This window comes from Pseudorasbora parva, chromosome 15 (genome assembly GCF_024679245.1).
Source record: "Pseudorasbora parva isolate DD20220531a chromosome 15, ASM2467924v1, whole genome shotgun sequence".
Classification (NCBI taxonomy): Eukaryota; Metazoa; Chordata; class Actinopteri; order Cypriniformes; family Gobionidae; genus Pseudorasbora; species Pseudorasbora parva.
Window position 1 is genome coordinate 7982149 of NC_090186.1, and position 59408 is coordinate 8041556.

Sequence of the window (59408 nt, forward strand, 5' to 3'; positions counted from 1 at the left end):
AGCGCAGAGCTCACTGTGCTTTGATGGCCTTGTGAATGCTATTCTGGGCAGCCATTTTGAAACCAGTACTCCTAGGAAAACACCCAAGGCTGCGTGAGCATTGTTTCCTCAGGCCCGATTGTTCAAATCCACAAAAATACAAATGCATGAAACCAAAAATGCACACACAAAAAGTCCAGTTCATAGGCTAGCGTGCATTGTCCCATACTCTCAGACACAAACAGATAGCATGGGGGAAAACATGAGATATGAGTACATTGTCTCAGGGCCACTGAGAAACAGATAGAGGAAGAGAGGGGTCACAAAAGATCGGCGCACTCTTGTGCATGAAAACATGTCCACATAAATGTTGATTTTAACTGGCAAGAGTGTTTATTAAAAACAATTAATAACATTAATGGATGTGTAACTACATAATAATCATAATGGCAAAATACTGACATTTTTCTTACAAAGACATAGAAGGCCCTCATTATAAACTGTACAATCAAAAGGCCAACCAAAAACAACAAAGCTGAAAAAAAAAATAATACTCAGGCTGTTAGGGGAGAAAAAGTCTGGTCACGATTGGTTTAAAGACAATGCAAAAGATGAAGACAAAAAATGGAAAACATTCACACACTCAATTGTCTGACATTCCAGTTGCTATTTCCTGTATGGTAGGAAGAGGGCATGTCTCTGCTCAGGAAGTGGCGTGGACACACTGAGAGACCACTCTTGCTCCGCAGTCTGTGTAAACATGATTGTATTGCTAAGGGTTTCTCACTCATTAAACTCCCCTGGCATTTAGAAGAATAAAACTAAAACATACATCTTATCTGCTCCAAAACAGTCTGTTCCAACACAATATATTACATTTATTTCAAAAAGTGAGTATGATAAATGAAACAGTTAACAGTTCAAATGAGTCAGTGGTTCCTTTACGCATACAATTATGATAGAAGATAACGGTGCACCTTTACCGCAGCTCGAGGGCCAATTACACGGTTTGTTGTTTTTGGATCACCGAATCACGGATAATGGCAGGAAATGCCTAATATGGGATGAACGTGAGAAGGTTGCTACTCATTTTAGGTAGGAAATTGGTTGGTCTGTTCACCAGAAAAAAAAGTCATTTACTCACCTACATACAAAAGAGTTACTTACTACCAGACAATGAAAGTGGATGGTGACCATGGTCTGGCAAGCTTCAAAATGAACAAAAACATCATAAAAATAGCTTTAGTTATCCGATGAAAAACTTATGGTGGCCACCATTTATTTCCATTGTATGGAAAAGTGCAGCTTATAAATAACTCTTTTTGTGTTGTTCACAAGAAAAAAATCTCCTGAGGGTGAGAAAATGAGTCACTGTTGGCTGAACTATTACATTAAAGTTCTGAATAACAAAGCCTTAAGACTGTTTGAAGCTTTATAGATGTTAAACTGGAGGTGCACTATAACGGACCTCTGCGCTGAACTTGTCGTTTCTCTTGGGCAATGGAGGTTTCTTCCGAATGTCTCTCTTCATGATCATCTCCTCGTTGGCGTATATCGGGGCTTCCGTGTCATCAGAGTGGTAACCGGACTGATAACCGCTGGTCTGGTTGGACGATTCAGAAGCTAAAGACTCCTTACTCTTACACCGCAGTAGTGGGCTGTGGATAAGGCATGAACAGGTTTATATGACTGGAATTATTCTCTTTTGTGACTGTACTGAGATCAGGATGAGTGGTCACCTGAAATTGGGTGGTCTTGGCACCTGCCTATCCAAAGCTTTCATCTGCTCACGTGATAAGCCCACTCCACAGTCCATGTGTCCGTTCTGGAGGAAGGAAGATCATTTAAATTGGGATTAAAGGTGCACTATGTAGTATTTTTGCAGTAAAATATCCAAAAACCACTAGGCCAGTTTTATATATTTTGTTCAGTTGAGTACTTACAATATCCCAAATGTTTCCATCTGTTTGTAAGTTGTGAGAAAATTGCTATTTTAACTAAGGACCGGGACGTGTCAGCATAGCGTTTGAGGGAGTCGCCTGTTAATTGCGTCATATCTGCGTTACCCTCGGTTTCGTGTTTTATTCGGCAGGATCGCTTTTCTCTTAACAGTGCGAACATGTCACAGCAGCACCGAGCGAACGCACAGAGTAACGTCATAACACAATTTTAAACACACTTAAATGTATCTAATATGATAATCAGAGCTGCTTTACCTTATACTCCCGGAAACGCGGAAATACTGCAGGCGCCCGGCGACTGTGTCCCGTCCCGTCATAATAAAAGTCCCGGTACTCGCGAGCCATGTGTTTGTGTAACAATCACTCCAGCGGTCGTGCTCAGCTCCTCAACACTCGGTCCTGCTCTGCTTTACACTAAAGTAACGTTAATAACCGCATCCATGAACATGATTTCTGCCCGAGTCCTATTTTCCACCGGCTGTGAGGTGAAGACCACATGTCCCAAGATGCTGCGCTCACACTTGGCGTCATCAAACTACGCCTCTGTTTAGAATAGGCGCCCTCCCGTGGACGGAAAGTTGCAGTGCACCTTTAAGGCACAGTATGTACGTTTTGCTAATAAAGGTCGCTTATAGGCCTAGCTTGATGACGCAGGACGCGTCGAGAGCCCTTGAGAGCAAATGCTAGTGAGAGAGACCTGCACCAAACACTGTCTCTGAGCTTTTATTCTGCTTATGCTGCAGTCGCCGCTTCCGCTCATTTCAATGTGTGTTGGGCAACGCAGTGCTGTTTTACATGCTTAAAACAATCACACTAAATACAGTTTGAAAGTTATGTTATAACGTTACTCTGGGCGTTCGCTCAGTGGCTGGTTGCATATTGACTTGCATATTGGAGTAATCTAGATTGATATTAAAATATCATATTAATAAAAACAAGATGAATAAATGACATACAATTAAAAAATATATTGTATGATGGCGAAAGCTCTCTCTGATTATGCTGTGTTTGCCACTTGACAAAATAGTGTCGTCTCTTGGTTAACTGATGTTCTTCGTGAACACCGGACCAAACTTAGAGCAGCAGAGAGAAAATGGCGCAAATCAAACAACCCATGACCTGAGTAAGTATCAATCTCTGCTCTTTTCCTTCTCACATGATGTCCATACAGCTAAATCCTCATATTTCCACAACAAAATCAACACCACCTCAGACACACGTACACTTTTCAGAACTTTCAACTCTCTGCTCTGTCCCCCATCACCATCTTGCCGTTTTTTCAAAGATAAAACCACAATCATCAGCAGTCAGTTCCCACCTCCACACACACACGCGATTTTAAATCAGCCACATCCACAGCCAAAGTTCTCTCTCATTCTCCACACTCACTGAGGCTGAAGTATCTAAACTTCTTCTCTCCAGCCATCCCACTACCTGCCCTCTAGATCCCATCCTCTCACATCTTCTACAAGCCATCTCCCCTACACTCTTACCAGCACTCACACACATCATCAACACATCTCTCTGCACCGGCATCTTCCCTACCACATTCAAGCAGGCTCGGGTAACCCCACTGCTTAAAAAACCCACATTAGACACATCACTTGTAGAGAACTACAGACCTGTTTCTCTCCTACCATTCATAGCGAAAACACTTGAAAGAGTTGTTTTCAACCAGGTCTCATCTTTCCTCTCACAGTCTAATCAACTGGACGTAAAACAGTCAGGTTTCAAGAAGGGCTACTCAACTGAGACGGCATTATTGTCAGTTACCGAAGCCCTGCTGATGGCTAAAGCTGCATCCAAATCATCAGTCCTCATCCTCCTTGATCTGTCTGCTGCCGTTGACACTGAATCATCAGATTCTTCTGTCCACCCTCTCATCACTGGGACCCATCATTCAGGCACATGGCCTCTCATATCATTGCTATGCTGATGACACACAGCTCTACCTCTCATTTCAACCAGATAATCCCACAGTAGCTGCACGAATCTCAAGCTGTCTGGCGGACATCTCGGCATGGATGAAAAAACATCACCTGCAGCTCAATTTAGCAAAGACTCGTTTTCCCTGCTAATCCGACCATACAGTACGATTTTACCATCCAGCTAGGTTCATCTTTGATTACCCCTTCAGGGTCGGTCAGAAATCTTGGAGTAATCTTTGATGACGAGCTGTCCTTCAAAGACCACATCTCAAAGACAGCTCAATCATGCAGGTTTGCATTGCACAACCTCAGGAAAATCAGACCGTTCCTTACGGAGCATGCAACACAGCTTCTTGTCCAAGCCCTGGTCATTTCTAGACTTGACTATTTCAATGCGCTTCTGGCTGGACTTCTATCTTGTGCAATCAAACCGCTGCAAATGATCCAGAATGCTGCGGCACATCTAGTCTTCAATGAGCCCGAAATGGCTCATGTCACACCTCTTTTCATCTCTCTGCATTGGCTACCACTCGCTGCCCGGATCAAATTCAAAGCTCTGACTCTTGGATCTTCCACAAGCTCAGCACCCGCATACTTCGACTCACTCCTACGAGTCTACACCCCTACCAGAAGCCTTCGCTCCGCAAATGAGCGAAGTCTTGTGGTACCATCTCAGAGAGGCATGAAATCCCTCTCCAGAACTTTTTCTTTCATTGTTCCTGGTTGGTGGAACGATCTTCCGTCCTCCATACGCACAACAGAATCACTCGCTTCATTCAAAAGACAGGTAAAAACTCATCTCTTCCATGAGCACTTAATCTTATCATAAAAAAAAAATCTTCCTCCTCTATTTCTCTTTTATTCCCTTTTTTCTGGTTTTTGCTACTCTGAGTAGTATACAAATCTTGGTATTTGGGGCACTTTTAGTGTTTCTTTGCCTCTTCTTGACGGATCGCTTCCTGTACTCCTGAGTTGTAAGTTGCTTTGGATAAAAGCGTCTGCTAAATGCATAAATGTAAATGTAAATGTCTCTGAGGTGTGGTAAAAACTTTACTTGTGGTAAATTTAAACAATAAGGCTTCCATGGTTTCTACGGAAATCAAAGGTTTAGTGCGGATATGGCGTCATTGACAGACAGCACAAGGACATGGTCCGTAACACTGGTTAAAATAACAGATCTCTCTGGATTTAAACATTCTTGGAAATGTTTGGGATAATGTAAGTAGACAGTTTATAACAAAATGTATAACATTGTTCTAATGGTTTTTGGATATTTTCATCAAAAATCATACATATTGTGCCTTTAACTGGTTTTACTGAAGTAAAAATACGTCATATTCTGTGATTGTTTCTGAAGAGCTCGAGCTCAACGGAACAGAATATTATGTCAGAATATTATGTCCATGCATTCAGCAGCCCAATGAAATACCTGTCTGTCCTTAATGTTAATCAAACAACTACAGATGTTAAATAAACGTATACATATTAAATAAACCTATTGTATCTGAAAAATGTATTTTTAAATGTACTATCGTTTTTGTAATTTGCTACTTTGCTTCTTAGTTTTTTTTATATAGCCTAACAAAAATAGCTCATGTTATATTACATTTCTCATATTAGCAAACAAACCATGAATCTGCGATCTCAATGCAAAGTTTGCACATTTCACTAAATTCATTACATTGTTTCCTCACACATTTAGGTTAATGTCTTGATTTGTCGTGTGGTACGTAATTCTGAATGGATCATCCGTGTAACTGTATGCAGTCAGGTCAAGGTGGTTTGTTAATCTCTTAACACCTAAATTTACCTTGAAAAAAGCTTGCTGAAAATACATTGTTGTGAGAAACATTCTTCAATTTTATGGTTTATTTTGCTGGACATACCAAATGATGACAAAAATTAGCATGTTAAACTAGATAAATGGCTTAATTTCACAATAAGTGTGCAATTAATTGCAATGAAACAGCAAAAAAAAAAAATATATATATACATATATATGTATGTATGTATGTATGTATGTATGTAAAGTTTATTTACCATAACTGCAGTGTGCTCCAGGGGAATGTCCACAAATGTCATACTTATTGGCACGCCACAGCTGTCTATCTGATGTGGGAACCTGTCAGAAGAGGCATGGGTGGGACTATTGTTGCATTAGTTTGTCAAGGGAGAGGTTAAGCAAGTTGTATCCTCAAATGTCAGTTCTGTAATGTCGTGCGAACACCACACAAATCAGATAACTCAGGCAGGAATAAGTATGAATGCTTGCAAGGACATAGTTAAATCTGATTAATTTTAGGTCTATGATGCCAACAACAGCACAAAAATCACAATAGAGAATAGTTAATGTAGCTAACCCCAGAGCTGGAGCATTGTCATAGTGGAGCTGGGCCTCAGTGCTGCCAGCATAGTGTGTTCTTGTAGATGACACACTGACGAGAGGAGCCCCTGATTCCTCTTCCTTCTCTCCGTTTGTCAGGGGGATGTAGTCCTTTCCATCCTAAAACACAGGCAACAAACAATAATTCAAATAATAAGTTGTCAAATCATTTAAATTGTCATATGAAAAATGGAATCACGTTCCATTAATGTGGAAAAGTCAGTTTCTTAAATGTATTTTTGTCTTGTTTTCCAGTAAAAATATATATCTCTAAAACGTGAGAACTTGCATAAGATATTATGGTAACACATTACAGTAAGTTTTCATTTGTTAACATTATTTAATACGAACCATCAATGAAAAATATTTTTAAAGTATTTATTCATCTCAGTTAATGTTAATCTCGACATTTAACAATTAACATTAATTAACAATTAACATTTTTTTATTAATTATGTTACCAAAGATTAATACTGTAAGTACTGTAATGAATGGATTGCTCATTATTAGTCAATGCATTTACTAACCATGACTAATAGATCCGTATTGTAGTGTTAGTTATTAGGTTATTAAGTTGAAGTATTAAAAGTACTAAAACCCCCAAAAATTAAGGGTACATTGAAATAAAAAAATAAAAAATAACAAAAGCACATTACAAAATTACTAAAACTTAAAGTAAAAATAAAAAATAAAATAAAAAAGCCAATTAAAAATATTAATAAATACTATAATAGCATATAAATAATACTAAAATAACACTGGTTGAGGCTTGACTAAACCAGAGAAAATTATTTACCAAAGGAGTAAGGGAAATAATTCAATTTATAAATTAAAAAAAACATATTAAAGTATTAATATCTTATATAAATTTACTTCCCAAGTACATGTATCTTGGTTTAAGTATGTATGTACATTTTAACTGGTAAACAAGATTTAAAAAAAAATTTTTTTAATGATTTTGCTTTGACTTAAATTACTGATTACTAAAAATATAAATTAGACAAAATATATACTTATAAATGGAGTCAAGTCTAACCTGTTGAGCGCTAGCCTGTAGCAGATTGCCCAGATGCTCAACTAGCTGAGTAAAGGTTGGCCTTTCTTTGGGTCGATCAAGCCAGCAGTCCAGCATGGTCTGGTATCTGGAAGAATTTCACATTAACATGGAAGAGTTGGTAAGATTTTTAGCTTTCAGTCAGTTGCTACATCTCTGAGTGCATTAATAAGAATAGTCTGCCCATCTGCTACAAAACAGTATGAAAGTTTTTCAGTATTTTCAACAGAATTAAAAAGATTGTTTACTAGATCAACAGTTGAAGATCATTTTCACAGACCTTTAACTTTACATCAGATCTAAAACTGTGAAGTATATTTACATCTCAGGTGTGGCGTAATCTGGAGCTCTCATTCTGGTTCCCTCCTTTAGTCGCCTACAGAAGGACTCATCGATGCACACACCTGGGTATGGAGACGCACCTGCACCAAACATGTCAGAACATGTCCGATAATTAGAGTACGTTTATGTTATCTAGTATGCACTGGGATAATATTACGTTAATATCAATATTTTGTTACCAAGTGAGAAGATCTCCCAGAGCAGCACGCCAAAAGACCAAACATCACTCTGCGTGGTGTACACGCGGTCAAAAATAGTCTCAGGAGCCATCCACTTGAGAGGAAGACGGGCCTGTGATGATAGAGAGGAATGCTCGTGTGTAAGTTGGTCAATTTCGAGAAATGAATGAAATGAAGTTGTCTGAATGTAATAAGAGTCCTCACATCTCCTTTACGGACGTAATCGGGGTCTTTATACACGTCTCTGGCCAGACCAAAGTCACATATCTTCACCACACTGTTCTCAGAAAGGAGGATGTTTCTGGCTGCCAAGTCCCGGTGGATACACTACAAACACAAAGAGCATTATTAGGACTGAAGCAGTTATCTTCAATGAAAAGTAAATCAAGAAAAATGTATACACACAAGTTTTAGTTTTACCTTTCGAGAGGCTAGGAACTCCATGCCTTTGGCCACCTGAAAGCTATAGCTGATGAGATCCTCCATTGTCAGGTGATCCCAGTCTGAACTCTCTGTACATGAGGAGATGACACATTATATATACACATCTTGGGTCCAATTCATGTTTTTATTAATCTTTTTGTGTTCTTTAATTTAATTTGATAAATGTAAATATTTACAGTGTAAATGAGGGCTTGATTCTGGGAGTACATACATTTCCTCAAAGATATTTGTATTATTTATTTATTTGCAGTTCATTCTACTTAAATACTTTTCCATTTATTTACAGTGTGACAAAATTTATTTTAAAAGTACAAATATTTCATCTATTTTCTCAAATAATATGAACTCATTAAATCAAATGATAACTAGAATAATTAGATTAATAAGTATGATTTTTTTTATTGATGATAAATAATTATTTTGTTTATTTATTTCTGTATTCACTTGCAGTGTGACAAATTCAATGTAAAAGTACAAATTTCCATATAGTTTCTCAGATAACCACTTAATAATTTGAATAATTATTGATAATAATAAAAATGATCTTGTTTATTTTTTTAATAATTTCTTTGCAGTTATTATATATATTATGACATTCATTTTAAAAGAAATAAATCAATAAATATTATTCATAAATATTTAATCTATTTTCTCAAATAATATCAACACATTAAAGCTTACAAATAATTAAAAAAAATAGTATTAATAATAACAAGTAATTATGTTGTTTATTTTTAATTATTTTGCAGTGAAAACTTTAATTTAAAAGTAAAAATGTCCATAGTGTCTCAGATAATGAGCTCATTTCAGCTGCTTAATAATTTGAATAAATATTATTAATAATAAAAATTATCTTGTTTATTTTATTCATTTTTATTATTAATATCTTTGCAGTTAATTCTATTTTCACAGATAATGAGCTTATTAAAGCTACTTAAAATTAAAAAAAATGTAATGACAAAACTAAATGACAATACTAATATTACTATATAACTTTGTTAAATGTGCCATCTTTGGCATTAGTAGCTGTGAGAGTCCGAAGACAGTACAGAGAATACAACAAACTAATATACTGTACCTTGTTCATCTTGCAGCTGGGTCGTGGAGGTCTGCTCTCCTATCCGGGTGCACACTGCGGTGCCCGTGCAGATGTCCAGTCGAGTGCTGGTTCCCAGACCCAGATCTCCCTCATGTAAATCCTCTTCCATCTGTGCCTCCCTCCTGCACAGCATCCGCTTCTGAGAAACAAGACACGCGTGGATCAGCTTTCCTCTGCTTTCAGGGTAGTTGGCAAGTTAAGTAGGTTTTCAGGGTCAAGTAGCAACACCTTAATAACACCTTTAACCTTGAACAACATTTAAAGGCCAAGCCAAGTCAGCTCATTGTTAAAATGAACAACTGAGATCTATATCACAAATTGGCTTTACAAGTAGTACTCTGGGTTATGACGCAATTTACCTTGTAGGGACTGTACTCTCCTCGTTTGCTTTTTAAATAGCTGGAGATGTTACCGTGCTTGCAGTATTCTACAATGACCATCAAGGGTCCTGAAGGAGAGAGAGAGAGAGCGAGAGAGAGAGAGGAAGAAGAGACTTTTCATGTGGGCACATTGTGTTCTTCTCAACAATGCACAATGTTTTTGACACATTTCTTACAATGACTGCCCATTTTGTCACCCATAAACATCTACATACTTCCTGAACAGTGTGTGGCGGCAGCAAACTTCACAGGACAGGAAAGATTACAGAAGTCATTTCTGTCAATATCTGAGGATTTTAAAAGGGGAACTCACCCCCTTGTTTAGTGCAGGCCCCTAGAAGGTTGACCACATTGAGATGGTGACCAATATGGATGAGGATCTTCAGCTCAGACATCAGAGCGCGGTACTCGCTGGAAGTAGCGCCCTCTGTTGGAGAATGAGAATACTGTAGTCAGTTGTGTTAAATGGCAGATATTTTGAAGTCAGTTTAAGGCCAGTGAACAGATGCCTCATACCCTTGAGCATCTTCACTGCTACTGTAGTACAGGTGGTGGCCTTCTCAATACCATATGCAGTCGCCTCCACAACTTGACCAAATGCCCCTCTGCCCAGTGGCTCTCCTGGAAAACATGGTATTATACATTTGTGAACAATTCCATATACATGTATAGTAATATTTTTTTAGCAAATATTTTAGCTGTTTGCAGGGGTTAAAATGGGTAATAAAAGATGCTGAAAGCCTAAGATAATTAAAAAATTGAAACACATGGATATAGAGGTACTGTAAAAATAGATCAATAAAAACATATCACTGAAGTCTGTTACATACAGTATACATTTGTCCAGTGGTATTTTCACTTTTTATGTTAATTTAATGAACTTCAAAAGTAAACTCATTAAAGGCACAATATGTAAGATTTTTGGATTAAAATATCCAGAAAACCACTAGAACAATGTTATATATTTTGTTGACTTGTGTACTTACATTATCCCAAATGTTTCCAAGAATGTTTAAATCCAGAGAAATAAGCAATTTTAACCAGAACACATTTCTGTGCATCATACCCACATTACCCGGTTTTATTTTGTAGAAACCATGGAAACACCAACGACGCTTTAATATATTATGTGTTTATTTAGACAGGTGAACAACTGACTGGATACATTAATCAACAGAAAACTAATCATTTTTATAAAGCACAGTTAGTCTTGCTGTTTATATCTTGTTTTCTTGATTTACCGCGAGTGCCATGTTTTACCATCCATAATATCAATCTCTTACAGCAGTGTAAACGTGTCTCATAGGAGCCGGAGAGCGACTGCAGAGTAGCATTAGAACATAACTCTCAACACACTCAAATGTATCTAATTTGATAAAACAACACTGCGTTACCTCACATGTGCATGAACAGAAGAAGCGGAAGTGTCGCGCTTGTCTATCATTAGCAATCGCTCCAACGGCCTCATTCCACTCCAATGATTCATACTACAATAACGTTAATAAATCTTTAATACATTAGCTCATCAATGAATATGATTTCTGCCTGAGTCCTGTCGGATTCTTTTCCACCGGCTGTAGAGGTGAACAAGAGGTGCGTAATCAACAACTCCCATGATTACACAAAATCAAGCTGCGCCTTTATTTTAAATAAGCGGAAATTACATGTTGTGCCTTCAAATTTCTAACTTTCTTAAACATAATTTTCTTTTTCTTTTTTTAAACAAATCTACTGGAAATCCATTTATGATTGTTCTTGACCAATTTAATTACATTTATTTGGGCTTGTTTTTTTTATTGATTTATTCCTCACGTTTAGCCAAGTCTCACCTAGCTTCAGTCTATCACGAGGGAATTCCCACTTGCTTGCATCATAGGTCAGTCTCTCACAGTGCTCATCCATTGGCATATCATCTAAGTCCAGAATGATCGACAGGTAGCCAGTTTTCAGATCTCCATCATTAGGCTGTGAAAGAGGAAAGGATGGAAAGGGTGAGTGTATGGCAAAATGGAATGAAGGTCAAAAGGGGAGAACAAGCTTTTCTGGATGAGACCTCCACCCCTGTCCTGCTTGAGTCTTCCAGAATCAAGCCCTCATTATAAAGACACGCACTAATGAGTTACTGGAAGCCACTATCATACACAGAGGCAGAATTAAAGCTGGGGTCCAGTGGACACTGGGGCTCATGGATGGCTGGTGTACGTGACGCATCGCAGCAAAATGTGGGCTGAGCATACAATAGAGATGGCGTAAGCCAAGTCCGAAATCAGTCAGAGGAGAGCCGAGAGTGCGTCTGTGCATGTAAATTGGAGGGGGAGAAAACAAGAAAAAGGGAAAGAGATGGAATGTTACCCGCTTCCTGTTGCGGATGACAAAGACGATGAGGAGCCAGAGGAACATGGCAGTGACAACGGCTCCAATAGGCATGATCAATTCCACATTCATCTTTTCTTCTGCACCTATGATCAGAAATCACACACAAAAAAAGACACAAAGACATTTAAAAAATGATTCAACCAAACCAACCTAGATGATTAATAAATAGTATTATTGAAGATGAAGAGACATAGTTGTTTGCCTGTTTGGTATCAATTTGCCACAAAATTGAAAAATTGTATTTTACCAGATAAATATTATATTGTGGAGAGGAACTGGAAAAATGCTTCTTCATGTTATATTAATAGCAGAGGAAGGCTTGAATTGCCTGGACGAATGTAGTTTACAGGAAATATTTGTGTGCTTTTGGGCGTACATGATGGCTCCAGGAGCAAGGAATGTGAATTGTTTGCTGACCTGACATTACATCCAATCAAAATAAGCCTGAAGAGCGTACAGCAACATGAAGCCAAAATCCACCAGCAGGAACCCATTCACATTAGATAAAAAGTACCATGTTCTCTTTTCTATACTAGGACACGCAACTGGTCAATCGATCACTACATGTAGATTTTTCAGTTGATTTCTCTCTCCCTTCCTCTCTTTTACCCTTTCTTTCTCCCCATGAGAAGGGTGCTGTTAGTGAATATGACGGCTGCCTGACAGTCCCATTTGCAGTGACAAGGAGAAGCAGTGACGCGAGTGAGTAGTCACGTACACACAAAGTACAGTATATCTCTAATATTCTGTGAGCTTCTGTGCTCTCTGTCCTTCATGTGTGGGAGGCAAGAGACAGAACTATACCAAGATGCAAGTCACTGAGAAAGATGCACACACACATACAGAGAGAGAGAGAGAGAGAGAGAGAGAGAGAGAGAGAGAGAGAGAGAGAGAGAGAGAGAGAGAGAGAGAGAGAGAGAGAGAAAGAGAGAGAGAGAGAGAGAGAGAGAGAGAGAGAGAGAGAGAGAGAGAGAGAGAGAGAGAGAGAGAGAGAGAGAGAGAGAGAGAGAGACATCCCTCTCTTTTGTGTTCTGGGATTTTGCTTTGTTTTCTTTTAGCACTCCCTACGGATGTACACTAACCGAGCCCCCTTCCTGACTGACTAAAAAGAGAGCTATTTTTGCCCCAGGGCCTTGATTAAAACAAAATCTCAATGAGGATAAAAGTCAGTGGGAGACTGAGCTTGCCTCACACCCATGACACGTCTCTATAAACTGACAAAGTGATTTGTACCTGCCAACTTTTGGTATTAAAAACATTTTAAACGTTTGGGGTCAGTCTTTTTTAAAGAAATTAATCATTTATTAATCAAGGTCAAGGATGCGATAAAAAAAATAACATAAAATTGATTAAAAGTAACATAAAATATTTGTCAATATTCTTCAAAGAATCCAAAGGGTTTCCATCAATGATAATAATAAGAAATGTCTCTTGAGTATCAAATCAGTATATTAGAATGATTTCTGAAGGATCATGATATGCTGAAGAGTGGAGTAATGATGCTGAAAACTCCCCTGTCACTCAGTTCACATAAGGGAGGGATTGTTTTGAAAGCGGCAACCAGAATGATTCTCTCGATCACAGGGCTCGTAACCGTCTTTATCAAACAAACACAAGGATTTATTTCTCATCCACCTGCGATTGATTGCCCAAATAAAGAAAGGAATATTTTTTCAGTATTTGAGATTCACCGGCCTGCCGACGGGCTTCCGTTTTGGTAGCCCATCTGGAAAACACATAGCCCCGGGACTACATATAAAAAAGACATTTGCTCACATAAGTGTGCGGCACCATTCCTGCCGGATCCAATATAGAAGGCACAGCATCGTGTTTTAATATCCATATGTCTGCAAATCCAGTTCGACCGGAGACTTGTTTACAAACGATTCCGCAGTGAAATGAAGCGAACACACATACATGTCTTCCCCACGTGAGCAGGAACTTCATTAAAAATAAATGTAGTATCACACATTCCTAATATTAGGATCCAAAGGAATCTTATGCAGGGACTCTGTTCTTCCACAACCAGGAAAAGCACAATATCTTACTATCTTCTTCGGCATGCTTATTGCTGCTGGCTAGAGTCGGTGGCCGGGGCTACTGAATTAGACGTGCTGTAGAGGCGGTGTTTTGCAATAGATGGCGTCAAAATGATCTGAAACTTACAGGACAATCTTATATTACCATGACCTTTTATATATCAAAAGCTCAAGGGTAAGTTGATTTCTCGATTCATTACCCCTTTAAGGACCATTTACTCAGAATACATTTTATGTGGTTAAAAATGCGAAACAAGCAACAACAAAAAAACACCTGCAAGCTCTTGAGAAAGTTGAACTGATGCTGCAAAAGATGCAAGACGGAAGTGCAATGGTCAAAGATGTCTACATGTTCACATAGATAAACAATGGAAAAGCTTACTGAGAATGTGAAACTACTTTCAAAAACATTTTAAAAATCATACAACCCCCAACTTTTGAACGGTAGTGTATATGTTTAAAAAAATCTACCATTGATATATTTGTAAAGGTTAAGACTAAATCATCAAGATCTAGGATTGTGTTACACTTCAGGCCATTGTAACATTCCAAAAATGAATTACATAAAAATTCTGCAGAGAAAAAAAATATGTCCAGACTGCCTTATCTTTTAATCTTCTACAAACCAAAAATAAAAGCTAAATAAATCAAGCTGTGTGTTTTGTCAACAGACTCACCGTCCACAATGATACGAGCTTCGTCATAGTCACAGCCCTGCTGGTTACAGGCCATACATATGTAAAGACCGCTGTCTTCTTTTTTCACCCGTTGAATGGTCAAGACACGATTGGACTGTTTCAGAATCACACCTGACAAAAGAAAAGCACGAGTCACTAAACTAGTAAACTCCTCTAGTAACTTAACTAGTTGCCCCTCAGAGATAGTTTCAGCTGTTAGTTTTTTCTGTAAAGCACACACTAACACCAAACTGATTTTATGATGGGATTCAGTGTAACTAAAAAAATAAATAAATTGTTGCCTGAGAATAGTGGTCAAACTAAAATAGTTCAAATTGTTTTACATCCAATTTAGCCTCTAACATATGAAGTCTGCAGGTTCTGAACAGTCAGATTTCACACAATCACGTAGTGTAAGATGGGTAGAGATCGTTTTTTTCCTTTCAATTTTAAAATTTCGGTCCATGAATCCATACAATTAGAGGTTATCAATTATGTTTGATCTTTTGCAAGGATTTGAAACAATTTTGATTCATTTTTCATGCATCTCCTTGCACTATATGATGTTTTATTTGCTCACCTGATCCCTCCATGACAGTCTGATTGTCTTTAGTCCAAACCACAGTAGGCTTTGGTGTGCCGGTCACCTCACACACCAGAGTGGTGGAGTCACTCACATTTACTCTTTGGTTAGTCAGGTTGGTCACAATTCTTGACATCTCAAGAGCTGCGGGAAGATATTAGTACATTCAAGCTTGCACATGATTTCTGCAATATATCCCATCTGAACAACCAATCTGAAGCAAGCAGGAATTTAATATATATTTAAATTTTTATATATATTAATTATTTAATAGTCTATTAAGTGTGTCATTTCTTTACCACTAGCATCACCAAATTAATTAAAATAGTCAAAAAATGACACTTTATGTAAAGCTATGGACTAACCTCTGAGCCTCAGGTTGTGAAGTAAGCAGGTTCTCTCATTGGTCCCCACGTTTTCCACTTGGCAAGCGTACAGGCCTTGGTCCATCAAAGTGGCATTGGGTATGGGCAGGTCCAGCGTTGCATTTGTGCCCTGCAGACCTGATATGGTGACATTGGGCTGGTGGAAAGGTGACAGGCTGAGGGTATCACAGGGCACAGCCGCTGGAGGCGGATCAGGGTTGGCTACGCTTGTTACCCGATACCAACGTAAGTTAGAGTACAGCAGCCGGTCGGCTACACAGCGCATTACCACATCCTCTCCCTCAATAGGGCTGCTGGAGGGGAGGACGCTTAGGTTGAGGAAACCTTTGAGGATGACAAAAATAACAAAAAGTTTAGATTTGATCAATTTGATTGCAATCGTTTAATTTGGGATGTACAGTGGACATTGTCTCTGGTTTGGAAGCACTCACGAGTTACTTGAAACACAATGACTCGCTCTTCATCTCCCAACTTATTGGTGGCAAGGCACCTGTAGAGGGCATGAGCAACTGCTTTCTGGATCTTCAGTGTGCTGATGGTCTATGGGAGAACACACAGTACATCAAAACAGGATCGCATATAAATATTACCAGATTCACCAAGATTAACCATTTAATCAGTGAGGTTCAAAAGTTTCATACCACTTTTGCATTTTCATACAACTCGGAAAAGTTATTTGAAAAATGTACATGAATTTTGAAATGTCTTTGCATTTGGTTTGTCTTTTTGCTTTAATGGCAGCTGCACCCGAGCTGCATAAACTCAACACGTTTGTGTAAAACCTGACGATCATGTTCTCCAGCATGATTAGAGTATTTCCAAAGAGAATATTGAGCTTCAATAGAAGCAAGTACATCTGACTGTCTATACAAAGCAGAATGCATTTATTTGATTAGTGACCTAGATAAAGCACATGATTCTTAAAGGCACAATATGTAATTTTCACCACTAAAGGTCCTTATTCAAAAAAAAAGTTATAGCTTGATGACGCCTTGATTTCACAGAATCATGGGAGTTTTTTTCTTCACCTCCACAGCCGGTGCAAAAGAATCCGACAGGACTCAGGCAGAAATCATATTGATGTATGAGCTAATGTATTAAAGATCTATTAGTATGAACCAAGGTGGGGCTGAAATCTGTTGGAGTGGAACGTTGCTCACCTGTCTAATAAAACACATAATATATTAAAGCATCTTTGGCATCTTCAATCGAGGGTAACACAGGTATTAATGCCATTGATAGGCAACACATGGACACATGGTTAAAATAGCTTATTTCTCTGGATTTAAACATTCTTGGAAATATTTCGGATAATGTAAGTACACAAGTCAATAAACTATATAACACTGTTCTAGTGGATTTCGGATATTTTAATCCAAAAATCTTAAATATTGTGCCTTTAAATATTTCCTTTACATCCTATATTAGGTTTATTACTAGGTTTAAATCTTAAATCGCAGTCTCATTAGACATTAGGACCCAACTTATTTTTGCATGTTCAAAGGCTGAGCTAAACACAACAGAGTCCTGGTATTAATGTTTACCTTCAGAGAGCGTTCAATGACAGATGTGGGGCTGATGATGGGATTCTTCCCTGTGTTGTTTGATATCTCCCTCCACTTGTCACACTTCACCACACTCTGGTCTGACTTTGGTCTGTGAGTAACAGTTTTTACACAGTCAAAAAAATTATAATTATAAAACATTAAAAAGTCATTTTATTATGTTGTTTTTTTGTCACGACAATAATAATATACAATTATTATTATCATTTAAAAATTAATAAATTACTTTGAATACTTTCCAGGTCTGCAAAACACACATGGTGTACTATGGATATTGTTGGTTCTGTGAAGAATCGCTTATGGTCCTCTAATGCGAGTCACTTCAGATAAAGTTGTCTCTTAAATGCATAGATGTAAATACCTTCTAGATGCAAAATTTTGGGGTCATTAAGATTTTTTTTTTTTTTAAAGAAATTAACTTTTATTCACTAAGGACGTGTTAAATGTTACACAAATAATTTCTAAATAATGCTGTTATTTCAGTTAAGTTAACTTTTTATTCATTAAAGGACACTGAAAAAAAATTATGAGTTTCCACAAAATATTTAAATGAATTAAATAAATGTAACAATAAAAAAAGTATTATGAAAAAAAAATGAAAAAACATTTTATACAAACATTTCACAATGGAGGATCCAAATCTCAAAAGAGAAGACACAAAAATAAACACCTATCTATCTGCATATCTCCAGAAGGAACAGGAAAAACGGAAAAACAGCAAACTGAATCCAAAACAACAATGCATCTATTATTAACGGTCTAAATTTAGACCATCCCATAACCGACTCCATTTCCAGATCTACAGTAATTGCACTTCTGCCACACATATTTATGAGCAATGGGAATTATTATAAATGTCAATAAACAGATGTCGGGTTTAAACTTCATCATCTCATGGCATGTAGGTCAGCCATGGAAGACGATACAGAGAACAGCGAAAGAGAGGAAAAAGAGATGGGGAAAAAAGACAAACAAAAATAGGTCATTTAAAAACTGTAATGAAAGGTGAGGACGAGGGGGAACTCTTGTTAGTAGGATACAGTGACAGACATTGTGTTATTTTTATGTCTGATCAAGGACACAGGATTCAAATGCATCTGCTTTTAGAACAACAGGAAGTTGTGATGAGGGCTACGGAAATAGGTGACAGTGCAATCTGAAGATAAGGCTCATGTAATGGCCCTGAAAACCCATTATATGATTACAACATACGTGGAAGTGATGTTCAATGAATGCAGGCTGTCAATTTAAGTCCCAAGTTAACCAAAACTCACAGTAGCTGATTTCTCAGTCCTCTCTAACCAAAGCAGCCATACTTTTTGGCCCAATCACAACAGTTGTTTCAGGATGAATGCCCAATTAGAGCACAAAATGCTAATTAATTGCACTGTGGGACACACTAGAACACCAGGAACGAAAATGCTTGAATATTTACTCAGTGAGCAAACCTGCAAACATCTTATTCAGTGTATATTTTGTCAGCAAAAACAATGACTAAGGACATAGTCATCAGCCTAAGCAAAACAGTAAATGACTCCCATACAAATACACAGGAAGACACTTTTTTTTTTTTTTTAGCTTTCATTCTAATTGGCAGGTTTTGCTAGACAAATGTCAATTTGTTTGGTTTCTGCTGTTTTTGGTGCCATGAGGACGTACAGTTTTTTGTTGTGATCTACATGTTTCAGCATTTGCAGTGCATTTTATCGAGGAATGTACAAATGAGGAATATCACAAACAATTTATCATTCAAGAGAAACAATATTTACAGAAATTTAGATGCAGAGTAGATATGAAAATGCAGAAAAGTAAAGAGAATCATATTCTACGTAAACTGAAAAAAAGGAAAAAAGTTTTGCACACATACAATGAAATTAAGTGAACTCTACTTAAAGCTGCAGCTTAAAGTTTTGCCTCTTAGTTGCCATCTCAGTTTGAAACCCGCAATTGCAGTTATTTGCAGAATTATCATCTGTACGTGGGTTGAGCATCAGCACAGCTCCTTAGCATGGATTAATCAAATTTTTTGAGGAGTGTGTGTGTGGCTTTCAATGATCGCTTAGCTCATATCACATCAAACCATGCAAATTATTATTATTGGTATACTTTGTTCTCAAATTGTTAAAGGTGTAATGAACTGGCTTTTTAAAATTTTGTATAGTGTTGTCTGAGGTCAACTTGTGATGTTCTCATGGTTTTACACTCAAAAACTGTCACATGCCTGTCCTGTCTGTGCACATGTGGGTTTTGTCAGTATGGCCATTGTGCTTCTGTCATTGTCTGATCCCTCCCCCCTCGTTATCTCATTATTGGTTTATTTGCCCCACCTGTGTTCCCTCGGTCCCTGCCTCATTTGTTCCCTTTTATAAGCTCCTGGTGTTTGTCAGTCTTTGTTGGATTGTTATTATGTCTACGTCTCCCGTTTCCCCGTGCTTTCCCTGTTGGGATGTTTTTTGAGTTTGTTTAGATTATGTATTTTGCCCCGTGGTGGGTTTTGTTTTGAGTTCATGCTTTATTTTGTAAATAAACCTTAATTTATCTGCACTTGAGTCCTCGCACCATTTTCCTTTGTGTTGACGTGACAAAAACATCATAACTAATATCTAATAGGCTATTTTCTACACTGGTTTTGAGGCTCTCTCCTGAACACTGGGTTTTGATGGGCGTGACGCACTGGAGACTTAGAAGTAAATGCCCACGGCTAGGATTGGAGAAGATTTGCATATTTAATGAGCTTCCGCTTCCTTGTCAGTTCACAAGAGGGATTGTTTTGAAAGCGGCATCCAGAATAATTCTCTGACAGGGCTCTCAAAACGTATTTATTGAACAAACACAATGATTTAGCTCTCATCCACCCGATTGATTCATTTTGTATTACTGGCCCGCCCGATCGGTGGATATAAGCGCGAACCACACACACATAAGCGGACGCGCTCTCTTTAAATATCAAGTCAAGAGAGTGAACAGTGCAGATCAAGAAATAAATGTTATTTCACTATTTAAGATTCACCGGCCTGCCAGATTGCTTACATTTTAGTAGCCCATCTGGAAAACACATGGCCCTGGGATGTTGGGCTTTGCGAGCCCCCTGGCCATTACATGTCTGAGTCTGATCTGTTCTGATCCAGAATCGTAATGAACCAACAAATAAGGAATTCTCCAGCCTGTGACAGCATGCTAAGGTATGTTCTGTTAGACACGTACACATAATCAATATGATCTGCAAAAATGCAATACTATATAAAAAAACATGTTTTACTCACGTGAGTGTGCTGCACAATTCCTGTCAAATACAATATAGAAGGCACAGCATTGTGTTTTAATCTCAATGTGTCTGCAAATCCAGTGTCAACCTGTGTCTTTGTTACTAATGATTATATTGCTATCTTTGGCATGTTTATTGCTCATTTAGCTCCACGATTCGGTGGGCGGGGGCTACAGATTAGCTTTACCTTTAGATTTAAATTTCTGCACAGTCTAATCTTTTGCTTTTAACTACGGTTGAACTGATGAATGTCGTTAGGACCTTTCTGGATTGCAATCCGCATCAACATGGTACGTTTAATTATTACAGCTGCTGTGAGAAAAGGCTATAAATAATCCGCAACCTGCAGCATCCACAAATATAGCCAACTAGCCGAACTCCTCCTTTATGTATACAGACATGTAATGACACAAAGACGAATGAGGCCATGCTCGTATTTCCCTTGGAAAGCTACCACTCAAATTATAACACATTATTAAAAGCTTACCATTGTAAATCGGGCTAAAGTAAGGAGAGTTTTGAACACTTGCTGGTTATGTTCTTACTTAAAAATGTATTTTGGATCATTTTTAACCATAAAGAAAAGTAAAATTAACAAGCATATAAGTAACTTTAAATTGGCCAGTAAAAGGTTGTTGGGTAATTTGTACTTTGCTGCATTTCGTTCATTTTTCAATATGAATTCATTTTCTACACATTTTGTGTAGAAAATAAACTCACAAAAGTGTCACAAAATGGCAAGTTACTAAACCTAACAACAAAAGCAATGATAAAACTGTGTAAATATAACTGGAAATCAGTAAAAGCAGCAGGGAAGACAAGCAGCAGGTAGGTTTTACTTAATTTTATAACGTTTGATATTTACGCTTTAATTCACATATGCTTGAATTGAGTACTAATATAGAATTTACTTTGTTTTTGAATTCTTGCCTGAACAAACTTCACCACAGAATCATTTTTATCAGCGTATGTTTAGGTATATTGGTGTACATATGTCACACCGTATTGTTTTGTTTTTCTCCCCAACCTTCGATGTTAGATATGTTTGTATTTTTTATGATATAATACAATGCAATATGATTAAAGAGAAAATGAACAATTTGCAACTTTAATGTTGGTAAAACTGTAAAATGTGGTGATGTGCAATTGATATCTTAGGGATCTTTGTCTAACCTAATTTAGTAATGTTAATAAAGTTTTAACTGAAATAAAAACTGTTAATTTAGAGGTTACCACATGAAGCATCTATCTGATAGAGCCCTTTTTTGCAGTCTAAATTCTTGATGTATTACACAGGTTATGCTTGAAGCAAAACCACAAGACAGTATCAAATCATGTGACTCACAGAAATCTGATTGGGCAGTCCTCTCTGGGCATCCACTGCCATTTTATTGTGACAGGGCTGGATCCTCCGCTAGCAGTGCATCGGAGTGTAGGACTACTGCCGTACATATGAACATCACGATCCAGCGGCACTTCCTTCTCAAAGATCTTAGGGTGAACTGTACATATAAACACACAAGTTAATGAGAAGAGAAGAGAAGAGAAGAGAAGAGAAGAGAAGAGAAGAGAAGAGAAGAGAAGAGAAGAGAAGAGAAGAGAAGAGAAGAGAAGAGAAGAGAAGAGAAGAGAAGAGAAGAGAAGAGAAGAGAAGAGAAGAGAAGAGAAGAGAAAGAGAAGAGAAGAGAAGAGAAGAGAAGAGAAGAGAAGAGAAGAGAAGAGAAGAGAAGAGAAGAGAAGAGAAGAGAAGAGAAGAGAAGAGAAGAGAAGAGAAGAGAAGAGAAGAGAAGAGAAGAGAAGAGAAGAGAAGAGAAGAGAAGAGAAGAGAAGAGAAGAGAAGAGAATTACCATGAACCAAGAGTTGAAATGTTCTTTTGTGCTCCTCCTTGGTAATCTTATTTGTCATGACAACAGTATAATTCCCAGCATCCTTCTCTGTGACACCATAAATAGTAAGAGATCCTCTGTTAGGCTTCATCCTGTACTCTTCCTTCCACACTATCAGCTGATCATTCTTATACCTGGATGGAAAATATCAAAACAAAGCTTAATAAAAGTTCAGTCTGACTTGCACATACAGTTCAAATCTATTCTTTATAGGCACTATATAGGCTAGTGCTGTCAAAGTTAAAGGTGGGTTAAGTGCTTTCTGGAAACTGAAACAGACAGTGAGGGGGTTTAGACGCTCCAGGTTTATACGATGTGGAAAAGAACTGGTATTTATCATCGCTGAAGTGAGCGACGATACGATTCCAAATGGACAAACAAGCAAACATGACAGATGAGCATATTCAAGAAAAAGCCAGTATTTATTAGTTCTTCAAAACAAAAAAATAAAGCACACTTGTTCTTCGCTCCTTGAGTTCTCTCCAACGCTGAAAAGCTGATACTTCTTGCCTGATCGTAAACTTTCTTTTGTTCCTCAGACATCATCCCCTTTTTTCTTTTACCTGCCATCTCTCTCTTTCTGTCATCACTCGGCTAATGTCCGTCCTGTGTGTCATGTATTTTGAATAATGACGGGCACTGAGCGCTCTCTTCTCCACGTCATTAGTAGCCCTTACTGCTGATTGGCTACAAGTTTGTTTAAGCACTCGGCAGTCCCGTTTGGTAAAGCTGATTTGAAATAACACTTACCCCACCTTTAATGTTAATCAAAGAACAAAGGGAACAGAGAAAATAATTCACTGCTCTTGACTAAAGAACTTGTGTAGCTTTATTAAGGATTTATTTCATTTATAATTTATGCAGTGCACACTGTTTGATAACTTTATAAAAATTTTGGTATATTTCACAGGGCACAGGTAAATATGACATTTGTTGGGTTTATGAGAGGATTATTTAAGTTCACTTAAGTTAAAAGTTTTTACATTTTGAACCCTAATAAATGTAAAAAACTGATATCTTTAGTATTAGTATCACTCTCTGGGTAATTCTGGGTAAAAAACAACCCAATGTTGGGTAAAATATGGACTAACCCAGCAATTGGGTTGTTTTAACCCAGCGATTTGGTTGTCTTAAGCAAATATTTAACCCAACCGCAGGATTAAAACAACCCAATCGCTGGGTTAAAACAACCCAATTGCTGGGTTAGTCCATATTTGACCCAACATTGGGTTAAAACAACCCAACAATTTTTAGAGTGCAGTGATAGCCTGATGGCCTTCATTCAAGTATTTAAAATATACTGTCTTTATGTTTTTTTACATTGATTTGTGCAATTAACTGTGAAATTATTACATTTTTATTACAATTATTACATTATTACACAAAATATTACAACTTTTAAAACATAATAAAAACTGCAGTTTTTTTTAACTGCGATTAATCACAGAAAAATGTGTGTGATTAATCTAGTTAATTTTTTTTGTCGATTGACAGCACTAATATATACACAAGTCAGACACTATTAACCACTTACCACTTGACAGAAGGCTCTGGGTAAGCATAATATTTAACAAGGATTTTTGCCTCTTCCTGGCCAGCATTTGCCTCCACAGTCTGCGACAACTGATCATTGAGTGCTATAAACGGTTTCTCTGAAACATCAATTGATATGTTAGTAAATGCGATTAAAACATTGTATTATAAAACATAGTCTTTATGCTACCAAGTGTTACCTATGACAGCTAGGTAGCTTATAACTGGCCTTGGTGTGTGAGCAACGCTAACATTTAAATTTTTAATTTGTGGTTATTTCTAAAAGCACATACCATAGACAATGAGGGATGCTCGTGCAATCTTGTGCATCTGACCACTAGAGGCTGTGCAGATATATTCTCCTGTGTCATTTATGGTCACATTCTCTACAATGAGGGTATTGGACAGTTCTAACGAGTTCCACAGCTTCTTCTTGTAGGATTTGGTCTCATAGCGTGACCTTGGTATTGAGCTGTTGAAACTTCTCTGCAGGAGGTGAGAGAGACAGTTTAAAATCCACCAGAGAAATGCATGATGTTATTTATGAAACTAATACAACAAAATCAGCTAAACTGCATGGTCTGGTCTGGTCTGGACTTTGAATTGAATTGAACTTATGCTTCAAGTGTCTTAAGTAAAACAAATAATGTCAGCATAACTAAATGAAAAAAAAAAAAAAAAATTGGGGGCATAAATCGGCCTAAAACTCCAGTAGTGTGAGCCAGGCATAAGTAGCCAGATATCGACAGTCACATAGAAGATTGGCGGATGATAAATTTGAACCCTCTGGTCACTTTCGTTTAGGGTTCACACGTGGTCACAATCAATAATATTTTTTGATTATTATATAGAATTTTGAAGGGATTTTATTATACTAAAATATTGCAATATTTATACAAATTGTATTAGTTATTTTCCCATTGAAAATAATACATATTTTTTTCTAATATATTTTTGAATTATTTTTCAGTTAAAGCAGTATTACATGTTATATAGAGACATTTACATCTTTGAAGGTCTATTGCCATCTGGGAGTAAAAAAAAATGTATGTAATGTTATGGTGTAACCACAATATTTCTATATAGTTCTATATAAATAATTATATTTATTAAGTTGTGGATTTTGATTTATACTTAGACATGCTCAAAGACTACTTTTTGTCAAGGTTTAGATTTTTTTGTTTGAAATGTTGATTTGAAGTGTCAGTTTTTGCATACATTTTACTACAGTCAAACCTGAACACAGACGAGGACATTTTGTTACACATAACATCGAAATTCAATAACAATGTAACAAAAATGAACAGGAATGCTTTATCACAGTGGTTTTCAAACCTGTCCTGGAGGACCCCCAGCCCTGCACATTTTGTATGTCTTCTTCATCTAACACACCTGATTCAACTCATGATCTTATTAGTAGAGACTGCAAGACCTAAAGTGGGTGTGCCAAATATGGGAGACATATAAAATGTGCAGGGATGGGGGTCCTCCAGGACAGGTTTGAAAACCACTGCTTTATCACATCTTAAACCATCTGAGTCAGACCTGATTTCAACCTCTTATTTGAGTCTTTTGGTTCAATTTTACCATATTGTTACAGCTACACCAGTTAATTTGTGTGTGTATAATAGTGTGTTGTGTAAGTGCATGTGTGTTTGAGTGGGTGTAGGTTTTGAAATCATGTGTAACCTCTTCCTTGCTGTTAGTTTTACTGAATTGTGGCTGAATTGTTTATTTTTATTTCACAGATTTGCAAAAACTTGCTCTGTGTTGTAGTCACTCTAGTTTTAATACACTATACTGCCAAAAGTATTGGTGTATAAGGTGTATAAAATCAAGCACATTCGAGTGAAAGAATGGGTCGCTCTCAGGAGCTCATTCAAGCGTGGTACTGTGATAGGTTGCCACCTGTGCAATTTTTCCATTTGTGAAATTTCCTCACTACAAAATATTCCATGGTCAACTGTTACTGGTATTATAACAAAGTGAAAGCAGTTGGGAACAACAGCAACTCAGCCACAAAGTTGTAGGCCACGTAAATTCACAGAGCGGGGTCAGCTCCCGCTGAGGCACACAGTGCGCAGAAGTCGCCAACTTTCAATAGTCAATAGCTACAGACCTCCAAACTCTGTGTGGCCTTCAGATTAACTCAAGAACAGTGTGTAGAGAGCTTCATGGAATGGGTTTCCATGGCCGAGCAGCTCATTCAAGCCTTAATCACCAAGTGCAATGCAAAGTGTCGGATGCAGTGGAGTAACGCACGCCGCCACCGGACTCTAGAGCAGAGGAGACGTGTTCTCTGGAGTGACTACTCATACTTCTGTCTGGCAATGATAGACGAGTCTGGGTTTGGCGATTGCCAGGAGAACGGTACTTCCCTGACTGCATTGTGCCAAGTGTAAAGTTTAGTCGAGAGGGTATTATGGTGTGGGGTTGTTTTTCAGGGCTTGTCCCTTAGTTCCGGTGAAAGGAACTCTTAATGCTTCAGCATGCATCTATTTTGCACTCTTGACATTTAGAGTGTCACATCATCATTGCTGTGCACTTTTTTCTGCACAGTGGATGATTTGTAGTTTGTACTACCAAAGAGTTTTTGTATTTTCCCTTAATTTCCTATGTCGGCCATTTTTGATTGCAAATGAGGCAAGAGTGACTTTTTTGCCCCAATGCTTTAACATATCCGAATCATGTCAATGTTGTTTTTGTGTGTTTCCTTAGCTAATGTGACAAAAGTAAATAAAATAAAAACAACAACAAAAAAACAGACAAAGTGTAATCCCATTCCGATGAAGCAAAATTTTAAACCTTAACATTTTCCTAAAGAGCACCAGAGGGATAAAGTATGTTAGGGGGTCAATAGAAGTCAGTAAAGACATAGCAGACAGCTTTAGTTTAGACTGTTTCTGGCTGTTTTTCATCGCTGGGCATTGTGAAACTTATGTAGAGAACAGGAAGGAGAATTTTAAAAAACATGGGCTGGGCTAGTTATTTTCTTTGGTTATCAAGATTACGCCACAAATGTTGCCAATTGAGGTTAACTTTTATTGAACATTTCTCTAAGTAACTGACCTTCTCATGTGGGAAGGTCCACTGAAAGTCGATTCCCACATTGAGCTCGGTGTGAGCGGTGCAGTTCAACATTAGCCTCTCCCCTACCGTCAGCCTCTCATGAGCTGGACTCAGGGTGAGGTCATGGATCTTGTATCCTGCGGAAGAGGGAAGGGGTGTAAGGGACGTGCCGGGTGGAGCATTGTTCTCTTGAGACCACGGCAGCTGATCTCACACCAGACTGTTTCTACAGTCTAAACAAAATTATTCTGAGACATGCAATCTCACCTCCTCAAAAACAAATATTTTACACATTTTTTATATGCAAAACTGAAATGATAAGTCAAATGCACAAACCATGCAACATACACCTCCTCAAATAAACTTTTTTTGCTTACCTACAACAGCCACTATGTAAGGTGAGGACTGATAGGTCTCGTTTCGAATGCTGGTTTGGCAGTAGACCACGCCAGCGTAGCTGACCACATGACTAGGCAGGATAAAACCCCTCTTGCTATCCCAGATGACCTCTTTCCCATCCGTGGACAGTTCTTTTACTGGATACTTCTGTTGAGGGCAGACAACATAAACATTCTTCACATATCACCAGCAGTGAATCACACAACACAGGGATCTGAATGAGTAAACACTAAGGACAGATTTACTGAACAGGGCAAATTAGTGTGGGAGCGCTATTTTAAAAAAGCGCCAATGGGAGTGGAAAGTTCTGCACGTGATGCAAATTAAAGAACACAGACGCAGTCGGATCATTTCCATAATGACTTACACAATCTATCAGTTAGCATCCAGTTTAAGATGTGCTTTTTTGGCCGTTAAATATTGGCGCAAACACCAGTAAATTGTCAAGCGCTAACCTTAGTAAATCACCTTGCATGATTGATTTAAATACTCTCCTCCCATACATTTTGCCCCTCAAAGGGAAACTCCTACGAATGCATATGCAATAAAGTCAGCTGCAAAACTAACCCCGTCCATGCTTTTTCAGCACTCATTTTTCACTGCGTGTCTTTAGTAAATCCTGACTGTAGTTTTTTTTTTACGCCAAAAGAGGGTTTGCGCTGGTGCAAGCTGTTAGTAAATCTGGCCCTGAATATTTTATAGTCATAAATTTCATATTTATTATTCATATTTTAACACAAAATACCTATAAGTAATGCACTGTAAAAAGTGATCAGTTGACTTAAAAGGGATAGTTCACCTAAAAAAATCCCAAAACTCATCAAGCCTCCTAGGCGTATATGACATTCTTTTCATTTTTCAGCTTGAAAAATGTCCTGGCCTGGTTAATCCAAGCTTAAATTACACCAACACAACTAAATTTAGCTTCTTAGAAATAGAAGATAACATCTGCAGATTAGCCGTTTTTTGTGTAGGTTAGGGGAATGTGTGTGTGTGTGTAGAAATACTCACTGTGTACAGTGTTACATTTAGTTCCTCCACAGATACCAGACAGGGAATGACCACCTGTTCTCCCTCCCGAATGAACACCACATCATAATCTTGAGCCATTCGGACAAACGGCGTACGATAATCTAAAAAACAGGCATGTCTGGTATTTATATTTAACCAGATATTTACAGTTGCCATAATCTAGGAGAGTTTTCTCTATACTAAATATACTCTTTAGATATTATAAGAGATATGACACTGCTTACAAACAGTTATAAAACTTTATTATCAAATGTGCATAGGTATGAAATGGAGTGCAAGTTCACACTAACCAACACTTAAAAATAAGCAACTTAAAACAAACCAATTCCTGTATTTTGTTTGTCTGGATAGTTTACAGCTATTATGGTCAAAATGGTAAGTAAAATGTGGTGGTGCCACGAGAATGAAGAGGTTATGAAGAATGAGGAGGTGAGAAGGTTATCCTGAAGGACAACAAAGGAAGTATGCGATGAACACATTTTTGTAACTTTCCGAATCTCTCTCCCACTTTCTGTAGAAGGCAGTACCACTATAAAAACACTATGAAAAATTGGCTCTTCTTTTTGTTGAAAACTTGTCCAACACAATTACACATTAAAGCCATACCTTGTATGAAGACATACACAGCTATAGAGGTCTTCCCATCCTCTACAGGCAGGCTTTTATAGAAGCAGCGGTACTCTCCCGTCTCATTGGCTACTGCTCTGGAGAGCGTTAAAGTGCTACAGAATAGTCCATCACCACTACAGTCTGATGTGGTGAGCCGGGTTTCAGAGCGGGTTCGGTTGTGAGGTGTAGACCACTCCAGGATCTGCCGCCCCCTGTGTAACAGGTAAAACTAGTGTCAGCAATGACATTAAAAAAAGTCTCTCTGTGACAGGACATTCACAGACAGTGCGTTCTGTTTTGTCTTGTGGTGCTTGAATGGTTTAAAAGTATTAAGAGTGTGATCATATAATGTAACCATAGCCAAAGGATGACAGAAAAAACTGTTGCTGAGTTAATTGTTAAATATTTAGCAACTGGAAAAAAATGAACTGCATGCATTAGCCCGTTAACGTTGACAGCACAAATGATTTTATTTTGAAGACAGAATTGCAAAGCTTACCTGCACGTGATCTCCAGTGTATTTGAAGCATTGATTTTGAGAGTTTTCTCAGTGATGTTTAAGGTTGGAGGATCGGGCACAAACTTGAGCTCTATCGCTACAAGAAAGAAACACACCCAGAGTGCTTTGTTAAAGAACAAGCTGCAGATTCACATGAACACTCGCATAAAATCTAAATCACTGATTGATTTAAAGGGATAGTGGATTTAAAGGGGATGTTTATCTGCTGACCCCCAAGGCATCCAAGATGTAAATGACCTTGTTTCTTCAGTAGAACACAAATTAAGATTTTTAACTCCAACAGTTGCAGTCTGTCAGTCGTATAGTGCATGACAATGGGGTGTAATTCTATGAGTAAAAAAAAACATGCACAAACAACTTCAAATTAAACCCAGCGGCTCGTGACGACATATTGATGTCTATTGGTTTGTGCAAGAAACCAAACAGTATTTATATAATTTTTACCTCAAATACAACACTATTTACAACAGCTGCGAGCGTGCCATCACTTCTCCTGGGTGAGGTCAAATTGCACGATATGGTGTATGATCAAGGGGGTAATCTAGCACTCGGAAAGCGTTCCACCCCTAGGGGCTGCCATTGCTAACCAAGCCATCACCTGCTGTTAGCATCCCATTGACTCCCATTCATTTTTGAGTCACTTTGACAGTGAATAACTTCACATCTGAGACGTTTAAAGACTCCATTTGTCCATTGTTTATTTCTAAAGAAACACGACAATGTATAAAAGGCTCCATTACCTTGTATCTTACACTGTCGCCCCGCAGAAGCTGTTTTTGTAAAAATAGGCTAACGATTGCGTCATAACCAACGCGACCCTGTCGCACAGTTGAGAAATTACCGTATAGACGTGAGGAGACGCTCGCAGGCAATCTTTTACTGTCTATGAGGCAGTCGGGGGACGTGGAGACATAAAGTCTGATAAAGTCAAGGGGGAAGAATGGGGAGAAGTCCATAGTGAGCCAAAAGAAACGGGACAAAATATGTAAACAACGTGATTCAGCTTTCCCTTTCCACAACTACTAGAAGACCTACAGCTGTCAGACAGGAGGCTCACGTCACATCTACGTCGTAAAGCTCAGTCTGAGCCTGCGCAGTTCGCTCAGCCATCAGGAAGTGAGTGCCCCTAGGTTGACTTCATTCTTTCGCCGTTGACGTCAATGGGATCGCTCGGTCCATTTCTTTTACTGTCTATGTGTATGATGCGTGCAAGACATCACTTCCGCCGCTTGTGTCCCATTGAGATATGCCATATTGTGTAATTTGACCTCACCCAGTGGAAAGGGTGGTGCACCCGCAGCTGTTGTATATAGTGTTGTATTTGAGGTAAAAATTATATACATACTGTTCGGTTTCTCGCACAAACCGATCGTATCGTATCTTAAGACATCAATGTGTCGTCACGAGCCACTGGGTTTAATTAAAAAAAATTTGTGCGTGTTTTTTTTTACTCTCATAGAATTACACCCCATTGATATTTACTATATGACTGTCACACTGCAACGGTTGGAGTTAAAAATCTTAATTTGTGTTCTACTGATGAAACAAAGACCCCTGCAGTACATCTTGGATGCCCTGGGGGTAAGCAGATAAACATCAAATTTTCCTTTTTAGGTGAACTATCCTTTTAAATGAGGACTTAAGTGGTTATGATAGTCATAATCTTACATTGGCCAAATTTTGTGGTAACACTTTTAGGCCCTGTCCCAAATGGCATTCTAAAGGGCAAAGTATACTTCACTTTTTACGCGTATGTGAGGGTCAGTGTACGTGAATTTCATCATCAAAAGACTATGATCGTACTGAATGCGAACCACCAGATTTTTGTAGCCACGTGTACTTTATGCACCGCTTGCACATGCGCGTTACTTTTTTTTTTGTTGCAGTATTGACATAAGTTGCTCCCTGTGCACGGTATATCAGGGGAAGTGATCTTGGCTGACAATAATCGCTCATTTGGAACGCCCTGCAACCTCATTAAATAAAAGCGGGGATAGTAGCGCAGATTATGATACAACATAAATTAATATTGTAATTTACTTTACTTTCAAATGTAAAACCATATAATAGAAATATACATTTACAAAACACACAGTATGTATCTAAAAGTATAATCATTACATTGTATTAGCCTATTCGCTTTATCAGTTTAAATATACTGTATTTTTAATTGACTGTACGTCCGACTGATTGCGCGTTATCTTATATGCTTCATCTGTTTATTCTTTTTATAACTGTTTTAGTTTACCTTTGTTCTTATCTTTGGTTATTCTTATTTTATATGTTTATTTGAGTTAAATGTGATTTTTTTTTTTTTTATTCGTACACATGGTATTCTTATTTCTCATGCATATGTTATCACTATTTTAAAGCACTTTCAATTGCCATTGGGTATAAAATGTGCTATACAAATAAACTTGCCTTGCCTTGCCTATAAACAGACTTGATGCTGCAGATGAAAATCAATGATTTTTAATATGAACAGCTCAATATGAAAATACATTTTGATTTGGGTAACTATGTATTAAGGTGTTCTTAATCATAATCAAGCAGTAGCTTTTGTTAGTCCACAAGACCGAAAGTGCATATGAAGAGTGCCATTTGGGACAGGGCTTTAGTTTAGGGTTCAATTCTTTAGCATGCATATTACTAGGAGATTGGCTGTAGTTATAAAGCATATATTAATGCCTTTTTCTCCAGGACCATAATCCTTCCCATACCTAAACTTAATAATACCTTACCAACTATTAATAAGCAGTATTTAGGAGTTTATTTAAGCAAAGTCTGTAGTTAATGTAGTTAATATTGAGAATTGGACCCTAATCTAAAGTATGACCAGATTTATTACTGATGCAAATAACATATTTAGTCTGGATGAAACAGTTTTTTGTTTTTTTAGGTTTTTTTTATGATCATTTCAAAATGGAAATGTATGAATATTATGCTATATAAAGAAACAAATGCTGCCAGATTTCTGCTGTTTATCTTATTTAATTTAATTACGCCAACTTAAACCAAGAAAGACACAAAACCTTGTGTAAATTTGAATCTAGACAACATATACCAATATATTACATTAAAACTAAACACTGGAGAGTATGACCGCCATCATCGGAGCAATATACCACTGAGAATATGGCTGTAATATATCACATTAACATCAAGACTAAATAAACTTTAAAACATGCTCATTTTCTAGGATCTCCTTGGTGCTTCCAACATGGTTGATATTAATTCCCAGAATGATTTAGTTTATCTCCTCATCTGAAAGCAGATCAACCATCAGACTAAATCTACAGCTTCATTATCAACAAACGACAAAAACATGGTAAAAAAAAATGTTGTGCTGCCCATCCACTCAAACTAAAAGTTAAACCACTGCTTCTCTCTTTGCATAAGCATGGATTGACAGTCAATCAGGAGAGCACAAGAGTGATGGTGAGGAGCATGAATGCTTGTCCATTGCCTGGCTTGGTTTTACATTGGATATAAGGGATGTAGACGTGTAGAACAGCACATTACATTGTGGCATAGAGCAGTTTGATGTGGGACCCTGGGATATTTTTCCACTTGAGCTGCAAGTGCAGCACAGAGGCCTGGATGTGTCAAAACAGGAAGCCTGGGCAGATGGGCCGGGGCCAGGCTAAATGGCCCCGCGCACCAAAGCCTGAGGTGGGATTCCTGCTCCAGAGGAACTAGAACTGGGTACACGCACACTCTTATGGGCACACACAATCAGTCTAAAACATGCACTCCATGGAGACTAACTTATTCAACTGTTTGTTTGAACGTTTAAGTGGCCAGACACTGAAAGCAGTTGAAACAATAACGGCATTGAGGGCTTGATTGCATCTGATGAGAGAGTGGAAGAAATTACAAGATAAGGGCAGAAAGAATAGGAAGTTTTTTTTTTTTTTTACTTTTTTAAAAGCAAATATCTCTCACTAGATCCCATTTTTAAACCGAAACAACTCTTAGTTTTTATTGTACATTTATTTATTTATATTTATTTGTTGTTATATAAATGTTGGCTCCTACAGCTGGTATAAGCTCTGGCCCTGTACTTTAAAAACCAAAAAATACCGCGACAATGTTACAAGTTACACAATATGCTACAATAAAATGCACTGACAATGATATTGATGAAATTATGCATAATGATGACTTATGCATGTTATCTAAACTGACTTCTACACCTGTAACCAATAACATTAAGACAGAGCACAATGTTACAAGCACAAAACGACATTAGAAAAACACAACACTAAAATATAATATATCATTTGCGTTGGGTAAGTAAAAAAGTAATGAATTAATAGTTACTAATCACATCTGCAATAGTGTAATTAGATTACTGTATAGATTACTCTCTCCCAAAAGTTTTTTATTACATATTATTACTTTCTAAATCCTATATCAACATTAACTATAGTTAAGTGATTTAAGGACGAAACAGCTTTTTTAATTAATTCAAATAAATAATATAAAACTACATACATTTTTCTTATTAACTATATAAATTACAATATGGGGGGGGTAGTCAATGGTTACTCTATCTGCTTTATTACAAACATTCTTTAAAATATCTTCTTTTGTGTTCAGCAGAGCAAAGAAACTCATACAGGTTTGGAACAACTTGAGGGCAAGTTTATTTTTGGGTGAACTGTCTCTTTAAATTACAGTTACTAATTACTTAGTAACCACATCCATATATATTACAAAAATTAAGGCAAAATAAAACAAAGCTTTAACTCATAAGAATAATCCAAACATGCATGAAATTCTAGGAATATTCTTATGTCCGTTCATTTATCAGTAGTAAATGTTTGTTAATAGTTTAAAAAATAGCAGTCAATGAAATATTAAAAAGTATGAATCGCTTTTTTAAATATAGGCTATACTATTAAAATATTTTTTTTCTACAGATCCAATAACGAAGCTGTATATAGCTACAGTTGTTTAAAATCAATAACAGGTGTACACTTGAACATTTTAATATCCTACAAGACTGTAATGGGAAACGAGCTGAAACTCAGCAAAGGCAAAAGTGCGAATGATTTCCAATTAACAATAAGTTAATAATGCGAGCAACGAAAAAGGTAATGATGAGTATTTGTGTATTTAATTAGGTGTTGTGTTTATGTCATACCTATAACCAAGTTGATGGTAAGGAGGATGTCGACGAGAGAAAGCACATAAGATGTCTTTGCCATCGCCCGACAGTAACGCTGGACCGTCCCGACATGAAACCAAAAATTCCTGACTCCTTAGCTCCTCATCACGATTATACGACACAGTTGTGCACTTTAATAAATGTTTTTTAAATCCTAAAAGGAACAGAAATCCTTGCGCTGTTCTGAGTTGTTCCCCCTGACACAGACCTGTTGCGCGCTCACTGATGGGTTCGTGCGCGGGATGGGCGCGTGACTGAAGTGCGCTGATGGAGGAAGAAGAGGGAGGGGCGCGCGCAACACTAATCAGAGATGTTACCGTTCATTTAATGTCTATAGACTCCAGAGGTCGAAGGTCCCAAGAACATAGACCTTAACGGAAGAGTCTAAATCAAGTTATCAGAGATAAATTACGATTGGGTCCTAACTCAATGTGAAGATATGCAAAATGCACAATTTACACAAAACAAGCCTTGGGTGAGAATTATGGTGGGATGGGGGTTCTAATGGAGTCTTTAAACTTATTTGGATGGGGTTTTTTAATGGATAATATACCAAAAAAGTGGGATTAAAAATGTGGTCGCAGTTTATATTAGGTGGCCTTAACTATGTACTTACATCAAAAATCAGTGCAATGTACTTATTGTGTTCATATTGTATTGCAAAACCCTTTTGCTGATATTGCGGTGGAGTACGGGTGAGGTTATGGACGTATGGGTCAGTTTAAGGGTAGGGTTCAGTGTGAGGGTCAGCAGTGTAATTATAACTACAGAAATTAATTACAGGTTTAATTACATGCCGGTATTAATGTATGTGAAATGTAAAAACATGTACACACCAAGTGCATTGTATCAAATTATTAATTTAAATGTTAGTACATATGCCACCTAATATAAAGTGGGTCCAAAAATGCTAAAGGAACATTTTATGTTAAATGTTTTATTATTATTATTATTATTATTATTATTATTAATAAACTGATCATTTCCTATTTTAATCTTGAAAGTTATATTATGTTGCATTCCAGATTTCTGAATGTTCATGCATGTTCTAGAAAGGTATCTTATGTGCATCTTATGACAAAAAATCTGAAGTTGGACTCAAAATTAATCATTTTTACTTGTGGATCTAAGTTCCATTTTATGTTAAGCTGAGCTGAGCTTTAACATACATATAGTGATGAAGAAATTTCTTTATTTTACAAAACCTTCAGATAAATAGTCTAACCTTGTGTATAGTCAGCTGAGAAAATGTAATAGATTGTAATGATAGCTGTACTACAAAGGTTGTATATATTAATTGAAACAATCACCCTAATGATGAATTGAAACAACACAAATATGGGCAAACTATTGAGCTAACATTAATTCTGAATAATATTAATGTAAGTCCCCATTCTTTAACCAAATACACAAATTATTCAAGTGCAAGGGATCAGTGAACTCCAACTGAGCATGCTCAGAAGTTTGACCCTCAACACCAAACATTACTGGATGCTGTCCCTGGATTGGGGAAGATCACCTTCAAGTCAGAATTTGTATTTATTTTTTGTATTGATAAAAATAAAAACTATTCTGTGAAGTAAATAAAAGTTAAATATATTTTTTTACATTAAAAAATTGTTCAGGCAGTAATAATTCTATATTAGTATTCACTTCAAGCCTGTAGAAATGAAAGTGTAAATATCAGCGTTTCTTAACTGGTGTTCCCATCATGCAGTGGGGCTTGAATAATTCATTGAATAATTTGTTTTATGGTTGCTTTTGTTGTTAGGTTTAGTAACTTGCCATTTGGTGACACTTGGAGTTAATTTTCTAAAAAATGACACATTCATACTCATAAACAATCCGTCAAATGTCATTGTGTATTAAGCATTGAGGTCCGTTCGGGTAATTACTGCATTACTTCTAAATAGATTTCACATCTGTACAATATAATATGTATTGTATTATTTACTTAGATGTTACTGTACAATATCTAATCCCTAACCCTCCCCCCTCCTCCCCTCCTCCACACACACACACACACACACACACACACACACACATATGCATAGTGTGATTATAACACAGAGCACATTTTTACAATTTCTTGTTTGTTTGTTTTATTATTAAAGATTGTTCAAATACAACATTTAAGGCATTTCTTACAATCATATAACCATTTTCCGTGTTGATACAGCATTCAAAATAAAAAACGGAACACAACCGAACACACACACACACACACACACACACACACACACACACACACACACACACACACAAAAAAACAATTTCAAAAAATTTCATGGGGTCTTAATCTAACAACATATATAAGTCCAGAGCAGAAGAAAGTTTCAAGGCATTTCTGTCCATCATCCATTTAAGAGATTTTGCATATAACTTCAATTCATTCTTCCAAACAGTAAAATGGGGTTTGACCTTTATCTGTGGATAAAGTGTTTACCTAACAGAATCAAGTTATTTATCAAAAATTTAAAAAAAATTATTTTATAAACACTCCAACTTTAATTGAGGTTATATTCAAAGGCTGTATTAATATATCTTTAGATACATTTTTGCAAATGTGTGAAACAAAATCAATAGGTGCGTTTACATGGAGCACTGTAATCGGTTTAAAACTCCAATCCGAATGAAAATGCTCCATATAAACACCTCAATCAGAATAAAAATGCTCAAACCGAATGAAATAGTAATCGGTTTGAGAGGGGTGGGATAAACCTTTTCATGAACCGATCAAACGAAAAATGTAACCATGTAAACGACCTGACCCGATTACTTTTCAGTGCGTCCTTATATGACGCAGTGTGCTGTATACAGCGCGCGCCTTCACACGCACCGCGCTCACGCAGGCTATAATGTTGAGAGGAAAGTACATTTTTCTGAGGGGTAAACTTTTTATTTCTTAAAAAGTTATGAAGATAATATTGGCATAATGACACAGACATGGCTACACAGCGTTTGTCCCAGGCACGTTTTACTTCAACTGCCCCTGAGAGAATAATAATTTTTTTCTGAGATGATTACGCTTTACAACAAATAAATAGCTTTTATAAAACCGTGTAAGTCCTGCTGGCCGTTGAGAGTGTCTACGGCTACGGAACCGGGCCCAGATCAATTATGCGGTGATAAAACATACCTGTTAATTTTTGTAACATTTTTAAAACTGACATTCAAATCAACATTTTTTTTATTTTTTTTATTTAAACCTTGACAAAAAGTAGTCTTTGAGAATGTCTAAGTATAAATCCAAATCCACAACTTAATAAAAATAAGTATTTCTGTCTAAAAAATACTAAAGAATTTATAAGCCACTTTATAGTTATATAGGAACTTAGTGGTCATAACAGGGCATTACATCAGTTTTTTTTTTTTACTGCCACCAGGGGGCAATAACTAGCCTACCTTCAAAAATGTTTTATTTTGAATGCCGTCTCTATTTTAACATGGAATACTGTTTCAATTTTTTTTTTTTTAAGTTTTAAAAAAAAGTTTACATTTTAAGGCTTCAGTCACTTTTGACCGGGAGGAGGACAAGTGTGACCCGTAAATGAAGAGGACCAGAGGGTTAAAATCATGGTTTAATTCAGTGTTATGGTGTTGCAAAGGAAAGAACTTACTTTTACTAGACAAGATAAATGTACTTATTTTCTTTGTTAATTTTACATATTAAAGTAGTTTCCATATGTGAAATTTACTTATGAAAAATCTGTGCAAAAACGCGGAAAAAATAAATAAAGTAAAATGTACTTAAGAGGCACGGAAATAAATCAATACAAAAAAGCAAAAGATTCATTCCATTTAATGTCTTCTTTTCATTGTCTCGTGAACAAATGTGACTATTTCTTAGTTTTTGATGAAGTTTTGTATGAAATAGAAAGAGCGATTTCTAATGTAAAAGTAGCATTTTTAAATAAAAAAGGACAATAAAAGAGGTACTTTAAAACTTAGAGATGCCTAACAAACGCCTGTAAAACCTAACACATTTCTGACAGAAATTCCGTTAATCGCTGTTTTCACTGATCTCGGCCAAGCAGAAAGAATATCAACTGAACTAGAATGAATTCTGTACATTTTTAAATGTACATAACTCATTGAATATCTGCACCTGAACCACCTTCTGAGAAATGTATTGAAAGAAACACTACATTTTGTCTTATGTGTAAACGACTAATTTTGCAGAGGAAGACATTTAGACCATTCCATTGTCTGTAAACAATCCGTGTGGCCATGCTTCCTGTACTGTAAAGTGTTACATGACTACAATCATTAACAGTATTTCTGTTCCCCCTCTCTGGAGGTAAGGAGGCTGGCGGAGTATTGGTAACCTCCCTTGTTTTTCCAGCAAGCTGAGATAGAATGTCCCAGAGAAGCTGCCAGTGGGATATGGGTGGATCCAAAAGATAAAAGTGGAAAGGGAGGTGGGGTGGGGGGTACCTTTTGTTGTGTAACAGTAAACTGTATGACATAGGACATCTCCAGGCAAACAATGCACTAAGGCCATGTATTGTGTATGAGTGAAGGACAATATCAAGACATTGGCATCAATGAAGAACCTTTAATGGCCATGAAACCGTTTCAACGCACAAATGGTTTTTTCAAAGTGGAAAAAGGTTCTTTTGATTTTTGAAATGTTCTTCACAATAAGAAAAAAATGATTCTTTTAAGAAGTGATTACTGAAAGGTTCTATGGCATTGCTGTGATATCCCTTTTTGGAAGCTTTATTTTAAAGCGTTGGCTACATAACACACACAGTTTCTTGTTAATCTTGAGTACTACTGCATCCTTCATATCTTCAAAGAGTCTTTAGTTTTATCATTTTGACGCTGTACCAATTCTTACTGAAAACAGCCGAGCTCGTGGAGGCGTGCATTGGGCGGAGCTACACTCTAAAAAATGCTGGGTTAAAAACAACCCAAGTTGGGTTGAAAATGCACCGACCCAACAATTGCGTTGTTTTAACCCAGTGGTTGAGTTGTTTTAACCCAGTGGTTGGGTTAAATGTTGCTTAAGACAACCCAATTGCTGGGTAAGAACAACTCAACCATTGGGTTAAAACAACCCAATTGTTGGGTCGGTGCATTTTCAACCCAACTTGGGTTGTTTTTAACCCAGCATTTTTTAGAGTGTAATAAGTCAGGAGTACACACACACATATTTTTGTGAAATGTGGGGACATTCCATATAGACATAATGGTTTTTATATGTATTTTCTATCCCCATGCCCCTACCCATAAACCTACCCATTACAGGAAACATTTAGCATTTTTACTTTCTCCAAAAAAAAAAACCTCATTCTGTTTGATTTAGGCCTTTTGAAAAGTGGAGACATGGGTAATGTCCTCATATTTCACCCTCTCCTTGTAATACCTGTCATACCCATGTCATTATACACATTTGTGTCCTGATATTTCACAAAAACAAACACACACACACACACACTACATCATGGCATTATCTCTGGATAACTTTATATACTATAACTTTTTTATGCACTTGCACGCCAACTGCCAACAAAACACAGACATTTGATGCCGTTAAACTCACCGCCTGCGGTTTCGACTCATGACCGGAAACAAACAAACACACTTGCAGAACCCCATTGCTGCTCTGGGAAAACAAACTGCATCCATTGTTGTTTCCTGCACACTGGGTTATTTGGTAAGCTGAACAAGGTTATCTTTCCCTCACAACCAGAAACACACTTGTTTAGTGACATTGTTGATTTTGTGGTCTAAAAACAAAATGAGCGCTCCTGACAGCTACTGTAACCTGAAGCACGTTGATGGACACGCTCTTGCTCTTGCTCTCCCTCAGGTTGATGTGCGCACACACATACAAGGAATCCTGCATCCTTTATGGCGTCATACAGGGCCATACACTAAAAACAACTTTCAGAGACTAATCCTAAAGGAGTGTATTTAGCAAAGCAATACTCTGTCATATGTCCAACTCGTTTATATTTATCAAAATGTTTAGCATGAGAATCCAACTCTTTAATAGTGTAAATAATTCAGAATGCATAATTAAAGGGTTACTTCAGCGATTAGCATATGGCTTTGTATCAGTAGAAACCCTGGAGTATATTCAAATGATTGTGCTTTCCCCCCTTATATCCCCCTGAGAAAGTCAGATTTATGCATTTTATTTCTGGAAAAATTCCTCCTATGACGCAAATTGACGATATTTGCATCATAGGAGGAATGTTTGGCCAAAGGCTAAAGACTACAGCCAGCAGAGGGAACCATTTCCGCATGTTTTGAACCCGCACATGGGGGATGGAGATTAAACTCACAGCTCAGCTAGCAGCTACAGGCACTCATTTAAACGGATCTAAGGTGAGCAATGTAAGTCTTTTAACTTCTCAAATTAATTTCTATGAAAGTTAAGCTTGCAAAGGCATGAACTGAAAAGCGCCAGACTGAACTCGGGTTGTGAATGTATGCTGCGAGTGTAGTCGCGATTCCCTCAGCTCTCATCACGAGAGCTCCTCAGCTCATGAATCTGACTCCTGCAATTAGTGCTCAGTACTGTGATACTCGCGCGGTGACTCGCTCATTATATTGAACAGACACGTTCAGTTTTTAGTTGTAGTGTCTTCTCTAACTCAGTCACAGTAATCCAGTAGCCTTTGGGAGTGGCCTCAAAGGGCAGCGAAGCATTCTGGGAATTGTAGTCTTTCATCCCCATGAGACAAAAATACATTTTCTGTCTTTTCTCAGTCTAGAAAGCACCAAATTCAAAAATAATTTCACATTTCTACTACATTGATGACCCAGTTTAAATACAGATTCATCTTCCCAGTGCTGAAGTACTCCAGTCATGCAATACCAGAGAAATGTAAGGTTGCCATACTGTAAATGTTTGCAAGTACCACTGTCCTCAAGAACAATATAGTAGAACAATATAAACCAGGAGCAATGGGTGTCCAGAAAGTGCAAGTGACAGCAAGTTTATTGTAAGTCCTGTAAGAAAAATATAGAGTATTTTGATAGATGGGTATAGATTAAAATCTAAAATATTCCACAAACCATAAAACTGTCTATAAGTATTGGATGAAATTAGCTTGTCTGAGAAGGAGGAAAAGTTCTGATATTTGGTTTGTCTTTTTAATACTTTAGAAGCAGCGACTTTAGCGCTAATTTATCAAAGCGCGTCTTTAGTAAATCCTGACAGTAGTTTTTTTTTTTATGGTAAAAGAGGTTTTGCACTGGCACAAGCCGTTAGTAAATCTGGCCCTAGGTCTCTTTTAGGTTGTTGTTGCTACAAAGACTGTGAACTGATGCATTATGGGTCCTGGTTGTTCATTTAGGGGATTGAATGAAAGGGTTAGAATTTGAGTCTCCAACCAGCCACCACATGTTTCCTGTCCAGGTCATTTCTGCTGGGAGTCGGAGCACCTAAAACACTTCCCGCTCTGAGCAGGGGATCAGGAAAAAGAAAGCACTTCCTATCTTTTGGACTCGTGCTAGCAGCAGGCATGGAAAAGCCCTCAAAGGGAACTCTTTGTGTTGGTTTGTTCGATATAGGACAGAGGGCATTTTTAACCATGATACAATAATTGAATACTCTATTGCCTACCACATCCCAATGGCCAAGGTGTGCCAGTTCCTGCTCTGTCATCAGCACTGGTTTCTGGAAAAGAAAACACAGGGAAAGCCATGGAAAATGAACCCGGTTCAACCAACCAGAACAAGACAATAAAGAGTGATGGAGCAATATAATTCACACAATCTAACCATATTAGCAATTCAAATCCCTATTAAATCATATTAATGCACAATCATACCTACTACGTTTATGTGCTCTAATAAAAACAGCTTCTAAAAAGTCATATAAATGTGGTTTAGTGAATTGAGAGAAATAAAAGGGATTGATTGATGGATGGATGGATGGATGGATGGATGGATGGATGGATGGATGGATGGATGGATGGATGGATGGATGGATGGATGGATGGATGGATGGATGGATGGATGGATGGATGGATGGCATTCTGTAAAGTCAAGGTTTAGTGAGAAATTGAGATAGTGTGTTTTGGGAAACACTAAGCAGAATAGAGAAATGGGTGGAGAAGCACCATGGGCAAAGGGGATAAAAAAATGGAAAGAGGAGAGTAGTGACAATGAGTGTCAGAAGGGATCTCAATATTGTCCAGCACTGGGTACAGTGAGGAAGAGTTGGGAGGAGGCAGGAAACACTGCACACATCCTTAGATAGGAAACCTGCCTTTTCTATGATCATCCTGGAGTCAAATACTTCAGAGGTTTTGGTTTGTTCTCTTTTTCACACACTCTTTTATTGACTGAACACATATGGTATAGTTAATGGCTCAAGTGGGGAATGAGATTTCCTTGCATTACAGGCAAACTGTGCAAGCAAACAGACAAACGGATGCTGTCTAGTCTAGTTATTGCTTTACTTCCTGTTATAAATCTGAGCCCCATTAAAGGTAAAAGATTCAGAGTTAAATGATCACACACAAATTATCACGTGTGTAATACATATCAAGTATTGGTGATATTTTTGTTTTACTCACAAATACTATAATTTACTGGATCGGCCATGAAAATACACATGTGCAGCAAAATATGGCAGGGATTGTTCATTGGTAGCCTATGTTGTTGTTTTTTACTCCACACAACATTTTATCCATTAACGTCGAGTCGAGTTGTGCTACTGGTCCAGTCATGTCATATTTCTATGACACTATACTATAGATATTTTCTTCTAAGACATTATGACATATGTCAATGAAAGTATTAGTGTTTACTGCAATTTAATTCCTTGACGCCTAGTGGACAACTTAAGTAAAACATGCATTTGCATGCTCTCCTTTATAGATGTGCTCACACTGAGTCAAAACAAAACACATCCTCAAGCAAGAGATCCATCCTCAGATTACAAATCACATGCTTTAAACATGATATCAGACTATATGAAACTATCTGAAGCATGCCAAACATATAGATGGAAATGTCATATTTTAATAGGCTATAGCCTACTTTAGATGCCAATGATGAGTTTGTTTTTATGTATTTTAGCAGTGATTAGCTGGGATCACAAGACACATGTGCTCCCTTGTTGACACATAATCTTCACTCATTTTGTTTGGGAGTAGATGAAGGAAAAACTATTTTAAATTATCTAACCAATTTATCCAGTGAACCAATTCATTTTTCTGAAAGTACTGACAAAATATATTTTGCCTGCTGCCCCCGTGTGTTCATATGTAGAACTGCAAATTGTAGAAAAGTACTTACATGGAAGGTGCAGGATTTGATGTACTTAAATGTACGATGTATTCCCAATTGATTACTAAATTCAATTGTATAGCTACACAGTAATGTTTATTCTTTGTGGGTTAAAACCCACAATTAAATTTGTCGTGGCAGACGGCACATTATCTGACCATGCAGCGATGTCATGTAGCCTTAGTGGAACCTAAAATATCAAGTATTTGTTTCCTTCGGAATAATTACACGAGAGGGCGGAAGTATGATGCCGCTGAGATGCATACAATAGTCAATATTATATGGTTTTTGTTAGCACTATGTTTTATAGTAGCATTCAGTATTTATAAGTTTTCGTTGAAACTGCCAAACAGTTTCGAGGATGTGTTTCAGGATTTAATCCGATATGGAAAAACTAAGGAACACATCAAGCGCCCAAGCTGGCAGCTCGTATTTGACGTATCAAAGAGGTGATTTGGGATTAATTCTAGTTCTCTATATTCCACACATATCATGGTTTGAGCACGTCAAGACGATTGTGCAAGAAACATTTTCTCTGATGTTTTCTTTAGGTGCTTCTCTCACTTTTATGCGGTGTCTGTCATGTGGAATGGGCTGCTTCTACTATTCTCCATACGTTCTGTCGTCATGCGCGAGGAACTCCCTGATTGGCTAATTGGCGCGCTTCGGTGTTTGACTGGCAGACCAAGAGATGCTTGGAACGGTACTTCAAATTGCAAAGATATTATTTTTCCCACTTTATCTTACCTTTTCAAGGACCAGCATGTTGCTATATTAAACCGTGATAATGTAGTAAGCAACTATGCCATTAAAAAAAGATTCTGAAAGCTCTTTGTGTACATTGTTTCAAGGTATAATCCAAAAATGAATAATTTACTCACTCTTAAGTTGTTCCAAACCTGTAGGAATTTCTTTCTTCTGCTGAACACAAAATACTATATTTTAAATAATGTAGGGAACTAAACAGTTGATGGACCCCATGTGACTTCCATAGCAGGAGAAAAAAACTTAGTTACTTGCATTCTTCAAAATCTTTTTTTTATGTGTTCAGCAGAACAAAGAAAAGAAATTCATACAGTTTTGGAACAACCTGAGGATGAGTAAATGATGACAGAATTTCCATTTTGGGCTGAAGTGAACTATTTTTTTTTTTAAGTGAGACCCCATATTTCTTTTAATAAATTATTTTCGAATGAATATCTATTTGCTTGTATGTGTTACTTACATGTATCTTCCAATGAATATTCTCATGGTTAATTATGTGTGATTTTCAGAGTTACGTGTGTCCATTCTGCTTTTACAAGTGCTACTATGGGTCCATTCCTTTAGACGACTATTGGAGTGCCTTTTCGTCAGCATATTCTCTAATGGTGTGATCCATATTGTCCAGTACGCATTTGGGTTGAGTTACTATGTCCTTCTTGGACTAACTATCCTGTGTTTAAATGCCTCTATGCCACCGTCAGGTAAGTACTTCAGATTTTAACACTTCATAATGTTTTTTTTTTTCCTCACTAAATACCTAATTCACGTAAAATTAACCCAAATATTTTAGAATATAGCAGCCCAGATGTATTTGGATATTTCCCCTAACTTTTACTATTTGTATATGTGTGTGTCTCTGCAATGTCAGGTGCTGTTCCTCTCTTTAAACAACTCACATGGTATCATGTAATCGGGACAGTTCTTTTCATCTGGGCATCACTTCTCCAGCACCAATCCCTCTCACTGCTGGCCAAGATGAGGACTGATAACTCGGGTAGGAAGCTAGTGCAAACCTGTTCACAAAACGCTTTACTTCATTATTATTTACAAAAATAAATATTGTTCTCTCTATGCATTGTAGGTAAAGTAGAGTCTCTGGCACACAAGATGCCGTGTGGGGGCTGGTTTGAGCTGGTCTCTTGTCCACATTACCTGGCTGAGCTTCTGATTTATGTTGCTATGAGTGTTTGTTGTGGCTGCAGTTCATTAACCTGGTGGCTGGTGGTATTGTATGTACTCTATAACCAGGCACTGGCTGCACAGCTCTGTCACGATTACTACAGGAGCAAGTTTGAGACATATCCACGTCAACGCAAAGCGTTTATACCTTTTGTCTTGTGATTTGTGTTTTATATGAAAATAGGAACCAAATGAATTAATAAACTATTAACTAAATGAAAATATAGCTGATCTCAGTTACACTCTCTAAAAATTGGAACAGCTGACACATGGTTCATGCATGTTTATGCCAGAGGCAGGGCAACATAACCGAAATGGACTGTTGCCCTGACACAGACTGACCTCAGAACAGAAGGTGATTGACAACAGCAACAGCAAAATGGAAGTGGCAAAGAACTATCTGAAGCTGACTTTATTCGTGACTTATTTTCATTAGCAAATGTACGAATGTGTATGAAGAAACAAGAAACAAAGATTAACCATTGAAATATTGATGATTAAGCACCAGTGGGTAAATGATGATAAAATGGGCATTTACATGTATTTGAAGATTGAAGAGTGATTCTATGAGTGGAAATAAATTTCACATTCAAAAAAAGTTAAGGTGGAGAAAATTAGAACTGTTCACAAATAGAAGAACTTTCCAGTATTTTATTGAAAACATTCAATTTTGTGCCAAACACAAGTTACTTTTAAAAACAACAAAAACACTGATTTCTTTATAGTATTGTTTGCCAACTCTGTTACTGTCAATTCTGTTACAAACTGCCAACATTGTTACTCTATCTTGGTAAGAGAATTTGTCATTTTAAACGTTTTAGCAGAAAAAAATGCTAAGCACTCGACAAAATGTATACCGGACACACATTTTTATAAGATACAAGTTATTTTGTATCTGTTTTGCAAAACAGTCTATAAAACTGTTTATGTACTCTCAATTGTTCAGACAATTCTGCCTTTGAGAAAAATGTTTCGCTTCTATACAGGGTCTGCATGAATTAGGTATGAATGAATAGCTTCTTGTGAAAAGATGCCATTTGCACTTAAAGTAACCTGTATCATCAACTACTTCCACTCAGCTGCGATAAATACATTTGTGCACATTCGCCTTACAATGAAAAGCCAAACTCGGGCTGACTCTATAAATTATTCTGGTCTGTGAGAGCCAGGAGTTTGGGAGTTTCTAATCTCATATTTCCCTTTTACATTGCAAGTCTACCTAACGTGACAGTGTTTCTTCATACGTCATTAGGCCGACGTTTCAACCAATAATCTACCTAAATTTTGGTGACGTTATGCAGCTCATGTACACGTTTATCTGCCAACTGACCAATCACGGTCACATTTCAGCTGACATGTTTGTCTTAGCCTTTGGCGTCAGTAAAGATGACCACGGTGTAGCCAGATTGTAACGATAAAACGTTAATGTTGATACATTTGCAGTTTTATTAGCTGAATTTGAGAGTAATAACACAGAAGGAGCGGCACTAGCCATCCGTTAAGATGCCTTTCCGGGCCGGCGAGCGGCATGGCGGTGGCAGGTTTATATGCTTCCTTGTTCTACTGAACGTCGTGTTGTTTTCAGCCGGAGTTACAGCAACTCAAGAAGAAAATAAAGTCGATGAGCAGCCCGCGGAGGTACGTAAGAACACATTGATCCTCTTTGCTAGGTAACACACATAAGTTAAGAGAGCTTATAAATGTGTCAAAGAGGAGTTGTGCTAAAAGAAGCTAACGTTAGGTGATGAGTGGCATTCAAGGAAAACTAGTCTGACTACATATACTCTTTTAACAGATTTTTTTTTTACTTGGTTATTTGGCTGCATAAAAATAATAATTTTGATAAGCAGGGATCATCAAGAAGGTTCTGCTGTAGATAATGTGCCATTTTTATATTGTGGTATATAAATGCCCTAGTGGGGGAAAAACATACCAACATTTATTTAAAATACTTTTATTTCATACTAAGTATGTTACAAATTAACAGGACCAATTGCTTGAGATATTTACTTATATAAATGTTACAAATAATTTATTTGTAGTAAATTACAAAATTACACATTTCCTGATAATCCTAAAATGTGTTTTACTATCACCGTTAGTAAGGCTAGTAATATGATCAATGTATAATTAATGCAAGACATTTAAAGTGTACCTAAAGTATACTTGCAAGAGTTTACTTAAGGGATAGTTTAAGTGAAAAATGAAAATTACCCCATGATTGACTTGCCATCAATTCATCCTACCTAGATGTATATGACACTTCTTTCATTCAATGAACGAGTTAAGACGAGTAATATTAAAAATAAATTCTGGCTAATCCAAGATTTATAATGGCAGTGAATGGGAGGCCAAAATTTGAAACCCAATAAAGTGCATTCGATCTTCCGTATTTAACTTTTGGAAAAAACGCAACTTGCATGATAAAACTGCGAGTGGGGTTACACTTTCCTCATAAGGTGAATACGGAAGGCGTTCTGGTGGAAGCTAGATATGGATATTTTTCTTAAAGGGGTTATGAATTGAGAAATCAACTTTTCATTCAGCCTTTTATATATAAAAGTTCATAATGATATAAGAATATCCTGTAAGATTCGGAGCTGAAAACTTCCTTTTTAGTCAAAGAAAAGCTTTTATTGACATTAGGCCCAGCAAACGATCGATCTCAGAATGTGTTAGGCTATGACATCTACGTGTGTATGGTGAAATGGCCTCTGCAGAAGAAGATCAACGAATACGCCTATTTAGCCTTGCCCACCAATTCGCACATGTAAAGCCGCGTTTCCACCGCAGGAACTTTACCCAGGAACCAGGAACTTTGGTGTGGTACTCGGTGTGTTTAGACCGCAGGAACCAGGGTCTAAATGAAGTTCCGGGTAAATATTTCCCCCTCCAAATGGCCAAACGCTAGTTAGTACTTTTTCAAAGTTCAGGATCTTTCGAGGGCGGGACTTGGGCGCTGAACATGCTAATTGGTTTAGCTCACGCAGCCTTTTATTTCAACCGGCATTTTTAAAAGTCTTTTGCGAGGTTCGTTCTGCGTTCAGTAAATATCAGTCTTGCTCTCTGTCTGATGGCGCGCGTTCGTCTCAGCCATCTCACGTTCAATGTCTGTAATAGCTGATAATAATATACATTGTCATTTTAAATCTAGCTTTACAAGCTTTCTGAATATGCTAGTGCTTTTTTTCTGTCGTTGTTAATTACCTCTTTAGTAAACTTATACATAACCAGCAAAAGCAGCACAGCTTGAATCTCTTCCATACTCGTTACTAATTTTTTTACAGTCTATTTTTCACCATGTAAACAACCTGACCGATTACTTTTAAGTGTGCGTCCTTACATGACGTGACAGCACCGCCCGCGCTCATGTTGACAAGAGAGCAAAGTTCATTTTTCTGAGGGGGTAAACTTTTTATTTCGTAAGTTATGAAGATAATGTTATAATAATGACACAGTGTATATTGCCCCAGGCAGTTTTTACTTTAACTGCGCCTGAAATAAGAATAAAAAAAATTCTGAGATGATTATTACACTTTACAACAAATAAATAGCTTATAATACTGTATTAGTCCTGGTGGCCGTTAAGAGTTGCTATGGCTACAGTAAACACATTCCAGCTGGTGGAGAAAACAGCGTTGACATTTTTGATGCGGCAGACAAACTGCATGTCACAAAATGATTGCGATTGAAAGTCATCACATGTAAACACCAGATCGGTTTAGATAACGTCTCATGTAAACAGTCCACTAAATCTTTCAATCTGAATGACAAAAAAAGTGTGCTTGTAAACGTGGATAGTGTCGCTCAAAAATGATTACTGTCCGTCACTGACTTGGAGGAGCAGTCGCGCGTGGTCCTACATCACTGGACAAATTTGCCTAATCTTCACGGAACTTTAGATCGCGGTGAAAACGCAGACAGTTGCAGGTATATCTATATAAAGTATATCTTTAGTTGGACCTCAGCACAATTTCCGGATAACTAAAGTGCATTAAGTACAAAATTAGTTGTTCCAACTTGGCAAACTTCAAGTATATCAATGTAGTATACTAATTGCTGGGTATTTATGTATTTGTAGTATCTTAGCATAAAATAAATGAATATTAAATACATTTTGATATATTTATTTTTCACTAGGGTGTACATAAAAAAAAAAAACTTGGGTTACTTAATCTTAATCTGGTATTTGTGTGAAATGCTGGCGCCTCAGGAGTTTGCCTACCCTTCTAAAAGATGAAGTGCAGGACCAGATAAGTTTTATCAGTCAGAGGCACATTATGGCATTGAAATGAAGCTTCATCTCTGAGGGCATGAGAGCAGATCAAATTAAATAACTCTGGTGCACTGATCTGTAGAAAGTGTTTTTTTAGTTAAGTTGCTGTTGTTAACATGTTAAGAGGATCGTCTAAATCAGCAATTCTCCACCACGGGACCTTGCTTTACAGTTAAAGCATGAGACACAGAGAAAATGTTTTTCTGAATTCTTTACATGTCTAGCTTTACAATATTTTTCTTCAGGCACTGTTTGGAAGAATACGCAATCATACTACTAGTTGACTCTGTCTAGAACTGCTCTCCTTAAAGGTTACATCTTGTACCCCATAGTTTTTATACTTTAATTCTTGCATTATATATATTTTTTCTATAATAATATTGAAATGCCTAATTGTATCTCTCTAAATGTTGTTAGATTCTCTGTTGCTCCATATGTTATACAAATAATGTTACACATACAATTGTTAATATTAATTGATCTAACGTCTGAATCATCATAATTCATAATAACGTCATAATTTCTGTCCAGCTGCAGAAGGCAACCGTCGGTCACGCTCCCGGCCCGGCAGTGAGCATCAATGAACCCAATAAGGGTAACCTGGGGTTTATTCATGCCTTCGTGGCAGCCATCTCAGTCATCATCGTCTCTGAACTAGGAGACAAGACATTCTTCATCGCAGCCATCATGGCCATGCGCTACAATCGCCTCACTGTTTTGGTGGGTGCCATGTTGGCTTTGGGACTCATGACATGTCTGTCAGGTAGGTGAAATAAAATTGTTCTAAAGCACCTTTACTTTTTTAATCAACTACAAATGTTGATATGCTTCACATCATATCTTCCACTTTCCAACGAAACCTTAAAGCCTTATTTCTTTGTTTCAATTTAAAGTTTGTGCATTTTTTTCTTTGCTGTATTGTCATCTTTTTCAAATTCTCTGGACTCCTACTAGGAATGCACCAATGTATCTGCAAGTAATCTGTATCGGCCGATACAATCAATTATTTTTACTATCGGCGGATTGTTTTTTATAAACGGCTGTGATCAGGGTCGATTCAAAACGGGGTCGGAAAACGTGTCAGATCGCATGTCATACCGTGTGTGAAGACCATGTATTTTGTGTTAAATTTATAGTTATCAAAGTTAATATGACGACAACACATTAATAGTTAAATATGTTAAAGCAGGCTCTATTTGACCCTATAAATGACCCATAGTTCAAGCCAGGGTTGAAAGGTACAGGGTTTTTTTTTCCCTACACCAAACTTAACTTGTAGTGTGCCTCTGTGATTTGTTATGTCTGATAAGAAATAAAATCTCATTTTCATATTCTTTCTATTTATCACTAAAGTAAAAAAATAAATGGTGTTTTAATGCTCTTAATTGTGACGTGAAGGATCGCTGTAGCAGTTTAGGTGACGGTGCATAATAGCAGAAAATAAACATGAATGCACATCACAAGGAATGTTGAAAGATATAGTAGACTAAAGCCCTGCATTTATGCCCGAGCCCGACGGGCCCCGACTTTTTTACGCCCCTAGGGCCGGGCTTCGGGCCAATTTTCACGCCATCCCTAAAACGCGGGCCGGGCTTCGGGCCTTTTTTTAGGCTTCTCCTTCGTTTTATATTTATTTTATCAATTAAAAGGAACAATGAGTTCTGCGCTGGTGGAAACAACACGAGACCATAATAGCTAACGCGACTGTCAAGATGGCTCGCACAGTGTTCAGGGCATAGGTTCAGAGTCCGCGCCAGCAGCAGTAGCGCGCGTTTCTTCAGCGCAGAGACACACAGCAAGAGTGGTGTGAGCGTGGCGTTTCTGTTGCGTGTCATCCGCGGGGCATCTGGTGCTATTAATGTACAGGGAAGCCCTATACTTCATGTTAAATATAAATATATTGCCTATTGATACAGCAAAGACAACTTCGGCAGTAGCCGGCCCATACCATATCCATGGTATTGACGGCAAAAGGCTACAGAATAATTTGTTCTGTATTGACTGGTTTAATATTTCAAAATCGATAATTAGGCTATGTTGTTTTTTATTATTACAATTAGGCCTGTCTGCATTTATGTTAACCTACAGACTTTCAAACATGAAAATGTCATTATGTGTCACAATGTGTTATGGGCTATATGTTGTAGTCAGATAGATATGATGGTGCTGCAACACACATCGCCGCAAATGGCCGTAAATGAAACTTAAAATAAGTCTAAGATGGTCAAAAACACAATCATCTTCAATAAAAATGAATGAGATGAATGAGATCATTATCTTACCAGTGCGCTTAGGTTGCGCTCTCTTATGTGGTCTTTGAATTAGAAATAAGCTGCTGAATAAAATGCATCTTGAATCTTTTGCTTCCGTTGCTGTAAACTCCGTTAAATGAGCATATACCCCAGGAATTGAAGATGGGATTTATATTCATTTGCGTAGGTGTAAGGTAGGCTATAAGACAACCTGCATGTGCTTTTATTTTATTTGTTTAGCTCCGTTTGCGAGAGCCGCGAGCAGAATCAGCCTGCCTCAGCTCGTCAAAAATGCCTTTTAGGCTACTGGTGGTAATAGTTGGCGAAATTAACTAACATTGTGATGCTTGAAGTGCTTTATGGATTTTACTATAGGCAAGACAAGTCAAGAGTTGATTTGAGAGACTAAATTGATTAAATATGCGGTTAACTCGCTGTCGGCCGCTGGCCGCTTTTGGTTGTCACTTAAAAAAAATTAAACTTTAATTTAACAAACAAAAAAATGCTCTAAACATTTTTCTAAATTAAATTAATAAAGAAACGAAACGAAATATAACTAATTTGACATTAAAAACAAAACAAAACCATTTTAATGGCTGCAACAATGTAAAAAAAAAAAAAAAAAAAAACGGGCTCCAGTCGGACTCGGGCCGAGAATTTTGATAAGCTGTCGGACACGGGCCGGGCTAGGGCCTCAGCGTCTCGGGCCAGGGCCGGGCTAGGGCCTAGATTTGAGGCCCGTGCAGGGCTCTATAGTAGACCTTACCATATTGTATCATGTAGTCACTCAACCAGTGTTTCAATCGCGTCAAGAAAACAGCTTGAATTGTCACTTAATGTTGCATCTACTTCAGGAAAGTTATTCAAAATTTAGTTAGCTTATAAATTTTTTTTTTTTAAAAAGTATACATTTAAAAAAAATGGTAGAAAAATGGTAATTGAATTGTGCTACTGAGGTGTATACAAACGTTTATTTATTTTTAATTTTAATGTAGTTATACATCTGAAAATAGCAGTTGAATGTAATAGTTTGGGCTCTGTTGTTTAAAATCTATTATAGTAATGTACCAAATAAGAGAGTTCACATTAGTTCCTTAAGAAAATCAAACTATCATTATTGGCAGATATCATTCTGGATGATCGGCGGAAAATGTAGTATTGGTGCGTCTCTAATTTCTATTTTTGTCTTTCATATTTTTCTCATCTAGCTTGGCAGTGCATAGTTTTGCATCCGTTTTGCATCCGTCCAAAACAATATCATACCATAGTGGTCAAACAGATTTCTAATGACAAACTTTTTTTTTCTAGCCAGCTTTGTTAGTGTCTGCTATAATTATATAATCTAAAGCCGGGTGCACACTGTGCGATATTGGCCACGATTTAGCCGTCTGAGACAAATTTAGCAAATCCTAAAAGATTCCTCTGATCCTAGGCTAAAATCTGACGTCTTTGGTCGTTAGTTTGACATGTTCACCGGCAGCCAATTTATGAGCGCTGCGATCAAATTTTACCTCAGACGAAATTCTGCCAGTGTCGGAAGATTTGCCACACAATCCTGCAGTGTGACTTCTCCTACGACGACTGTCAAATATCTCAGTTTTTCAAGACAAACTATGACCAAAACGAGAGCTAGAGATTTCTTTGTAGCCAGCATTACAGTCCCGCGTGTAATGCAGCTCACTGTCACTGAACGCGTCATTCATTGATGATATAAAACTCCGGATGAGTTTTGTTGTGCGCGTCCGTTTTTAGCGCGCCTTCATATCGTGCAGTCTGACATTAATGCCAACTGAGATCTTAGTGACATGGCTTACATCGGGGATCATGTTCGTACAGTCTGACAAGGAACATTCGGAAAGGATTTTGAAAAATCGCACAGTGTGCAGGACCCATACGTTTTTACAGACAATAGCGCATAATAAATGTAAATTTCAATGCCTCATCCGATGTGTACCACTGTTGTATACTAGTTTTTATTATTATTTGTTTTCTGCTTTGTTGGTGCTCTCATGCAAATCAGTTTTTTTGTTTGTTTTCGTGCACTCAAATATGCACACAACCACGTAACTACATTTACTTTGCTTCTGTTCAAATCTTTCTAAAGAAACATGCTAATTGGTGGTTTAAAAGACCAAAACCTATGTTTATAGGTTGAGTAGATGGTAGTTTCAACCAATCTGGGCACAGGGGTGGGGCTAAGCATCAACAATCGTTCCTGTTTGGCTCAGAGAACAAATCACATGATGTTTTATTTTTTATTTTTTTATGAATCAATGCTGATCAACTTGATGCGATCATGTTCACTACTGAGCCTCTGAAAATGACTGAGAATAATGTGATACCACAGAAAAGCCAGGAATCTCATCTTTAAAGCATACAGATTGGATCAGCATTTCAAAAGTTATTAAACCTTTAAAAACAATAGTTATTTTTAGCCATGGGTGTGTCGCTGTCTTGTTCTTTAAGGGTTAAAAGAGAGTTTTGATCTACCATGTGTCTTTTATAAAATCTTCTGAATGCATGAATGACCTATTTTTCTGTTTGTCTTCCCATTAGTCCTGTTTGGTTATGCCACCACCATTATCCCACGGATCTACACCTACTATATATCAACAGCGCTGTTTGCCATCTTTGGACTGAGGATGCTGAGGGAGGGACTGAGGATGAGTGCTGATGAAGGACAAGAGGAGCTGGAGGAGGTCCAGGCTGAAATAAAGAAAAAAGATGAGGAGGTAAAAGCTTTGTGGTAAAAGCCACAGGTTTTGCTATAAGACCTCCTGAATATTTGAAGCATCTTGTCTGACCTCTGATTGGCTGATTCCCTCTCCTCCCTCAGCTTCAGCGCTATAAGCTGGCCAATGGCACACCCGATATGGAAGCTGGGTCGACGGCGAACTTGTTGCCTCAGAGGAAGTGGCACAGTGTGATCTCACCCATATTTATTCAGGCACTCACCCTCACCTTCCTCGCAGAATGGGGTGACCGCTCTCAGCTTGCAACCATTGTGCTGGCCGCAAGAGAGGTACTGTACAGTCCAAAATTAGACTTGTATTCTAAATTATATTTTATAAGAAATTAAATTTTACAAAAAATTGTCACACTTTTTTTTAATTTTAAATATTCTTAAAGCCCATGAAAATGTATTGTACATTATTTAAAAAAAACACCCGAAATTTGTATATACTTTAAAGGTTTATATATTAATATTTTTTAAATAAAATAAAATAAAATAAATTTTCTTTCCATAAACACTTTTTGCATAATAGGTCCCCTTTCATTTATAAAGTGTTATAATAAAATACTTGTCAATTTATCATTTTCAATATTCTTAAAGCCCATTAAACTATATTTGCTTTATTAAAAAAACTCAGTGTGATTTGACTCTGACATTTTTTACCATTTTTATTTACTCTTAAAGCTCATGAAAATTAGCTCATTAAAAAGATATATTTATATACACACTAGAAATATATTACCTTTAGTGCTGTCAAACGATTAATCGCATAAAACTTAAAAAAAAAAAAAACCTTGTACACATTCCTAGTGTATTGTATTGTATAATATACAATAAATGTATTTAAAGATTTACAGTGGCAGCTCAGAGATGTACAGTGGCATTTAAGTATGAAATTGAATGAATAAATGTAGGCTAGTCTTCAATATACAACATTGATTAAAAGCTACTGTATTAAAGGTCTTTTGTTTTTTTATTAACATAATTTTAGAGGTGAACTGTCCCTTTAAGGACAAGCCAAGCGTTCACTAGGCTGCGCTGCTAAGACCTCATCGCATCTCATATACATACACACATGATTTTACTTTCACTTTAGACATGTGTTTATAACCTTTTGTGTATTTGACAGTATTAGCGCAGTAAGACTACTTAGGTCCAGTAATCACGTGTTCTTAACAGGCGTTTAGTGCGCGCGCTCAACGCAAAACTGAATGAAATGTAAATGTTTAATGCAACTAAACACCCCCTAACTTTAGTGTATATGATTGGATATTTACTCATATCAGCGCGTAAACTTACAGGCACACTCAAAAAGAGCCAAAATAAACTCAAGAGAAATATTTCAAACGGAGAGAAATGGAAAAATTTAATTAAATGCCGTACCGAACGGTTCAATATTATATGAGTATTGTGGCATCCCTAGAACACATGTATATATTTAAGAAATTTATACATGCAAATGTTTCTTAAATATATAAATGTGTATACTTTTTATATACATAATTATACCCACACACATATGTAAACACAAACTTTTATTTTTGGATGCGATTAAATGCTTGACAGCACTACTGTATATTACTATTTACTATGCCCAGTTGCCCATAAAAAATTATTTTACCGTTTTGTAATGTACATTTAACTAGTAAAAATCCAGCAGGACGATTGTTGTAATCCAGCACTCTAGCAAATCACTAGAGATGTTAACTGTGAATAACTGGCTGCTTTTGTGCTTCAGGATCCATTTGGAGTAGCAGTTGGGGGAACTTTGGGACACTGTCTGTGCACAGGACTTGCTGTTATCGGTGGAAGGATGGTGGCTCAAAAGATCTCTGTCAGAACCGGTGAGATTGAGTCACTTATTATAGTACATAATGTTCTGTTGGTGTACATGAGCACAGATCTCAATCCAGATTTATTTGCTGATATTTTTTCTTATCTTCTTTCTACAGTTACAATCATTGGTGGGATAGTTTTTCTCGCCTTCGCGTTCTCTGCCCTATTTATCAAGCCTGATTCTGGATTCTGATGAATGAAGTGACTCTTGGTGGAACAGAGAGACTGCGCAAAGATCGCGGATGGCTTTGTTTGTTTGTTTGAGTGAATCTCTTTTGTATGAGTGAAAGTACGACTGACTGAATGAATGAAAAACTGCTCATGTCTTAATGAGCATTTCAGTTTTTTGCTTAATTCCTCCTCGTTTTTCTTTCAACCAGACTTCATTCTGTTTTTAGGTGATCATCGCATTTCTCCAGTATGCCATCTAACAGTTTACTTGAACTTGCCAGATGTTTGTCGTTGCACATAGTAACGTTTTAAATAACAAATCATGGATCTTGTTTCTGTATTGTTTTACCTCTGTTTGAGCAGTGCACAAATGATAAATGCTGGCCTGGGTCCAGTCTATTTTATTTAAGTTCAAGTTTACTTGACTACATCAGCTGTGAAACTACAACCAGATCAAGACAAGCACCGCCACCCTTCCCTATGGCATCTTGTGCCGTCTTCCCACTGCACAACTGTAAATCTATACGCGTCTCAGGAGTATTAAGTGGATAAGAGCTTCAGCAATATACCAGTTACAGTTCTCAAATGAACACTGAAGTATTCTTCTTTAGAAACTGCCTGGAGTCTAAACTGCCTGTTGATGGCTTGTCCTTATTCATACCATATTACCAAAGGCTTGAAATGATGTGGATTCTGATTACGTCATCACATGTGGCCTTTAAACCCAGTCATGGTATTTACTGGTCATCATTGTGCACTGATAAATGCATTGGTGTTCACTCCTCTCCTCTGCGTCACTGGTCATAAAGTGTTAAGAGCAGTCATGCTTTCAGACTCCACTGAAAAGGGCCCACAGGATATAGCTTGCAGTCTCTTTATCAAGTAATTGTAACTATCGTTTTGAAGTCTGCTTTTTTTCCTCAGAACAGTTTTTATTTATTCTAGTACAGAGCACAGATATTGATATTTTGTCATGGTTGAAGAATTTGTTCAGTCGAGGAGAAGCTTGGGGTTTTCTTTCTTTGTAACATTTTCAGGGTGACTTTGTCAATATTTGACAGGGGTTAAAAAGTGTGCTGGACTTCAGAGGAATTACAAAAATTATTCCTGTAAATATTAAATAAAAAGGTCAGTCTCAGTCTTTCAGATGTTTTGTTTCTTTTACACTATTAAACCAAGGAGCAGATCTAATAACCTACAAGGTTATGAAGCATATTTTTCTGAGATGTTTACAAATGTGAGATGATTTTTTTTTTTGACAATCACATGTATTGTATACATTTCTTTGCATTTCAATAGCTTTTCTCTTTTTCTTTACTTTAACCAACTGGTCTCATGGTCATTTTTTTTGTGGCCATCAAGTTTACAAAGGTGTCCTAGCAGATAAACCACCAGTGTAGTTCAATCACATAAACATATTTCACAGTATTTGACGACCAGAAAGTGATTGTCTTCATTTTGAACAATATATCTATTTCTCCATATGTCAAACCCTAAGAAAGTTTGCAAATGTTTTAACTAAAAAGTGTACTTGTGCTATGTTTCTACAAATACCTCTTTTTGATATACATAATCCAGATACATTTTTAATTGTGGCTTAAGTGTCTAAAAAAATTGGGGACAAAATATTTATTAAGTTTAGTCTTATTAAAATATCCTTGCAATCTCACTTTTTATTGTCAATGAATTAAAAGACAGGATATCACGACTTTGAAATAAAATGGAACAGTGTTGTCAAACTATAACAGGTTTAAAAAGTTTTTTCTTATGACAAAGAACTGAAAACTTAAATACAATAAATAAATATTTTGTTGTATTATTATAAAATAACAATAGGTAACACTATTTATAGGTATATAATAAGGTTTCATTAGTTAATGGTAAAGTTAATGCATTAACTTTACCAATGAGCAATAGCTACATTTGTTGCATACGTTATAATTATTCTTTGTTAACATTAGTTAAAAACAATGTTAGCTCAGTTCCATTATTACATTAGCAACTTGTGATTTTAATATGTTTTTAAAAAGTTTAAATTAACAAATATTAATACATTCAAATATTATTCATGGTCATGT

General features: G+C 37.1%; 3 protein-coding genes across 3 annotated transcripts; 2 read left to right on the forward strand and 1 right to left on the reverse strand.

Moving 5' to 3' along the window:
- Positions 1–349: 349 nt before the first annotated feature.
- On the reverse strand, positions 350–35097 carry kdr (kinase insert domain receptor (a type III receptor tyrosine kinase)). The gene is made up of 31 exons (XM_067416979.1): positions 34839–35097; positions 29669–29765; positions 29167–29381; positions 28540–28661; positions 27507–27675; positions 27130–27266; positions 24354–24546; positions 24062–24179; positions 22489–22661; positions 21986–22142; positions 17355–17466; positions 16242–16350; positions 15790–16134; positions 15422–15568; positions 14842–14973; positions 12102–12208; positions 11579–11714; positions 10266–10370; positions 10063–10176; positions 9729–9817; positions 9349–9508; positions 8247–8338; positions 8031–8153; positions 7827–7938; positions 7628–7727; positions 7288–7393; positions 6229–6371; positions 5909–5990; positions 1719–1804; positions 1448–1637; positions 350–729 (listed from the first exon to the last, which is right to left on the reverse strand). The coding sequence occupies exons 1-31, from the start codon at positions 34900–34902 to the stop codon at positions 646–648; spliced, it is 4119 nt and encodes a 1372-aa protein (XP_067273080.1). The 5' UTR covers positions 34903–35097; the 3' UTR covers positions 350–645.
- Positions 35098–44343: 9246 nt separating this feature from the next.
- Positions 44344–46285, forward strand: srd5a3 (steroid 5 alpha-reductase 3). Its single transcript, XM_067418468.1, has 5 exons — positions 44344–44566; positions 44669–44820; positions 45392–45583; positions 45751–45876; positions 45964–46285. The coding sequence occupies exons 1-5, from the start codon at positions 44376–44378 to the stop codon at positions 46221–46223; spliced, it is 921 nt and encodes a 306-aa protein (XP_067274569.1). The 5' UTR covers positions 44344–44375; the 3' UTR covers positions 46224–46285.
- A 1103-nt stretch (positions 46286–47388) lies between these two features.
- tmem165 (transmembrane protein 165) lies at positions 47389–58476 on the forward strand. Its single transcript, XM_067416990.1, has 6 exons — positions 47389–47699; positions 50869–51100; positions 55146–55321; positions 55426–55611; positions 57062–57167; positions 57276–58476. Exons 1-6 carry the CDS (start codon positions 47565–47567, stop codon positions 57350–57352), a joined length of 912 nt encoding a protein of 303 aa, XP_067273091.1. The 5' UTR covers positions 47389–47564; the 3' UTR covers positions 57353–58476.
- Positions 58477–59408: the final 932 nt, after the last annotated feature.

What these genes read in the sequence shown, in the direction of transcription:
- kdr (XM_067416979.1), bottom strand. Translation starts at nt 34,902, where the DNA reads ATGGCAAAGACATCTTATGTGCTTTCTCTCGTCGACATCCTCCTTACC. An exon ending in TCACAACCTGAGGCTCAGAG is followed by an intron (nt 15,569 to 15,789) that starts GTTAGTCCATAG and finishes ATCTTCCCGCAG; the next exon opens with CTCTTGAGATGTCAAGAATT. An exon ending in AGCTCGTATCATTGTGGACG is followed by an intron (nt 12,209 to 14,841) that starts GTGAGTCTGTTG and finishes TTCTGATCATAG; the next exon opens with GTGCAGAAGAAAAGATGAAT.
- srd5a3 (XM_067418468.1), top strand. Translation starts at nt 44,376, where the DNA reads ATGCATACAATAGTCAATATTATATGGTTTTTGTTAGCACTATGTTTT. An exon ending in GTATTTGACGTATCAAAGAG is followed by an intron (nt 44,567 to 44,668) that starts GTGATTTGGGAT and finishes TGTTTTCTTTAG; the next exon opens with GTGCTTCTCTCACTTTTATG. An exon ending in GATGAGGACTGATAACTCGG is followed by an intron (nt 45,877 to 45,963) that starts GTAGGAAGCTAG and finishes TATGCATTGTAG; the next exon opens with GTAAAGTAGAGTCTCTGGCA.
- tmem165 (XM_067416990.1), top strand. Translation starts at nt 47,565, where the DNA reads ATGCCTTTCCGGGCCGGCGAGCGGCATGGCGGTGGCAGGTTTATATGC. An exon ending in TAAAGAAAAAAGATGAGGAG is followed by an intron (nt 55,322 to 55,425) that starts GTAAAAGCTTTG and finishes CTCCTCCCTCAG; the next exon opens with CTTCAGCGCTATAAGCTGGC. An exon ending in AAAGATCTCTGTCAGAACCG is followed by an intron (nt 57,168 to 57,275) that starts GTGAGATTGAGT and finishes TTCTTTCTACAG; the next exon opens with TTACAATCATTGGTGGGATA.